Genomic DNA, 71,689 nt, shown 5'->3' with positions numbered 1-71,689 from the left:
ACAAAGCCTATCATATAACCTTCAGCTTTAACGGCAGAACAAGCTGAAAAACATGCAACCATGTGAATGACTGGACATTCCAGGCTGCATGAGGGTTGTCTGGAGAGCAAAGGGAAGAGCAACAGCCAGGGCCTTGCTTGTGAATAGTTCCTGGGTCTGTTTTTTTCTCCTAACATTTTCAGTGTCAGCAATAAGCTGGCCTTTCACTGGTTTTAGGATTTTTTTATCTTTCTCCATCTGTCCTCAAATGCCTGCACTCAAGTGATCTTCCTGGCTCAACGTCCCAAGTAGCTAGGACTTCAGGGGCATGCTATCTCATCTAGTCTGTGTTAGGATATTTTTCTAAGTTTCTGGAATGCCCCCAATCAGACAGGAATCCCCAAATCCCACGATGCCAAGCTCAGTCTTTCATCTTATTTATTAGAGCCAGGGCATTGCAGAGCTCACCTTGCATCCTGAGAGACTGGGGAGCACACGCTGAGCAAGTCTGTCCTCTGCATGGAAGGCCATCTGATTTCAGAGCAGGGGCAGTCTGGATGAGTACAGGAGTTTTAGGTGGGACCGTGGATTATCTATCCAACCTTGTCACAAATGTAACAACTAGAAGAGGTTTAGACCAGTCACTTGGAAAGGACACTCTCCAACTGTGTTTTGTGAGCTGTCACCATGCTGGGGTATGTTTTGGTGATACAGCTGTCTTCGAGTCATTTCTGCTCCTCTAAGTAACCCCAATAAAATGTATTGCTTCCCCATGTTGGACATTAGTGGCATCTGTACTTCGGTCTGCCCTCTCTAGTGTGAATAGAGATGTGTGTTGTGTCTTCCCAGGAAAGGTCGCCATACAACAGCCTCTCTGGGTTTGGGTTGACATTTCTGGAAGATGATGAAGTTATAATACACTTGCTTTAAGCCACTTCCCAGTTCTTAAACCCAGGCGTTTGTGTCTGCTCTTTGGGAAGCCCCAGTGGCTCTGAGGTGGAAAGCACCATGAGCTCAGAACTTTTCCAGTCATCTGCAGAGCAGCAGGCTTCTTGTGTTCTGGGGCCATTATTTAACAGAAAGTGTAGCAAGACATCACAAGAAAGAGAAAAGTTGGAGACTCCTACAAACACCAGATTCAAGATAGAGATAACTCACTTTCAAGATATAGCCAATCCATGATCCAACCGCCACCAACACATCCCCCTCCCTTCTACTGAAGCACTTTTCCATTTGTTGCTGTTAGGAACGAGGCTCAGCTCCTGCCTCTTTCTGCTTCAAGGGCCCAGCTTCAGTCCCAGACAACAGTAGATGAGACTACAGAGCGCAGAAACTGAAGGGGCATTCCCGCTCCTAACCATCCCTCGTCAGTGATGGGATTCATTTACAGCTGCTCCCAACTACTCACAGGTAAAACACACTCTTAGACACTGCCCTGGGAACATGACATTGAAGTGAAAGGATTTTCCTTATGTACTGTTAAGTGTTTGTCCAATTGACACAAGGTTGAATCAGTATGGAGGATGGAACCTCAATTAAAAAGTTGTCTCCATCAGACTGGTCAGTGGGAGTGTCTGCAGGGTATTTTCTTCAATAAAGGTTAGTGTGGGAGGGCCTAGCCCACTGGTGACAGTGTCACCTCTACATCTCATAGCAGGAGCTGTGAGAAAGAAAACTGAGTGAACCCCGAGGAGCAAGTCAGTAAGCACTGCTCCTCCATGGCCTCCACACCAGCTCCCACCTCTGGAATCCTGCCTTAGCTTCCCACAGTGATGGACTCTAACCTGTTAGTCAAAGAAACCGTTTCCTTCCCATGCTGGTTTTATTCATGGTGTTTATCACAGCAATGGAAAAGTAAATTAGTAAATTGTTTTGTTTTGTTTGAGACAGACTCATACTCTTTAACTCAGGCTGATCTCAAGTTCTCCACCCTCCTGTCTCAGTCTCCCCAGTGCTGGGAACAGATGCACATCACCAAACCCACTTAATATTCTCTTTTGGATGTCAGTTTCAAATGCTCCTAGTGTTTTGGAGTTCCATAGTGATTAGTAACAACAGTAGTGTAGGCACTTTTGTGGCGTTCTGTTGTGGAGTTCTATTGTTTGTTTTTAAACTAATTTTTATGTTCATTGGTGTTTTGCCTGCATGTGTTTCCATATGAGGGCATCAGATCCCTTGTAGCTGGAGATACAGACAGTTGTGAGCTACCATGTTGGTGCTGGGAATTGAACCCACGTCTTCTAGCAGCCAGTGCTCCAAACCCCTGAGCCATCTCTCCAGCCATGAGTTCTATGGTTCTTATAGGACTTTCGACTTTCATGCCCCCAACTTCACATGTCATGAGATCTCAGTCATGAGCTCCACTGTGCCAGTGAGAAAGCTGCAGCCCTGCAAATAGAAGAGATTTTACCCAGAGTGTCACTAGGGGCCAGTCCAGGGTGGGACTTGGCGTCTTTCCTCAACACTATAGGGTGAAGTTTCCCCATACACCTTCTCAGATTTCTTCCTCCTGTAGTGCCAATACCAACAGAAGCAAACCAGGAGGGCCCAAGGGCTCATAGTTCCACTCAGAACTTGCTGCTCTTTCATTCATTTCACTACTTAAAACAGGGGCTATTCTACTGAAACACAAAGATGATCACAAACCAGGGAGGGAGGAAAGGAAGGAGAGAGGGGGAATGAGGAAGAAAGGGAGGGAAGGAGAGAGGGGAGGGAGGGAAGGAGGTATGGGAGGGGGAAGAGAGGAAGGGAAAGAGATGTAGGAGGAGGGATGAAGGAAGGGAAGGAAGGAGACAAGGGAGGGAGGAAGAAAGGAAAGGAAGGAGACAGGAGATGAAGGAAGGAAAGAAAGGAGAGAGGGAGGAAGGAAGAGAGAGAGGAGAGAGGAAATGAGGGTGCTGATGTACAAAAGAGTTCCAAAATAGCCCAGAATGGAGTATAACAAAGGTTTATTTATTGGGGGTTAAACTTATAGAAAGAATAGTGATCTACAGTCCTCTGTGTGCACTGGGAACTGGAACAGAATCCAGTGGCCAAGAGGCCCAGTGCATGCTTTTCATCTGCATTTATAGTACAATAGACCATGCCCAAAGTGGGCTGGTATCTTAAAGGTTAATGACTGAAGAAGTTCCCACAGCAGAAGAGAGGGAGGGAGAGAAAGAAAGGGAGGAAATATCTTATAGAACTACAATGGAGCCTCATATAGTTTTGCTGACTTTTGAAAGAGGCCTCTGGGATGAGCCTGTGGTGTACATTTTGCAGTGAGGAGCTGAGACTCTGGTAAATCTTGTGCCTATGGCAGATCAAAAACATCTTCTCTTTTCTTGAGAATCTGTCTGCATAACTGTCATGGTTGAGGAGGGAAGGAATAAAGCCACCACTGGCTTCATGTAGACATTCCTAGATAAAGCCAGGTGATGCTGTTCATGCAGCAGTACAGTGGGTGAGTAATGCCACCTCGCTGAGATATGATGAAAAACGCTAACAATGGCTCTCAGCTTTTGATTTCGGGGTTTCATTTAGAAGCATCCGAGATAGATTTCTTACATCCAGATTCCCTATATTATAATTTTAATCAAATACTATGTAGCACATAAAAGAATTCCCCCTTGGTCCACTCCCTCATCATGATTTCCCCACGCTGCTGTCACCTCCAAGACTTTCCCCGTGAGTTACAAGAGTTTTCTTTCAGAGTTTTCCAACTGTTGATATTTCACAAAAGCTTAAAAAAAGGCGGGGGGAGGGAAGGAAGAAAGCAACAGTGTAATTTAGTGGAGAAGGCAGATTCAGTCCTTATATGATACAGAGCTGCTTCACTTGAGTTATTCCTTTCAAAGCACAGAACCTTTACTGGGACTCTAGAGCTTGGCATGGGGACAGGACTGACAGAAAGATGAATGGCAAAGTTCCTGACTTCATAGAGCTTGCAGCATATGGTGGCATTACTGACTAGTATTTACTGTCAACTTGACACAACTTAGAGTCATCTGGGAAGAGGAAACCTCAATTGAAGAATTTCCCAGATCCGATTGGCCTGTGGCCATGTTTATGGGGAATTGTCTTGATGGTTGATTGATGGAGGAGGGTCCAGAGCACTGTGGGTAGTGCCAGCTCTGGAAATGTGATCCTGGTTCTAAAAGAATGCTAGCCGAGCATGGACCAGAGACAGAAAGGCAGTAAGTAGTGTTCCTCTTTGGTTTCTGCTTCAAGTTCCTGCCCTGACTTTCTTTAATGAGGGACTGTGGCCTGGAAGTATAAGCCAAATAAGCCCCTCCCTCCTCAAATTGTTTTTGGTCAGCATGTTTGTCACAGAGGCAAAAAACCATCTAGAACAGTGGGGAAGATTCAAGGGTGAACCCCAGTGAGTGTCTAGCAACTTTCCCCCAGTTTTTGTTCTCAAAAAATCATGTTTAATCCTTTCATTGTGTGTCTTATGGAGAGTGCATATCTACTTCCTGACACCCCCAAAACTGCTCTAAAGCAAAAACATTGTCACTTCTAGAGGGGACAACTAGCTTTTAATATGAACCTATGACTGTCTCACTCTGAGCCTTCAAATCCAGAAATAGGGATATTTACAAGGATACTTTTTTCTGGAAGTATTTATGTTCAAATTTCTGCAAATAGCAAATTTGAAAGATTTCCTTTTCAGATGCAGTAAGAGAGGCCCCCTCGAGGGCCACTTCCTGCTGTGCCAGAATAAAGGCTGACAGCCTTCAAGTATTAAAAAGAGCTAGCAAAATGCCTCAACTACTTGGACTGTGTGAACCAAAGCAGTGGGGGAATAAGCACATGACTCTGCAGGAACAAAGAACATTATTCAGCAAAAAGGACGAGAGAGAGGCATTCTGCATTAGGCTATAAAATAATTTTCCCCACAGCATATTTTTAGATCACTGAGCTGCAAGAGTGCTGATTTCTTTCCGAAACAGATTCTCAAGAATTATTGAATGCCTGTTAAAAAAAAATAGCAACTAAACGAAATTCCTTTGCCTGACAAACATTGAAATGCTATCCCTCACAGCCACAAGAGAAATACTCTCATATATATAGCAAGAGTATAAATCTTCTCAAAAGTAATCTCACCCTTCTAAGTCTTGGTAGACCAGATGTTTTTATTTCAGTTCTTAATTCATGGACTCAGCCATTGGTCAGCTGTGACTGAACTGCCCTGCAAAGCAAGGATGCTGCTATCCATAGTACTGACCCAACTTTTAACAACCTCACAGACTGACTCACCTTTCAACAGCCTCACAGGCGGGGTGATGTGAATCATCCCTGTCTAATCCCGCCTCACAGAGGTGAAAAATTGGGTTGCTGTCCGTGGTTCTGAGCTATCTATCTAATGTGTCAGAGATGCCCACCCATGCACCCGGGCCCAAAGAGGTGGAGGGAACCAGAGAGCCTCTATCCATGGTTCTGAACAATTTTTCCGGGGTAAGTTCGATGGCCTGCTGTCCACGGTGCTGAACTACCGCCCCTAGCCCCTGAGGGAGGAGGGAATTGTGTGGCCTCTGTTCACAGTGAGAAACCCGCTGTGCACACCGGACAGAAATCTCAAGGTCCAAATCAGGAGCAGAAGGAGACGAAGCACGAGCAAGGAACTCAGGACCGCGAGGGGTGCACCCACACACTGAGACAATGGGGATGTTCTATCGGGAACTCACCAAGGCCAGCTGGCCTGGGTCTGAAAAAGCATGGGATAAATTTGGACTAGCTGAACATAGCGGACAATGAGGAAGAATGGGAACTCAAGAACAATCGCAGTGGGTTTTTGATCCTACTGCACGTACTGGCTTTGGGGGAGCACAGGCAGTTTGGATGCTCACCTTACGAGACCTGGATAGAGGTGGGCAGTCCTTGGGCTTCCCACAGGTCAGGGAACCCTGATTGCTCTTCGAGCAGATGAGGGAGGGGGACTTGATCGGGGGAGGGGGAGGGAAATGGGAGGTGGTGGCGGGGAGGAGGCAGAAATCCTTAATAAATAAATAAATTAAAAAAAAAAAAGAAACCCGCTGTGCGGTTGTCCATGATTTTGACCCACCTTTCCAACCTCAGGGTCTGGAGGCATCTGGTGTAGCTAAGCACAGTTAGAATTTAAAGCCGTGTAGCAGTGCTGTTCTTACATCGCTAGTTGTGAGACCAAGTACAAAGTACTCGCTTCCTTTTCATTCATAACTTCTTCAGAACATAAAATAAGAACATTTAAAGGTTCCAACATCTAATAACTTGATGACTTCAAACTGCCAACTCTTTGAACATATGCCAAGTATTTGAACACTCTTGATTTGATCCAACAGAATATCATGAAAGGCCATCTCTAATATTCAATGTATTATGATGTTCAACAACAGAGGGATGGATAAATAAAGTGTGGCATATATACATAGTGGAAGCTTTTGGCAGCCATTTACAAGGAAATTAAACTGTATACAATCAAAGTGTGTGAATTAAGATTTCTCAGAAAGATAAATATCAGATGTTTTCTCATATTTGCAGTTCCTAGATTCTATATAACTTTATGCACACACACTCTCTCTCTCTTCTCTCTCTGCCTCCCTCCCTCTGTGTGTGTGTGTGTGTGTGTGAGAGAGAGAGAGAGAGAGAGAGAGAGAGAGAGAGAGAAGAGAGAGAGAGAGAGAGAGTAAGAGAAAGAGAGAGAGAGAGAGAGAGAGAGAGAGAGAGAGAGAGATCAATGTCAAAATGAAATTGTCTAGGGAACAAACAGAATTAACAGGGCTGGAGGACTGTGCTCAGCATGCAGTATATATCTGTAGTGTATATATATATATATATATATATATATATATATATATATATATATATATTTTAAAAAAGACTATGACAGTTTTCCTTTGTTGGCTTGAATGAAACCAGTGGGCACATTAAGGGTGTTCATGAGGTGAGGAACTGAGGGCAGCCTCTGGCCCACAGTCAGGTAGGAAACTGGAGGCACCCCATTGCCAACAGCAGCCAATGCACAAAAATCATAGGGCCTGTTCATGTGGACTTGGCAGGACAACCTTCCCCATCTGAGCCTTGAGATGAAGTGGGGACACCAGCTGACTTCTTGATTACAGTTTTCTGATGATACCTGGAAGCAGAGGTCCCAGGAAAGCTGCATCAGATTCCTGACTCAAAGAAACAGGGAGGTGTTTGTTTTAAATAATTAATCTTGTACTAACTTGTCAAAGAGCAAGTAAACAGCATGATAAACATGGCTCCCAAAGTTCTTGGGCCCACATATTAGACTTAGGGATTTAATGAGAAATTGATGGGCTCAGCTGATGTCAGGCACTCTCTCCCACAAACCAATGAGGATAGTGGGTGAGTATAGTCAGCAGGCTAGCAGCTCTCAAGACAGCTAACTGAATTAGATAGGCCATTTCCTAGCAGAAAACCAAGCAGTTTTATATTCAAGCAAAGCATGAGCTTCCCACAGCAAATGGTCAACAAAGCCCAAACGTTTCTCGCCTATAGATGTAGATGAGTTAATTGCAGATTAAAATGCAATCACCCTTGGACTGCAGGAAGTGTGATTCAAAGAGGGAATTTTGCAAGGAATTTTAAGACTAAAAACTGAACAGGAGTAATCTAGAAGAACAAGAAAGAGCTGAATGTTTAGACACAGGGGGCATGCTGTAGAAAACCCCAAGAGCTGGAGGGAAACTGAGATATTTGGTGGATCTGAAATATTTATAACATGGTGAACTCATACTATGGAACATGTAGAGAAGCACCAAGAGAGAGGCTGAAGACATTTGTTAGAAACAGGGACATGAAAGACCTTGTATGTAGTCATGGTTCCTGATGACATTGCAGGCTCCACCGTGAGTCAGGCACATGTAGTCAGAAATGATGCTGTCATGACCGACACACAGCATGGACCCAATAATCCTGATTTGGACCTCAGAAGCTACTACAGGGGAAGAAGTACTCTGTGTACCTGACAAAGGAGGACCTTCTGGGGTCTGCTGGGGCATGTGCTTTTCATCCTGACTCACCATCTGCTTTGTGCTTTAGGGATATTATTAGAAAGACCCACAGGGCACACCTGCATCCTACCTATAGGAGATCGGGAAGTTTTGCTAATGTTGTTTTTCATACCCACTTTCTTAGTTATGATTTCTATTGCTGTAAAGAGACACCATGTCCACAGAAACTCTTATAAAGAAAAGCATTTAATTCAGGTTGGCTCAGAGTTCAGAGGTTTAGTCCATTGTCATCATGGAGGGGAGCAGGGCAGCAAGCAGGCAGGCATGGTGCTGGAGAAGTGGTTAAGAGGTATACATCCAGATTCTCCAGCAGCAGGAGAGACTCTGGGCCTGGCTTGAGTATTTGCAACCCCAAAGTCTACCCCTAGTGGCACACTTCCTCTCTCAAGTCCACACTTCCTAATAGCAGCACTCCCTAAGAGTCTATGGGGGATGTTTTATTCAAACCACCATACTCACCATGGGAATGTGGGAAATTGTGTACAGACACTGTCAGTGTGGAGAGGTTGTTTAAAAAGTATAAGGCATCACTGAGTGACGGCTGTCTTTGTAGACTTTATGAACCAGCCAGAGGTTTTATTATTCATGGGTGGCCCCAGTGGAAAGTCTTAGGGCAAGGAATGCCATAGCTACTTTTATGACTTGGTAGGCTGTAAAGCCATTTCCTTCAGGTTAGAATATTTCATCCAGCAGCTCATTATGAAAGGAAGTAAACAACTCCAAATAGCATTAGGAAGTCCCTGAAACTGGCCAGACTCCCTAGGCTCCTCCTTCCTCAAGAGTATAAAGAAAGTAAAAATGGCTGAGCATCACTCAGATAAGCCAAGTTGCAACGAAGAGTCTCAAACAGCCAGTTTGCCTAGAAGTTGAGCCTGCTGAGCTATCTAGAGAGGCTCAGATAAACTGAGCCACCTGGAAAAGCCATTCTCCAACCTACAGAGCTTCCTGCAGGTCATGTGTTCCACGTTTCCAGCTTTTGTGAGCTGTCACCATCTTGGGGTGGACTTTGGTGATACAGCTGTCTTTGAGTCATTTCTACTCCTGCAAGTAACCCCTCACCTATTTTCTTGGTATTCTATTGCTGTGAAGAATTACCATGACCAAGGTAACACTTATAAAAGAAACCATTTAATTGGGGCTTGCTTACAGTTTGAGAGGTTTAGTTTATTATCATCATGGTATGTGGGAGGGGCACACAAGCAGACATGGTACTGGAGAGCTCTACATTGAGAGCTCTACATCTAGATCCACAGGCAGCAGGAAGAGACGGTGTCTGACTTGAGCATTTGAAACCTCAAAGCCCACTGCCGGTGACACACTTCCTCCAATAAAGCCTCATCTCCTAATTCTTTTAGTCTTTTCAAATAGTGTTATTTCCTGGTGATTAAGCATTCAAATATATGAGCCTATTGGGCCATTCTTATTCAAATCACCGAACCTGTGTTTCTGTAAGTAATAAAACACCTATGAAATTCATTGCTTTATCAAGTTCGACTTTGGTGATACATGTACTTTGGTCTGTCGTAGGCTCCCTATCTGAAGAGAGTAGATTTATAATACCTGTGAGTGTACGTGTGTGTGTGTGTGTGTGTGTGTGTGTGTGTTGCATAACAGAAGATCACTAGGCTAGCACAATGGAGATTGGATTGGAGGCCAAGAGGTTAGATGCTGAAGCATCAGACGAGGAAGCCCGAGTGTCTGAGATAAAGTTGGGGCAATGAGAATGGGATGAGGGTTGCCCGTGAAGTCTAGAAGGCCACAAACAAGGACACTCACTGAAGAAGGGAGAATATTCAATATACTTCCCTGCCTTCCCTAGTCCTCATTTTAGCATCTACTGAGGCTCCTCTTTGGTCCATAGGGTCAAATTTAATTTTTCAAGTGCATTTCCCCAAGGAAATAGTAGAATAAATGGAGGAACCTACTGAAGGTGTATAACTCTGTTCCTCTAGTACAGCTTTTACTCTTCTGCTGAGTGTGGAGGCCTAAACTCCATCATGAAGCTGATCAGGGTCTTGTTCCTGTGGGTATGGTGACCTTGAGGTCATAACTATCCCCTTCTTTTCCACCCAGTAAACGAGCCATAACGGATCCATGCAGAATCATGAAACTGCATGGTTTATGGCATGAAATGTATCCCACAAAATATGTTTTGAGAGTCCACAAAGCAGGTTCCATAGGAAAAGGTTAATCACAGTGATGTTTCACAGTTTCCATGTCTGCTCCTGTAGAGGTTAAAGGGTCCACAGGAAAGACCAGAGGAAGGAGGCTGAAATGATCACGTGTGCCTTCTGGAGGAGGGCGTGGCTGGAGCTGTGTGCCTCTGAGAATAGAAAGATTACCTCAGCAAGGTGAAAACCAGAGGGACAGCTGCAAGGCAGGACGACAGTAGGGTCATTTACTAGAACCAAATGGTGGGATGCTGGAGAGACTCTGAGATGTCCCCAAGGACCCAGATTCTCAGGCTTCATATTTTTGTCAAACCCTCTTCTCTCGATTGCAGTCACGATCTATGGTTTGCTCTTAACCAATAAAGCATAGCAAAGGTGAGAGGGTGCCATGCTGGCAATCAGATTATGTAAGATTATGGCTTCATCTTCCCAGCAGACTCTTTTTATTGCCTTCTCAACTTGCACAGTTTGCAAGCCGATGGAGAGGCCCACATGGCAAGGCACTGAAAGTGGCCTCTAGCCAAAAGTCAGCTGGGAAATGCTGAAGCAAGTTCAGCTTCCCTCGGGGAACTCCACTGTGCCAATGGTGGCATGAGCAATTAGCTGAGGTGGATATGAGCCCAGCGAGCCCTCTGCTGGGGTCCCAGCCCTGGCTGGCTTGCTTGACAGAAAACCCAACAAATATGGGTCTCTGTTTCTAACACAATAACCGTGTGATAATAAAGTGTGTGTGTTGAGAGACAAGCCAGAGAAATGGCTGTGTGAGCAGGAGGACCGAAAGTTAATCCTCAATATCCATATGAAAAACCCTATTATCCCAGCCTGGGGAGGTAGAGAAAGGTGGACCCCTGTGATACACAGGCAGGTCAGCCTAATTGTTGACCTCCAGGTTCATTAGAGACCCTATCTCAACAAATGAGGTGGAGTGAGTTTGAACAAGACACACATCAGCATTTGGCCTTCCTGTTCATGTACACACATGTGCACCCCCATACCTGCACAGAAAATGTGTGTTGTGGCTACCAGCAAAAGCTAACCGATACATTGACTTCAGATGTGTCCTGACCACCTCTGACTGAACGTTCTTCTCTGTAAGTGGTGTATATGTGGCCCACCTCTTGGGTTTGGTTAAGGAATTCAATAAAACAAGTCGGGGAGTGTCAACATTTTGCAAAGTTTATGGCAGGTGTTCAATCTATGGTCACTACAGCTATTGTCACCTCCCACCCCAAATAAAGGAAAAGCAATTGCAATAGGTTTTAAAATAAGTTGTGTATGTTCTGCCACCAATTGGGGGATACTCATGGCTTTATCGGCTCCTCCTAGATATTACACTCCAGGACAGGGGGAATCATTGCTAAATGCTCTAGCATCTCACAGGCTCTGACTCTGCACCAATCACAATCTAACCCCATCCTCCAAAGAATCCCCAGCGTCCTTGTAAAACAGGACAATTCATCCTTTGTCAGGGAAGAGAAGGGCGGCTCCGAGTTGGTTCTCAAGTCAGCATTCCCAAGTCAATGTCTTTGTTTAGAACACTGCACTTTTTTTCACACCTCTATCCTACTCAGCTTTCAACACAGCAGCTGGTGGATGCTAGTCACTTCGAAGCTGCGAGACAGAATGAGGAGAGTGAGCATATTCTCTACTGCATTTCCAGAGAAGTTTGGCTGAGCCAACAGAGTTGGAGTCTTTGGGACAGATTTCCTTGTATTCGTGCTGTCTGTTTTCTTTCTCTTTTTTGCTCTGTATTAATTCAGCCATCATCCATCACTGCCTGTTGCGTCTCACATTCCTCTCCTTCTATAGTTTCCCCAGCCATCTGAGCGAGCATGGGTGAGCGTGCATGCACACACAGCATGATTTCCCCTTCTGAATTAGTGACTGAGCATGGATGAGTGTGTATACACACCCCTGCACAGATATACCCCCACCCTGTTTCTGAATTAGTAACACTGTGACAGAAAAGTAGAGACCCCATCACACACTTCATTTTTGTGAGTTTCCTGTTCATCTACCTTTTCTGTTCTCAAGGACTGTACACTGTCAGACAAGCTTCTGTGACCCATGGTTAGCAAGGGGTCCCCAGAAGGACTTTGAATGACTGGCATGAAGAAGAAACTGATGGAAACATACCATTTTGGTATGCTCCCTCTCTCCTTCCTTCCTTCCTTCCTTCCTTCCTTCCTTCCTTCCTTCCTTCCTTCCTTCCTTCCTCTCTCCCTTCCTCCCTTCCTCCCTCCCTTCTCTCTCTCTCTCTCTCTCTCTCTCTCTCTCTCTCTCTCTCTCTCTCTCTCTCTCTCTCTCCCTCTCTCTCCATGTATTTGTGTGTGTGTGTGAGTTCATATTAGGGGGTGCAGAAATTGAGTGCCTTCCTCACTTTCTATCCACCTTACTTTTTAGGCAGGGTTTCTCACTGACCCAAAAATCACTGATTCAGCTAGATTATCTGGCCACTGAGCCCCTGGGATCCTCCTGCCTCTGCCCTACTTCCCCACTTGTTTGGGACTGCAGGATTGCCCCATCATTTCTGGCTTTTTATGTATACTGGGAATCCGAACTTGGGTTTCCATGTTTGTAGAGCAAGTACCTTATCTACGGAGCCATTTACCCAGTGCTGCTTTGGACATGTATTGTCTTTAAAAAAAATTCACAACTATTTACCTATTTAATTTATTTGTGTGCACACTTACACACACACACACACACACACACACACACACACACACACACACAGGCATGTACCGCAGTCCACATGTTGAGGTCACAGGATAGTCTGTAGGAATCAGTTCTCTCCTTTTACCATGTGGGGCTTGGAATCAAAGCCAGGTTGTCAGACTCGGCAGCAAGCACCTTCACCCACTGAACCATCTTGTGAGCTCCTGACATGAACCTAAATGGTCTCTGAAACATAGTACATTCCATTGATGCATCTACCAACCTTCCTTACAATCAAAACTGATGGTAGAGGAAATAAGGTTGGAGAAGAAATGGAAAAAAATTATTTTTTGTCCAAAAGCAGCTGTGATGACACAGTGTTCTGAGCGGGAGAGCTCTGAAGTGACAGAGACTGGACAGGACAGAAGGATGGACTTTCAGCCTCAGGGTTTTTGTTTGCTTTCCATTGTTGTGGTTTGCTCTGTTGTTGTTGTTTTCCTCAGAAAAAAGAGAGGTTCTTCTCCAAAGGTCTTCATTTACACCTGAGTGGTGGAAGGTGCAGGATTTTATAGATGATTCCCCGACTTGTAGGGCAATGGTATAAGATGTTTGCTATTAGTATGCAATTGATAACTGCTCAATGTCTGACATAGGCCTCTGATACATTAGGATATGGTAGATGAGATGGTCTTGGGCTCTAGAGGTTGCCATATTTCCATCTCTCAAACAGCTCATGGAATGTACCTGCTTGTGAACTGTAGGCTGAGGTGAAAGGGGCTGCTGCCACAGAACTGTGGCTCAATTCATGTTGGAGATGACGGTGATGGTGATGATGATGAGGGTAACTGATGTTGGAGATGACAGTGATGGTGATGATAAAGGTAGCTGATGATGGAGATGATAATGATGAAGGTAGCTGATGATGGAGATGATGGTGATGGTGATGATGATGACGGTAACTGATGATGGAGATGCAGTGATGGTGATGATGATGAGGGTAATTGATGTTGGAGATGACGGTGATGGTGATGATGAAGGTAACTGATGATGGAGATGAAGGTGAGGATAACTGATGTTGGAGAAGACGGTGATGGTGATGATGATGAGGGTAATTGATGTTGGAGATGACGGTGATGGTGATGATGATGGAAATTGATGTTGGAGATGAACGGTGATGGCGATGATGATGAAGGTAACTGATGATGGAGATGATGATGATGAAGGTAACTGATGATGGAGATGACGGTGATGGTGATGATGATGACAGTAACTGATGATGGAGATGATGGTGATGGTGATGATGATGAAGGTAACTGATGATGGAGATGATGGTGATGGTGATGATGATGAGGGTAACTGATGGTAGAGATGATGGTGATGGTGATGATAAAGGTAACTGATGATGGAGATGAAGGTGAGGGTAACTAATGTTGGAGAAGACGGTGATGGTGATGATGATGAGGGTAATTGATGTTGGAGATGACGGTGATGGTGATGATGATGACAGTAACTGATGATGGAGATGATGGTGATGGTGATGATGATGAGGGTAATTGATGTTGGAGATGACGGTGATGGTGATGATGATGACAGTAACTGATGATGGAGATGATGGTGATGGTGATGATGATGAAGGTAACTGATGATGGAGATGATGGTGATGGTGATGATGACGGAAACTGATGTTGGAGATGAACGGTGATGGCGATGATGATGAAGGTAACTGATGATGGAGATGATGATGATGAAGGTAACTGATGATGGAGATGACGGTGATGGTGATGATGATGACAGTAACTGATGATGAAGATGATGGTGATGGTGATGATGATGAGGGTAACTGATGATAGAGATGATGGTGATGGTGATGATGACGGAAACTGATGTTGGAGATGAACGGTGATGGCGATGATGATGAAGGTAACTGATGATGGAGATGATGATGATGAAGGTAACTGATGATGGAGATGATGATGATGAAGGTAACTGATGATGGAGATGATGATGATGAAGGTAACTGATGATGGAGATGATGATGATGAAGGTAACTGATGATGGAGATGATGATGATGGCGATGATGATGAAGGTAACTGATGATGGAGATGATGATGATGGTGATGATGATGAGGGTAACTGATGAGGGACCCCAGCAGGGGACTCACATCCTGATCTCAGGCCTCAGCCTTCTTTCCTTGGTGATGTATCTTTGGCAGTTTTCTAGAATAGGTTATCTGTATAATCACCCTCGCTGCCCAATGTTCTTCCTGTGTCTCCTGAGACACCAGCTTTCGTAGCAATCCAGATTCCCTCCCTCTGTTATCACTCAAGGAATCTGTCCCTGGGATCTCAAGGTGGAATGTGTATGCAGAGCCTCTAATGGGGTAAGCTGGTTGCTGACTGGTTAGAATAAATAAAGCCATTGTAAAGACCATAAATGTAAAACCAGGATAAAGAAACGTTGCCTTCCCAGTACTCAAGACATCTCTTCTGCAAGCACAAGTAAGGTGATGGGTGGAAGCTCCTGTCAGTGGCCCCAGATGGTCAGCTGGGCATGTGTGGTGGAGGGAGCAGACAGCTCTGCTGAGTGGCTTCAGGTCATATGTCAGCTCACGGCGTGTTGTCTCGTTGTAACAATGGCCCCCCATCATCGGAGAGCATGAGTCAGGTTTTGGAGCAATCAACATTATGGACAGCTGAGTCTGATAGGAAAGACCAGGGAGTGTGACGGCCTTCACATTTCTAGCAATTTTACGGAAATGCCCATTTTATGAAACAATCTCCCAGCAGACCTGCATTTACTATGGTAATATTATTCCCTGGAATGGAATAATGAGTGTGGTGTGTACACAGTAATTAATTTCACAATTTTTTTTTCCAATTTAACCTCAAGAGCCCAAACCCAGCAAGTCAGCTTTGGAGAATCATAAATAAAGTCCCCAGGAAGGGGCTTTGTTTGAAAGTAAGTTTGTAAGTGGCAACAAGGCTATTGTTCTTTGGTCCCTCACACCACACGTTATCATGAGAGAGAGAAAAAAGCAGAAAAAATAAGAAGCAACTTTCATTTAGGAATGTAAGGTTGTCCAATCTCTGGTTTTGGGATATGTAGCCATGAAGAAGGCAGAAAGGGGGTGTGTCCTGTAACGAAGCTGGCAGAAGCCAGAGAGGAAGGAGAAGCTAGAGGTGACGTGCCAGCTCTGAGATGAGATAATCGCTGTCACAGAAGAATGGGGAATAGAAAATACTGGTGTGTCTGACTTAGCGAGCCTCTGCAAAGACATTTGGAGATGCTTTTCTCGGCACTTGATCTGAGTCGCTCTGGGTGGAAGCCCCTGGTTGTGTACAATTCTAACAATGCCTTAGATAGCATTAAGATTTCTCCTAGCTAGAGAACAAGCCATACCTTTGGCTTAAGTAGGTACTGAGTATGAGTAGGTACAAAGGCCTGAGAATGGACGCCTTTGTTTCTGAATAGAAGGAAAACCCCACCTGGGGGCATCCGGAGGACCAAACACCTTGCCAGCACCTGGAAATAGCATGGCAAGAATAACTCAAGCTGCAAAGCAGACTAAGCTCATTCCTGCTGCCGCTTTAGTTTGATGAGGGAGAGGAATCAATTCTCAAAGTAGCGAGGACTGTAGAAATATTGGTACCTCGAATGCGCTGCAGCGTGGGTGGGATAGAGCCGCTTAGGGACCGGAAGGCAGGTCTGTGCACACAGAGACAGCACAAGCAAGTCTAATCAATTCAGCCTGTGCCAATGTTCTTCACGGAGGGACATTCTCCATTGCTGGTTGGGAAGTCTCTGCACCCACCATAGATTACGGCAGGAGACATTTGCCCTTGCTACCATCACACCACACTGTTTTCCGGCCTGTCTGAGACAGAGAGACTTGACCTGTCTTGTATTCAATCCAGCTAAGCGGGGAGCAAAATGACCATGGACTTTGGGTTCTCCTCCGAGAGATCCCATTAATAGCATTGGGAGTCAGCCTCCCTGAATCAATGAGCCTGGCTGTGTATTGCATTTGTTTTTGACATTTCCAAATCACCATTGAAATCTGTTCAAGCTGTCCGGGGTCCAGAGAGCCAAGCCTCCAAGGGCAAATGCTCTGTCCAGTGCAGAGTCTGGTAGTTTGCTGAATGATGTCCTGAAAATCCCAACAGAAGCCCAATGAACTGACTTCCCCAACACAAAATCTAACCCCTTGTAAACACATGTAAAGTGGAACACATCAGGAGGGGGGAATGCGAATTAAATAATCCCACACTAGCTCCAAATAGAGTATATTAAGGTTTTTCTTTATTAAAAGGGAAACTCCTGGAACAGGAATGGGGGTCCAACATCCAGGTGTGGAGCATAGGAAGAGAGGGGGCGAGTGGACAGGCTGTGGCTTTTGCTACCCAAAGCCATGTCTCAACCTTGTCCAGCCTCTCAAAGGCCATTAGCTAATGGAGGTTCCCCATCACTTCCCCCTTTTGTCTAAATAAGAGAGTTCCAAACCCAATACAAAACTATATACAATAAAAACAGATATCAAGTATAAAAATTAGAATTGCAACCAGCATAAACAATATTAAACAAAGAACATATGCTAAATGTTTCAATAATCATTTTATCCTTAAAGAGTCTAAGTCTTGTATTAGAAATGGCTTGGCTAAATCATAAGAGGAAAGTAACTACAACTATCTAATCTTTAACCCCATCGAAGGCCTGAGAAAGGAGATGATATTACTTGAGTAAGCAGGAAGTGCAATCAAGCAGCTTCCAAAATGTACAGTAGATGACTGACTACCTGGGCAATCACCCAAAGTCTCATTTGCAATGTTCAAACAACCAACTTTGGCTAAGGCCTAAAGTAACTGACAGACCATTTTCAGAGGCAGGAAAAAATTTCAAAACTGCCTTTCCCTGTCTTGGCAAAGCTTGGCAGTCTTTTTTCTTGTATCCTGCTTGTCCAGTCTGGACACCGTGCATTTTGTCAGTGGTCAAGGCATGGTCAGTTCCTTGCCCAATGGCTAGTTTTACATAGAAGAAAACAAGCTCCAAGTAGAGTGTCTTTGGTGCTTAACATTCTCTCGGGAATAGATCGGTGATGCCAGGAGCAATTGTGTCTCACGTCAGAACCCTAAGCTATTTAAGTGTCATGTTTTAGAGTTTCACATGGGACCATCACCTGAGCCACCTGGGTATAACGATGGCACAGAAAGCAGGAAGCAAGAGCCAGTGCACTTGCCGTTAGACATCAGATACTGGTTTGGGAAGCAACAGGACCTCCTGAGGGTGCTCTCTAGTGGGGCTACTTACCTTTTAACTCTCATGATGACCAGACAGCAAGAACACCTGAACACCTGAAATGAAGCTGGACTCTCGCAGTCTCTATGGCCGTTCTCTTGGTGCCTTCTCAATATGTCACAATTTATTAGATCTGTCTTTGATCGCAAAATCGCAGGTAACAGGAAACTCGCTACCTACCAAGACAGCTCATCTGGTGTTGGGCTTCTCTTACCTGGGGCTAGGTAGTAATAAGTCTCCATACCCTGCTTTATCACATAAGCAAACAGGCAGCTGTGAACCCATATAATGGTTAACAAAGGTTGCTTGCTGAGCTGGATTTTGTCCGTAAAATATAATTTGCCCATCACTGATCTAGTATGAAAGTGCTCTTCCTTGTTCTGAAGAAATTTAACCATGTCTTTGGTGTTCTGGACTGACCTGTAGGGGTCATGTAGATCTGGCAAGACAGTCCCTGGAAGTTGGTGGCACCTCTTTCTGAGCATCTTTCCTTTCACCTACTGCCTTGGCTGGTCCCAGTATCCGTTCCAGATCTTTCTTACCTCTGCAATGAAGTCTAGCGGTTAATTGCTTAACTGCAAAGGAAGGACATAGAACCCACCATTTCCTTTCCTATGAAACGCTGGTGTCTTTCTGCTTCCTCTCCTCCTCCTGGTCAAGTCTCATCACTTCCCACACTGGTCCACGTTCTATGAGTCAAGGTGCTGCAGCTGTGTGGACGGGCCCTGCTGGTCACCCTACATTTCTGGCTAGCACATGCTCTGTTCATCTCCCTGTAGCCTTTATCCCACAGAAGCTGAAGTTGTGGGGACAGCAAGGAAGACACAGGAAGATCATTTGGAAAGGGCAGTCCCGCACTACCCGGGAAGAAGCATGGAATCAAGTTTGGACTCTACCCTGGGACTGACTGTGAGACTCAGGTATTTATTCATCCTCTTACATGTGTGACAGAAGCCAGTGCAACAGGGACACGAAAGCTTCAAGATTTATGAGCACTGGAGAAAGTCGTTAACAGGTGGATATTATGATCTTGCAGGTTTGTTTTAATTATTTATGATCATTGCACACACATATAGTACCTGGGGTGACTTTTGATGCTTGCATGCGTGACATCTGCATCTAATAAGAATATCCACTACATCAAACATTTGTTTGTGTGTGTGTGTTCTGTGTGTGTTAAAACATGTTTGAAATTCTTTATCAAGGCACACATGCTCAGCAGACTGAGATGGGAGGTGTGAGAGTTTTAGGCCAGTCTGGAATATATAGAAAGACCCTGTCAAATGAAAGAAAAAAGAAAGGAAGGAAGGAGAGAAGGAAGGATCAGTTCACATTCTTTTCCTCATATTTTGAGATATGCATCGTGATATTGTTATGCGTAACCACTCAGCTGTGTGGCAGAACCCTGGCAATTCTTCCTCCTGACTGTAGCTTTGAACCTGGAGACTTTCCTCAGCCTGTTCTCTCCTGCCCCTGTCTGCTATGCACTCCTGCATTCTCTATTTCTATGAGATCAGCATCTCTAGATGCTACACAATGTGTGACTAGCTATGTGTGGTGGTTGATTGAATCTGGACTCAACTAAAAGGTAGGCCTCTGGGTCGTCCTGCGAGGAATTTTCCCAATCTGATTATTTGAAGTGGAAAGATCTATTCTAAACGTTAGTGGCCCATTCTGTTTTTATTGTTCTGAGCTTGTCTGTTTTGTTGTTTTTTGCTTTTTGCTTTTTAACCCCTTGCCTGACTTGCCTTCTCTCTTGTTGGCAAGTTCATCTACTTTATTGCTGGCTCTGCCACATCCTTCACTGATATTAGGACCCAGCTTTGGCTCCCAGTGTGGACTAAAGGTCAACCCTCCGGAAACCTTTGGGACCTTCAGCACCAGCTTAGGAATGACAGCAGCTTTCTCTAGGGAAAAAATAACAATGCCGTCTGAGGTCCCTGCCTGGCTTCTGCTTGGAAGACCTAGCAGGGGATTCGACAATATAGATGAATAAATAAATGGAGAAAAGGCCAAAATTGCAGACCATCACTACCAAGGAAAGCCTCAGAGACCCCTCCTCCATCCCACACTCTCAAAGTCTTCCAAGAGGGAGTGTCTCCATGCTCCGGAGATACCGGACACCATGTGGGTCCCGAGAAGGTGTGATTCTCTATAAGGTCTGTCTTCTGCTTCTGCTTCTCATTCACACCAGCCAGGAAGAGAATAGCAGTCTGGAAAGAGTGAGGGATGGAGCTGGGACTGGTCCTCTGGAGAGGTGGCAGGAGCGCCTGTCCTGGTGGGAAGGGAAAGGATGTCCCCACGTGTGCATGCTTTTCAGATATGGAGGAGTCCTTGCACCCAGCTGCTGCCCCGGTGCTGGTGGAGGTGGTGGTGGTGGTGGTGGTGGTGGTGGTGGTGGTGAGATCTGAGAATCTGCTCACCACAGGGTCTAGGTTCTACTTCGAAGGTACCCACTGCATTTGGCTGTTTGTCCCCTGAACCTCAGAAACCGTGGTCCCAGCCTGCTTTGACAAGGACTCTTTTTGGTCCCAGCCTGCTTTGACTCTTTTTGAGCCGTGGGGGTGTATTTTGGAGAGGTTCTGGAGAACCAGAAGATGTACTGTACACCTTACAGAAAATGTGTGCTCACATTCATGTACCCCAAGGACCCGTTTAACTGTGGCCTTTTGGGACGAAGACTCCATTTTAGTGAGGATGTTAAGTTACTTTGCCACTTCCTATAAACTGTAAACAATTGGACGCACCACGGCTTGAAGCCCATTCTAGCCTGAGAGGCAGCGAATCTACAAAGAGGAAGGCACCTGGAGGCAGATTTTTGAGTTCCTGCAACTAGACACCAGGTGCGTTGGCAGGGAGTCATGGGGCTGGAGACAGAGCGGTTACTAACCTAGCAGACATCCTCTGGTTCTCGGAGAGGTAGGAGGAGCTCAGAACCAAGAGATAGCGACCAGAGCTTCCATGATGAGGACAGAGCAAGAGCAGATGTCCAGGAAGGAGAGAAGGAGGCCAGGAAAGGGGAGGCACCTTTCTTACCCAAGTCCCTAGGTCCACAAGTACTCCACGTGGGTGGGGGCGTCTCACACACACCACGCGCCCCCAGCCACATTCGCTGGCTCATCTCTGCATTCCTATAGGCGTCAGGCCTCCATGGGCCACGTCGCCGCCACCTGCTGCTGTGAACCCAGCACTGGGGAACGTGCATTATTATCATTTTCCCTCCATCCACCCTCACCCAGGAGGTCCCTGATACACCGGACCAGGCTGAGGCCAGGTCTTCCCCGGCCCACTCCCCAGCAGCGACGTAGAGGTAGAGGGAGGAGCTCTGGCCGGCAACACTAGCCTTCCCCTGCCCCCTCCCCCACCGAAGCTCCCCTCCTCTCCCTCTTCGTTCCCCTCCCTACTCTTCCCCTCCCCTCTGCCGCAGCCCAGCTCCTAGCGCGTCAGCGTGGGCTTCCCGGAGCGAGTCGCTAGGTAACAGGGCTGGCTCCGCAGACCAGGGCCAGGGAAGCCCGCGCGCGTCGTCAGCATCAGCGGGGCGGGGGACTCACTGAACCTCCCCTGTCGGGGTCTGCAGACCCCCCGGGCTGGCTAGCGGTCCCCTACCTGGATGCCTTAAGGGTGCTGATCACCGTTGTCGAGCTACCCCTCTCCTGCGGGGACCCCGACGTCGCCGCCCCCTCCGACTCCCTAGCTGGTGTGCACCACTCTCAGTGCGGCCAGGTGGGCGACCCTCGGCTGCGGTTGCAGTGGTGGCCAGTAAGCTGCGATCTGGGGCCGGGTGGGACTACGCCACTATCGGGGCGTCTCGGGCCACCGCGGCCGGCAGACCGGCCATGTGCTAAAGTTTCTGGGGCTCGACTGGCCAGCGGGTGCACGGCGCGGGGCGCAGAGCGCGGTGGGTGGGGCGCGCGGTGCTGCCCGCCCCTGGCCCAGCAGGGCGCAGCTCTGTGCGCTCTCACGCTTTCTTTCTCTCCTTTCCCGGGCGCTGCTGTCCTCAGAGATCTTCCTCCGAGCCCAGGCGCGGGGCATGAGGAGCCCCCAAGTATCGCCTGCAGACAACCCAGCCACGCGCACACCTCGCCAGCCGCTGACGGGGACATGAGCAGTTCGATCCAGCTCTGGTGCCTGGTGGCCAGCCTCAGCCGGCAGAGGCCAATGGGTCCTTGCTGCCTGGGAGAATGAGGCAGGAACCCGCGGCCACCTCTCTCTCCTCCTTCTCGCCTTCCTCTGGCTCCCGCGCCCCGGGCCCGGGCCAGGCTGTGGCTCTGCTGCGTGCCCTGCGCGCCCCCCACCTGCCTCCGGATGCTCTTCTCGGTAAGCCAGGCCCTTAGCCTCGGGAACAAAGCCCCTTCGCAGGGCTCGGAAGCAGCCTCCAAGCCCCCTCTCCATTCACCACCCAGTGCCTGGAATTTGTCCCCAAACCCTACCTGAGTCTGAACTGCCAAGGTGCCTTCAAGACCCGATGTTTCCCTGGGCTATCTGGGAGACAGCAGCGGGCTTGCAGGCAAGCAAGAGACCTGTTTGGTCTAGATAAGCATCTATGTGTGAAACCTAGATTCGGACTTAGTCACTTGGGGGACCCTGATGTTTGGTAGGTGTCCAGGCATTGCTGGATGGTGTATCTTCAAACCGCTCCAAGGAAAACAGGTTCTCATTCTCAGTATTTCAGATCAGGAAACTGAGGCCCAGAGTGATTGGATATGCTAATCAAGGTCACGAGGTGGAAAGCAAGGTGCTCACCACCTCATCACACTGATCCTTTTGTCACAAACACGCCTGTCTCATTCCCTCCACTAGCTGCTCCCGCCTCAAGAGCCTCTGCATGTGTGTGAAAAGACGCCTTCCAATGACGGCTGAGACGGGATAAATTGCTAGTAGAATGCATTTTCCATTCACCCCTTCATCTAATGCTGCCAATCATGACGTGTGGTAACTGTGAAGCGTCCTCTTAGTTCAGTTGGGGGTACGTTGTGTGTGTGTCTCGGGGGGGGGGGGGGGGGGATCAATACATTTCCTTGTGCTTTCTTTCCCGGCTGTTTTCCAGGGCTCTTGAAGGATGGAGAGGGGTTTCAGTTATTCCTATGCGTGTTTTTCTGTGCTGGGTGCGCAAGCAAGTTCAGCCTCACTGGGCATCCTTAGACTTTCTCCTGGGCAAGACCCAGCAGCAGCAGCACCTGGGCTGGTTGTGCAAATATTAGAGATAGCGAATTTGCAGGAGCTGGGGGCTGATTCCGTATGGCCAGAAGGCAGAGGCCACCTGGGTCCTGACTCATAGTTGCCGTGGATCTGTGTGTCAGCAGAACTTTACACTTCTGGGCCCAGAGGGAGATGGGACAGGCCTTGACACAGACATGAGGCTCTCTGCTTGCCCAGCCTCCCTGACATGCAGCCTGTGACTCTTTCCCTAAGTGCATGTAGGCAATCCTAACCAAGGAGGCCATGGGAAATCGTTTGGTCTTTGTCTGAACATCTGTTTAAGGTGTTGAGTATTTAAGTCACCTGTCACCTCCATGTGGAAAGTGATGGTGTTGCGCAGGGGAAGACCCTTTGCCCCAGGGACCTCAGTGTCTGTGTTAACAGAAGAATCTGGGCTGGGTTGAATGTCTCAGATCCCTCCAAGGTCCGGGACTCTGGGTCCGAGAACTAGCGGGTCACAAGCCTAAACTAGGCTTTGGGAGGCCCATCTGTCACAGACATAGGAACTGAATAGATTGTTGATTTCCAAGAAGAGGATTTGGTGCTCAAAGAGCAATGCCAGTCAGGTTCAGCCAAAGGAGGTGATGCCCCTGCTTCAGTGGATTATTTATTGGGCCAAAACATAGTGGCTATAAAACGTTCCAAGTTGCCAGACTGGGGTTATGGAATAGGTTAGGCATTTCAATTGGAGAGATGGCTTTGGCTGCTTGAACTGATCAAATTCAATGTATCACCTTGACACACAGCGGGCTGGGAAGCAGCATGGCTAACAAGCCTTGCTGCCCTCTGGAAAAAAAAATCAGCTACATTTTGTAAGTGAATCCAAGCCTGAGCCATCAGCGAGTAACCAGTCGGGAATGGTTTGGTCTCCTGCCTCTTCTCTCTGGCGATTATGTTAGTACCAGGCGGAGTCCGCCGAGTGCTCTCATAGAGACTGTGAGGAGAAAGGTGGCCAGCGAGGGCGTTCAGACCCTCACTTAATTTTATTTTATTTGGGGCCTCTTATTAGAGCTGAATGCCTCAAGTTGACCTATGGGCCGTTAATGGGTTGTCGCCAGTCTTTTAAAGTTGTAGATTAATGAGCCTTTTAAAGCAGTACCGAATCCCAAGTCAAACGGACACATGCCACCTTTTCCCCGAAACTCTGTGCCCAGCAGGGTTTGGTGGCCATTTGAAACTCACGAAGCCAGAAAAGAAGCTTCCTTTCTTTTTGGCATGCTCATGGGGTTGTTGAAGAGAAAACAATGCTTCTTGGTGGTGGTATTAATCTCCCAGAATTGTGTGTTTTAGGTCCTCGTGATTAATGGGTACAGTTTTGAATAAAAAATGGATACAGAGAAACTATCTTCATTAAGTTGCTCCTGAAGATGACAACGTAATTATGAAATAACGATTTTTGGATCATATATCATACTGCTAGCACCCAAAACTGGGTTACACGATACACCATTGATCCCCATTCTGATATTTAATTTTTAATCCATCAGTTTTCTCACATCTTTGGGGCTTTCCCCTGCACACACATGCACAACGCCCTGAAAATGAACAATGCAGAATAGATTTCCTCCTTTTCAGTTTTGCTTGGTGAAACCCACTCTCTCTCTAGAAGGTCTCAAAACCTGAATTCTTCCACACAGTACCTAGGCTGGCCTCTGGCTAAGATGCATCTGAGGTGCCTAGATTTCTGTGGGAGGGCGAAGGCTATGAAGGGTGCATAAATAAATAACAAGGAAAAGGTGATTCCTCTGTGGGCTTACCCTGTTGGATTGGGAGTGAGGCTGTTGGCTTTGATGGTGGGACATGTTCAGCACGGTGGGGTCTCTGAGGTGTTCCATTCTATACAGTGATTGTCACTAAGGATAGTTGCATGGACAGACCATAGAAGGTGTTCGAGAAAAGGAAGTGGCTGGGAAACTAGCTCTCCTGCTTGTTAACATGACTTCGTGCTTTGGGACAGTTTACTCCCACTCTCTGGGTCTGGGCTCCGCTCTGTATGACGGGGCTTTATGTTTGCATATAAATGTGTATGGTTAGTAACAACCGGTATCTTTCAACTCTGAACTCGAAGAATCCTTAGAGTTTGCCCACAGCTGGTTATTAATAGATCCAGAATGCTGTGTACACCCAGATTATGTAACGCATTCAATTAGACATCCGTAGATACAATGAAGACCCGGTCACTTTGAAAGACGTGTTTTGTTGGCTTAGGTCAAGCCTCAGTGCCCTGCGTACACGACGGAACTCCTATCCTGAAAGACACGTACCTGTTTCCCTCAGGGGCTTCGCTTGAACACATCCGAGAACATTGGAATGAGCCGTGACCCTCTCTGGGATCCATGTGGCAGGAGACACAAGAAGGGTTATATAATTTGGGTCAGTGGGGTAGGAAGAACATGACGTCCTAGCTGCAGAGCTTCAAAGTCAAGGGACTTAGGGATTTTGCCTCGTTCTCAGGCTATTCCTGGAAGGTAAGGAGGGAAGATTGTAATTACTGCTTGCGTTTGTTTTGAAAATGGAAAGTACTTAATTAGAGCCCTGAACTCAGTGGAAGGTTCAAAGTGGCAGGGAACAGTAGCTGGGGACCTCCGCCAGCTTCTTCCTGCAGTCAGTCCTCCTGTGTCTGGTAGGTAGGTAGCATGTTGTCTGGGGCAGGGGGAGGGGGAGGGTCAAGGCCTCCTGTGAAGTCACTTTCACCTAGAGCGAGAGAAAGCAGCCACCTGACCCGAAGCATCTTGTCCCTTACGGAGTGGTTATTGTCCACCTTGTGTGTTAGATGAGGAAGCTGCGCTCTAAGAGCTGATAACCCTTCAGAACTTACAGAGGTATCAAAGTGGCACAGCCGGGCGTGATACTGAGCGCCCTGCAAGGGTTTAAGCCACCCCACACCGTCACTTCTGTCCTCTGCTGCCGCAGAGTGTCTGCTAACCAAAGTGCGTCCTTCCTCCCAAAGTTTTAAATAATGCCACTGTACTAAAAAAAGCTTATGGAAGATTTGACGTGGAGACCATATGGAGTGATTCAGCTATTGATAGAACTCTTGCATTGTACTTTTTTTTTTAAAAAAAAAGAAAGAAAAAGGACATCAGATTTCTTTTAAGCACATAAAATCGAATACATGTGTCCCCAAAGAGGGTCAGAACTAAGCCAGGTGTGACCTGGAAAAGGTTGGTGTTAGCCGTTCTTCGGGGAGAGCTAAAATAACTCCATCAGGTTCCATATGCCCCTGGGGTGCCGTGGGAAGTGATAGGCAGGATGACACCCCAGTCCCTTTAGAAGACACCTCAAGCCCATACCTGCTGACAAGGGACACAGAATCAAAGTTGCATAACAGACACTTTCAAAGGTCGGTTTTTCCTCCCCCACCCCAGGGTGCCAGCGAGCTAATCCTCCCAAATAGCACAAGCAGGGGATAGATGTGAGGATTTTAAAGTTCACTCCCAGTGCTGAGGAGGCTCAGGACTTAAGAGTGTGTGGGTTCTGAAGGGGTTCAGGATGCCTGTGGGGTGGAAGTCTAAGATGGCCTTGGAGGCTCAGCCAGGCTATGGTCCTAACGCTCTTTGCTCCTGGGTTTGCAGAACTTCTTCAGATCAGCCCTTCCCAGGACCCAAGACTTCCAGGTCGTATTTGCAGCCCACAATTTATGGAGAATAAAGAGAGGTCATTGAACACGTAGTAGCTGGCTACATGGCTTCACATTCTAGGAATGAAACTTGTCCTGGTTATTTTCTCTAGCAGCTGAATGTCCAGTTCCAATGTCAGCTTTGCCTATGTCTTCCTAGTGATGTCTTAGCAAATAGAACCCCCGCCCCTTCCACCTCTTTGCACTGCCAATCTCTGGTGCCAAAAGCCTTAAGTTTCATGATAGGTGATTCATGGGGGTAGGTGGGGGAGGCAACAGAATGAGTTAGAAAACTTGGTGGTGATTCATCTGTGATCTGTACCATACCAGCAGCCTCCTGGTGCTAAGCATGGAGTTCTTATTCATAAGTGAGGCTTCCCAGTGCTTGTTCCCAGTAAGACCCAGAGAGTCCAAACTTTGAGAGAACAGATGGGTGCTTGGTAGCCTCAGTGAGATTTCTAGTATGTGTGACTATTAAGACAGATGACCGTGGTTTTCTGGGGTTAAAGGCCGTATCTGCTCAAGCACCTCCTGTTAGAGAGGTGTGTATTAGTACTTGATGCATTGGTGTGATGGAAACCCGAATCTCAAGGTCAGGAGGTGGTGGTGTTTATGAGGGTCAATGGATTCCCTAGTGGGTTTTGTTTCTTAATAATTTGATCTGCCACGAGCTGCTGTGTGCGCCTCATTTAGCATCAGGAAGCTAAGAAGCAAGCAGGGAATGCCCAGAGCGTTTTCCCATCAGCCCCCATTCTCGGCCTGGATCTGCTAATATAATCTGGGGATTCACCGATGCCACATGCTCCACCCAGCTGCAGAGAAGCCAGTGGGGTCCAGATTGGCTTTGACACATCTCCGCCCACTTGGGGTTCTCTGACTTCCTTAATTCAGAAAGTGGATGATCATGATGGTCATTGTCTTTTAATGGTGGAAAAATGACAGCGCTTGGGTTTTTAAGGAAAGCATCACACGCGAGCTTAAAATGATTTGTGAATGTAGGGTCTTCCCTTTCGCTTGCTTTATTGACTACTTCTAAAACAGTAAGCCCTGCTCTTTGGTGCTAAAATCTGAACGGAGACAGAGACGTGCAAAACCGACATCCCGGGCCTTCCGTCTGAGACAAGAGTGGAAAAATCCACCTGCTTTCTGAAAGGGAGAGCTGGAGGCTGCTCCTCCGTCACTCGTACCGCAAGATCAACATCGCCTCTGTCCAGAAAGTCCCTGTGGGTGCAGTTTTGACACTCAGGCCTGCTGGAGGACACCCCCGTGGCACCTCCTGGAGCTACAGTGTCCATCTGTGTGGGCCTGGCACCATTGATTGCCTCACCAGTGATGTGCCCCACTCCAGCCTGAAGTCTGGACCACGCCATCTTCTTCCGCTCAGACACTTGCCAGTTGTCAGTGGTTTTACCATCACCTAGTATGCACAGACCCTGTTTGATGGCGAGGCTACCATGGTAGACACATAGAGCTTCTGTGTGTTGTGTCCTGCTACTGCCCCTGTGAGCCTGGGACATCGCCCCTCCCCTTTGTCAGGGAAGCCATCTAAAGCCTGGAGGGCTTAGCTGTCACACAGGACCTGGAGGCAGGTTGGTGAGAGCAAGTGGCCCTGGGGGCAGTCAGTGGTGTGCTTGTGAGCCCTGCTTCTCTCCCCTAGGTGCCCCGGGAAGAGCCAGCACTCCACTCTGGTTCTCCACTTGCTTCTCTAGCCATCTAGGCCAGCAGGCTGTCCCTGCCCAGTCGTTTTTGAAATGGGATCAGGTATCCGGTCTATGCAGGCTCCGGAGTGCTTATTAAAATGCAGATTATTTGGCTTTGCCGCACATCTGTTGAATCGGAACCTCTGAGGGACCGACTGTGTTGTTTCTAACACAGTTTCCAGGTCAGTGTCATCTTGGGCGCTATGAAACTCCAGGCTGTTGCCTGTCACAGGAGTGGTCACTAGAGGCCATTTCTGCCCCAAATGTTCCTCCAGGGACAACCTCCCCTGCATGGGATCATCCCGCCACACCTCTGCGACCCTTGCGCTGGTTCCCTCACAGCCATTCTCCCTGCTCTCTCTCTGCCCACTACAGACATCTGTGGGACACTCGGTGGACTCAGGGAGTGCCAGTGCTGGCTGTGTCCCCGTAGATCCCTGCACCATCTGGTCTTGGGTCTCAGCTGCTCTCCCACTCCTTTCTAGCCTCTTGGCCTCTCGGCCAGGCTTCAATCTACCCATTTGCCCAGGTGTGCCCTCTGAGAACCTTGGGCCTGGGCGGTAGGCTTATCTTACAAGAAGTGCCATCTTCTACCCCACTGTTGGAAAATCCACAGAACCTTTTCTCTTCCACCCTGGGGATGAGCCTCAACTTCTGGGGTCATCATCCCAGCTGAAGCTGACTTCAAAGTGGCTCTCTAATTTCCGGCATGGTGTTATAGGATGACTCATCGGTACTGGGTACAGGGCTGGACTGCCAATGTGGTTCTAGCAGTGTCTTTCAGCAGGAGTTTCTAGAAATAGATTGTGTCTCTCTTGGGCTAGACTGTCTCTTCAGCTACCTTAGACCCCGGCGGTCCCATCCTCGCTCTCCTTCCCACACTCACAGATCACTTGCTATAGCCGTGATATTGCGTTAGCCTGGATATAGTCTGAAGTTTTAAGTCAGCCGTCTCTGGTTTTCATACAGGTCATCAGGGTATCTCTCTGGCTTCTTTTGTCTTCTCTGACCAAGAACGAGCTCCCACAGTTCATTCGTCACAAGGGACCCTTCTGGGGCCTTGACTGAGCAACTAATCAACACTCAGACTCACTACTTGGTGACCCTGTCAGAGACTGAACTCAGAGGTGATCTGAGCTTGTGATTGGGAAGGTGGAGTCTTTGGGATGGAGCGTGTGGCTATCACATGGAACTAGGGTTTGGAGCCTGGAAGCTAGCCTACCCATTCAGCAGCGGACCATCCCCCAAAAGGCCACAGACACATCTGACCCTTCCACTCCACCTCATGCCCATGCTTTTCCTTAACTTAAGAATGTGTGTGTGTGTGTGTGTGTGTGTGTGTGTGTGTGTGTGTGTGAGTGGAGGCCAGACAACAGCCTCAGGAGTCTTTCTTCAGAAGCTGCCCACCTTGTGTTTCGGGACATATCTCTCTCATGAGGAAACTAGGCTAGTCTGGCTGACCAGTGAGCTCCAGGAAGCTACCTGTCTCTGCATCCCCAACACAGGGATTACAGGTCTGTGCCATCACGCTGGCTTTTCTATGACTGCTAGGGATCCAGTTGTGTCCCCATACCAGCTCAACAAGTACTTCGCTGACTGAGTCATTACCTCAGCCCCTTATTGTATTTATTTACTGAATATATTGCTGGGTTTTATTATGACAGTTTCATGCATGTACATCATGTGTTCTGTTCATAGTCTTAACTCCCAGTTCCTTCTCTTGTCTTTCTTCTTTCTCTCTCACTCCACCTCTCCTCACGGTAGTCCCATGTATACTTTGATGCTACGTGTGTGTGTGTGTGTGTGTGTGTGTGTGCACTTATCTCGAGATTCCGCATAAGAAAGAAAGTGTGTGAGATTTGTCTTCCTGAGTCTGGCTTATTCCCCTTAACTTAATGATCTCCAGTAACATCCATTTTCCTGCAAATGATGCAATTTCATTCTTTATGGTGGAATAGAATTCTGATTTCTTGACCCTTCCCTTAGGTGAGAGGCTTCTGAGCTGGTTCTGTATCCTGGCTGTTATGTGTGGTGGTGCAGAAAGCAGGGGTGGACGTGTGTCTCTGTGGTATGTCAAATTAGAATCCTTTGTCGACACACCCAGGACGAGTGGAGCTGCATCAGATGGACATTCCTAGCACTGGTCTTGTCTGGGTGCATTCTCCTTGCTTGTGCTGAAAGGCCAGAGGCCCAATGCTATGAAGGATGAAGGCAAATGAGGTGATGTCTCCTTTCAACAAACCCAGGGACCATTTGGAAAAACCTGATATGTAATTACCTGTAGCTTGAATGGCTGGGATGCCTGGAGCGGGCCGAGATGGGGAGTATAGGCTGTCTGGGGAGGATGAGAGATGAGCTCAAGTCTGTCAGGCAGAGAGGAGGTGGAAAGGGCGTTTCTGGTTGGAAGAATGGTGAGAGTGAAAATAGTGAGGCCTCAGGGCTGGGGGGAGGGGCAAGTATACTGTAGGCTGTAGTGCTGGGCCAAGGCTGCACTGCAAGGAAGTAGTGAGGCCTTGGGGCTGGGGGAGGGGACAGTCCTGTGTTCATGGAAGTGGGTCTTGAATGCCAATTGAAAGGGTATTCGCTATCTTATAGGTGATAGGGAGCCATAAGAGGTATTTGAGGAAGAGTGTGGGTTTTACAACAATGGATGGTGTTCCCAATCCTTGATTTTCTGCAGTCTAAGTACAGAACAGCAAAGACGTGTGGAATGTTGAAGGAAATCCATCACACAGCAGTGGACTTGCCTGTCAGCTGTGATCATCAGCACTGCTCCTCTCTTGCACTGTTTGTTCCCATTGGCTGATCTTCCAGGAAGGTCCTGCTGTCCAGACTCTGCCTCCATTGACCTTGCTGGGGTTTGCAGCGAAAGCCAGGTAGACGCTGGCTGCAGCCCTGACTGCCCAACTCTTGTGGACATTGGCCAGCAGGAAATGGAGTGGGCAGTGTCCCAGTCTGATTCACTGAGCCATGGGGCTCCCCGTGTCTTTGCAAATGCATTCAGGATGCTTCTGGCCTGAAAACGGCCTCCTGGACCCACATCCACAGTTGAGAGAATCCAGGCCACCAGCATCCTGGAGCTTTGCACTGGCGGTGGCTACGGACAGTGCAAAGAGAGGGTCAGTGTCCACAGCTATTAAGTAAGCAAATGATTTGAAGTAGACCGTGCTCAGCGGGGTGGGTGACTTTCGCAGAGCTGGCTGAAAAGTTGGGACAGGAAGAATTATTTCCCAGGATCACAGGTGGTTACACTCAACTACTTATTTTCATCTCCCCCCCAAAAGTCTCCCCTACTAGCCAGTGTACAAATCACTTGGCATTTTCTGGGGAGTAGGGCCCTGGAAGAGAGGCTTCTTCAAGACAGGTTGACAACCTTGCCATGCCAAGAATAGCAGGCGTGTACAGAGGTGCCCTCTGTAGGGTTCCCACCCCCGCTGTCAACCTAGAGAAAGGAATACGGCCATAATCAACCACAGGCGCTCAACAAGCTAAAGACCAGAGATAGGGAGAAACCAGCTCAAGTTTACTATGAATAGGAGGGGACCCAGTCACTCTGCAGCCGCCATGGTTGTTGAGGGTGGCTAGGATACAGAGCTCATTTGTGTCCTCCTGAAAATAGGCAGCTGTGCTCACGTGACCATACTGCCCATGCGTTCTGAAATTCCCATTCCTTTCCTTCCTCGTGGAACTTACCCCAAATCTCGGGCTCGCTGACCCCGTATTTGCCCCTTGGTTTCTGAAGCTCATATGGATCTTTAATGAGAGCAAAGAGAAGAACCAGTTATCAAAGCAGAACTGGATGCCAGAATCCCTGTGTCTGAGAAAAGATGGGTTTGTGCCCTGTGTTGTAGATCTGGGGGTGGGGAGTGTCTCAGGTTGCATCATTGGGTTTTGGCGCAGCCTTGCACCCTGGCTGTCAGAGCCCCTACACCAACCTTGATATCTGCCTGAATTATTTCTGGTCATCACCCTCAAAGGCTACCTTCCTTCTCCGAGTCCCTGTTCTCTGGATCCCCAGTACCTGGGACAAATTTGAATCATGCCTTCAGCAATTGTTGCACACAGCGTATGACTGAGCGAAAGGTGCTAGGCTTTGTAGCCTCTCAGCTGGGATTTCTCAGTGGCCTGGATCTCTGTACTGCCTTGTACCTTCTCAGATACATCCTCCCAAGTGTGGGAGCAGTGGGTGTCTGTACTGACAGCTGACTACAGTCAAAGCTCATGGCTTCACCAGGCACGGCTGTACCTACAGCTTCTGCCCACCCAGTGTCCATCCCCAGTGCTTCAGAACGTGAAGGGATTGTTGGTAAAGCTTTCCTAGGCCATGATCCCCAAACTTGGCCAATCTCTGTGGTGAGCCCGTCGGCTGCTGCAGTTCTGCGCACCAGTTTGCATGTCTCTGAGTGGTGCCGGTTTGCCAACGTTATCGATTCCTGTTTTAGAGAAAGGAGAGCGGAGTTACTGAAATCCTAGCCTCTTGGGGTAGAAACCCTGAGAGAATTAAGGGTAGTAAGGCAGTTGCAAAACCCATGTTAGTGTCAGGCAGGCTTTTAGGGTGGCTATGGTTAAGATTATTTTAGCTACACATGATGGAACATGACTTCAGTCTCAGTGCGGGGGAGGTGGAGGGAGGAGGGTTAGGAGTTCAAGGTCACTTATGACTACAGAGTGAGTTTAAAGGCAGTCTGGGATACATGAGATTCTGTCTCAGAAAAATTAAATAAATAAATGAGCAAGAAAATAGAAAGGCATTTTGAATGTCTTTCATAAGCTGCTTTTTCTGGGCAAGAAGCTCCCAGCCACTCCCTAGATTTCCTTCCACTTGGCTGGCGGCTCCTCTACCTGAAGTCCCACATTCGGAGTGACAGCTCCCCAGCAAGATTCTTCACGCTGTCACAACCCCTTCCACGGCTCTGCACCTGTTGCCTGCAGCTGTTCCCAGGGAGAAAGCTGAAGCCTTGCACAGATCTGGGTTTAAGTCCAACTCCATCCTCTCGCTCTCTGTCCGTTTCCTGGACAACCTCCATAGCTGTTACAAGCATTGTTTCCTCCTCTGCAAACAGGGCAATAACGGCCATGGGTGAAAGGCATAGACTTTCTATATAGCTGCTCATGGGTGCAGAGCTGTGCTGGTTAAACTGGCAACCTGACATAGCCTAGAATCACCAGAGAAGAGTCTCCATGAGGAATTACCGAGATCAGGTTGGCCTATGGGCACGCCTTTGGAGAACTTCCTTGATTGTTAATTGACATGGGAATACCCAGCCCACTGTGGGCAGCGCTATTCCCTAGGCATGGGGTCCAGAACAGAGAGAAGGCTAGCTAAGAGCAAGCAAGCAAAAATCTGTTTATTCTCTGTTTGCTATTAGCTATCAGACGCAGTATGACTAGCTGTTTGGGTTCTTGTTTTGACTTCTTTGAAGTGATGGGCTCTGATGTGAAATTATACCTCAAAGCCTTTCTTCTCAAAACTCTTGTTGTTGGGGTATTTGTCATTGAAACACAAATGAAACTAGAACAGGACCCACTGACAAAGTACGTGGTTATTTTTGCTAGTGCTCCTGCTTCACAGATGAAAAACTAGGGCTTAGGGAGTGTTTATTTCTGCCTGAAGAAAATGTCTCCAAAATGGTGGGTTTTGCCTCTAGTAAGCGCCTGGTTTGTTCAGATAGGTAGTTCTTGCTAGGACACCGTGAGAGATTATACTCAGGCTGAGGCTGGGGCTGGAACCATCTGAAAGGCCTCCTCATTCACTGGCCTGGTGCTTAGGCTTGGAAGAGGTGCACAGTCCAAGATGAGGGCTGATGCGGGGTGTCAGCATGTGGATGGGGACCCTCCTCCTCCATCACTCTGTGGCCATTCTATGTTCCTTAGCATCGGGGCAGGCAGGATATCTGTGCTTCCCACAGGTAGCTGATGTGCTGGGGTGGGGTTGGAGTAGGGGCAGAAGATAGTTTTAGAAGTCGTGTGCCATCACCTCTGACACATGTTTAGAAACAAGTCCCTAGTACTTGGAGAAAAAAGAGCAGTTAGACTCCATCTTTTGAGTAGGGTAGTGGAGAAGGACTTGGAACACGATTTTGGGCTACAACGGAGAGCTTTGGTGATGCATGTGGCAGACCATGTCACTGGAGTGCTGTAAACATCTGCATTGTGGTCAGGGTGCTACCTTTTTAGGTGAGAGAGCTCTTGGTCCAGCCCTGGTACCAACCACCCTCCTCATCCTGGCTCTTCATCTCTTTTTCCTCAGCCGACAGTCACAGCTGTCCTCTTCTAGGGCCTGAAGACTTTGTCTTCATACAGGTTCTCTCTCTCTCTCCACCCTCCACCGTGTGTGTTGTAATTCATGTTTAATTTATGTGACACATGCATTAATATAAGGAGGAATATTCTAATGTGCTATATTAAAACACTTTCTCCTACCCTAAAACTTGTGTGTGTGTGTGTGTGTGTGTGCGCACATGCGCACACACACGTTTGCATAGGAGTGTTACATTTTTTCTTTTGATTTGCAAGAAACAGTACGTTTTTGTGGGCAGTGGGCACTGTGCCTACCACAGCTAATGGAGAGAGGAGTCAGAACTGCCCCCTTTCCCCCATCTCCTCCCACTTCCTTCTGCCCTCCTGGTCCCTACTGCTGGCCATACTCCTCTTCCAGCCTGAATCTTCTAAGTCCTTCTCTGCATCATTGAGCAAGCCCCCATCCGTTCCCAGCACCCAGAGCCTCCTCTCTGTAGGTCCTTTACTGGGGACAGTCCTGGCTTTGCTAAAAACTGTCTCCCTTGGCTTTTGGCTGGTCTCTGAGAGCAGAGCCCTAACAGGCCCTCTCTCATTTTCCCTAAAAGACAATGGAGAATGGGCATTCTGTTGGATCTCCCTGTCTTTGGCGACACACATCCCCAACCAGGTTCTGATTTTATGGTCCCCTTATCTGTTTTGTACTAACAGCTGCTCCGTGACAGGGTCTTTCACAGGGGCTGCCTGAACCCTGTCCTCAGAGACTCCGTGTCAGAAAGGCAAACAAGAAAACCCAACAGACCAATGGCTGCAGGCGACAGAGGAGTTTTGATATGAAATTGGCATTTCATGAATTCAAAGCAATATGTTCAGTCTGTTTGCATGAGAGGGGACGGAATGGTAACCAGCCACTCCTCTGAGGAAGATCAGGTGCTCTCTGTCCCCACCACAGGGCACTGCTGTCTCCTATGCCCCCCATTCTCCCAGCTTTGACTTTCTGTTTCTCCTCTGAACAGATACGCAAATAACAGTCACCCTGTAATGGTAGCATTAGCCCTGCATCTTCATGGCCTCATGGCTCATTCAGCCTCCCTAGACACATTGGTTCCTATATAAGATGGTGGCCTGCCTGGTCCACGAAGCTACAGATAGTCACCGGGTGCCATGGTGGGGAGAGCTATCTCCTGGGGCTGTAAAGATAATGTGTTCCCTAGGAAGGGCATAGAGGGTGGGGAGTTGAAGGTGGCATATTCTCTGTCTCAGGACTGCTTCCTGGCAGCTGCTAAGCTGCTTGCTGTATGCATTCTTGAGAAACCAGCCTACGATTTTAATATTACCATATGATAAATGATTTAAAGACTAGGAAGACCCTGATACTAGGATTTGCCAGAGTAATTCTTTTTAAATAGTTAGCGAAGTTAATTAGTCATTAAGTACTGCCCTTATTTTTCTTGTTTTTTTTTTTCTATCCCAGCTAAGGCTTTGGTTGTAGACCCAAGTGAATTGTGTTTGTGGGCTTGCCTTGTAGACTGAAGGCTTTCAGAGTCCTGGAGGTCACTCAGCTTAAAGTCCAGCCATTGACAGCAAAAAGAAGAGTTGTCCAGAGCTGGCCAAGGCTGGATTGTAGGGAAGCAACACCGACGGTGTGTTGTTTAGGAAGATATCCTCTGGCAATGTGAGAGACGAGTGTTTGGAATGCTCTCTCCGTTACTCACCTCTGAGTCAGAGAATGCAGGCTGAGCCAGGCTTGGTGGTGCACACCTGTAATCCAAGCCCTCGAGAGGCTGAATCAAGACGATTGCTGCACGTCTGAGGTCATCCTGGGCTGTATAGCAAAACATCGTCCCAAACAGACACACAGTAGAAAATCTGAGCTACAGAGGTGTGACGCCATTGTGACTTTGAGTGCTGAGACCTTTCCTGCAGAAACCCCCTGGTGTTTTAGAAGAAATTCTGCCCCCTCTCAGCTGGATTCCTGTCATGAACCTTGTTTCTTCAACCCGTTCACGATGGCCCAAGATGACAAATGAGGAAACAGGCTGAGGCCTCATGGGGAGATAGTTCTGGGTCACTCACCTCCTAAGAAGTGGGATTACAATGAGGATCAGAGCGGTCTCTTGTCAAGTTACCTGTGACAGCATCGTAGGAAACCTGTCACCTTTGGACACCTGCTCCCATGCTATAGGGAGAGCGCTCGCCTGTGACTCTGGCGGTCCCTTGTTCCCAGTCGTGGGGAGGTTTTTCTTTTTTAACTCTTTTTTTTTTTTAACATTTTTTTATTGATAAAAGAAGAATAAAGAAAAAAAAACAAATTTCCACCTCCTCTCAGCCTCCCCTTTCCCTCCCCCTCCTCCCACTCTTCTCCCTCTCCTCCCACTCTTCTCCCCCTCCTCCCACCCCTCTCCCCTTCCCCCCACTCCTCTCCCCCTCTCTCTCCAGTCCAAAGAGCAGTCAGGGTTCCCTGCCCTGTGGTAAGTCCTAGGTCCTCCCCCCTCTTTTTTAACTCTTGCGTATGTATTTGTATCTATGAGTTTGGGCAGGCTCGTGTCACGGCATGTACATCAGATAACAATCTTAGATGTCAATATTCACCTTCCGCCTGTGGATCACTGTTGTATGTACCAAACCAGCTGGGTCTCAGCCTCAGGAGTCTCCTCTTTCCACCTCCCCACAGGAACGCTGGGATTACCCACGGGCAGCATCGTATCCGGCTTTATGTTTATGTTCTGGTGACCTGACTCAGGCCTTCACACACTTATGCCTGGAGCCAGGTTTATCTCCCTAGCCCGCCCTAGAAGTACACTAGCCAAGCTGAAAAGAACACCAATGAACTGCCTCATAGTATGGAGGTTAGAAGCCCATAGCAAGGCTGGCCAGGCTGCTTTCCATGCTGGATCCAGGGGAGGACAGCCCCCTCCACTCTTTGCCTCTTCCCAGTTTGTGGTGGTGGTCAGCAGTCCTCGCTGACCCTTGATTAATAGAAGTGCTATTCTGCTCCTATCGTCATCACGTTTTCCCTGTGTGTCCCCGGTCAACCGTCCATCTCTTTTCCTTATAATGTCATGAGTCTGGATCAGGCCCCACTCTAATCCAGCATGACCCCATCTTAACTTGATTGCGTCGTCAAGCAGGACTGTTGGCTAGGATTTGGCTTGACACTCACGTTATAGCAGACAGTATGTCTAAGGTCCCCTAACTCTCAGCTAGAAGGTTCTATGAGTGTTCAGTGCTGTCTCACCCTGAGGCCTGGGTCGGCTTTGTGAATGTCCCAGTAATGCCCTGTGCCCCCTCATCCCTCTGCCAGGATAGGCATAGCTCTTGCCGCTGCCAGCTTGGAGCCACGGAGACAGTTTGTGCTGCTTTGGCATCTGTTTGGGGCCACTGCCAACTCCTGGCACAGTGAGTGGGTGGCAGCTTGGGCACAGTGTGTGTCTGCAAGGCTACCCTTCCCTCAGCAGCATGTGTCATTTTCCCCAGGGCTTCTGGCAGCCCCTGACTGGCTAGGGTGTCTTCGACCTCGGTGTAGCTGAGGGGCAGCTGTGTTTGGGGATGGACTAGGAGCTTGGACTGTCCGTTCATTTGGTTCTCTTCACCAAGTGACACGTGTGTGTCCTCTCCTCGGTTTCAGGCATGTGGGAACTTCCGTGTGTCTTCAGCTTCTCTTGTCTTCTGGGGGCCATGTGAGACTCCCTTGGGAGATTCCCCACTCTGTAGGATTGCTGCTCTTGTCCTTGAATATGCCAGTCCTTGCCTTAGAGCTGGGACGTGCTTGGCTGAGGAGCACGGTAGAAGATGGTGTGTCCCCATGTGTTTGATGGAGGCATGTGGGGTAGTGTGGCCACATTCAATCTGCTTGTGGGCTTGTGGGTTTGGAGGAGGTGGACCTATGGAAAAAAAAAACCTTGTCACAATTACAGGCGAATGTCTGAGGGGGGTGCTGTGTTCTCAAGCCAATGTCTGCCTAGATTGGCTCATCCCATAATGTAAGGAGGTTTTCTCACTTAGGGGAACCAGAAATAGGGAACAGGGGTCCTCTGGAGTTTTGCAATGTTTTCTAGAAACTGCAAGAAACTCAAGGAAGTGGGCATAGATGAATGGGAGAAGGGGTGGGGGCAGCACAGGATTCTGGGCAAGAACTGTGATGGCTCGAGGCAGCAGAGGTGGGTGGGTGGACTCTAGGAGACAGGAGCCTGGAGCAGCCTTGCTAAAACCACACATGGCCTGGCTCTTTAAGGAAAATGTTGCTGCACAGTAGACTCCATGGTGGCCCCAAATGGCTGTCCTTAGAGACTTGAGGACTGGGAATTTAACTTTTTCTTGATTTCCAAATCCGTCTATGGGCTTGCTGAGGACAGTGGCTGCTGCTGAGGAACCCTGGACTTCCTTCAGCAGACAGAAGTCTCAGTTAGCAAGAAAGAAGGAGCCCCAGTACTGCAGGCATCCTGCTCAGGCACGGGAGCACTCAACTCAGAAGTATTCTAGAACATTCTAACAGGCAGCCATTGAAAAGTGCTGATACCTAGGCTCTCACTAAAGAAGGCCTGGTTCTGAGGCAGAGTCTAGAGACCAGCTAATCTCAAAGTTCCCATGGCACTATATCTAAAGTTAAACATGTCTAGCAGCTCTAGGACATGAACGCACCATGTAGGTACTAGCCCTGCCTCAACGGGCCTGTTTCTTCTTTGGTGGATGATTTGAGACCCCACCTAGCAAAGAGGAGTATGGGGACTCCAGGAAATCCAGGCACCCTGAAACCCTTGTCTACTATGGGGTCAGAGCAGCCTGATGCTGCTGTCTCAGTGGGGTAGGTGTAATCATTCATTTTGATTCTCTCTTTGGTGGGATTTGGAGTCACCATGAAAACGAACCTTTGGGCATGTCTGTGACTGAGTCGACGGAAGTGGGAATGCCCACCGTGACTGGGCAGCACCGTTCAATGGGTGGCATCTCAGACTGTATAAAAAAAGAGACAGTGAGCTTCAGCATCCATCTCTCTCTCACCCTGTTCCCTGAATATAGATGCAAAGTGACCTCCTTCCCCACCGCGATGGACTCTGCTCTCGAAATGTGAACTAAAATGAGCACACGCTTCTTTAAGCCACTTTAAAACCCTTTGTCTCTACAGTGAGTAAAGCAGCTGAGTAGTGGGGCCAGGCAGGTTACCCGGCCGGCAGAGACGTTGGGACCTCTGCCTTCAGGTGTGCTGTTAACGTCTAGCCAGATGTGGAGAGAGGGGCTGGAGGAAAAGAACCCATATCCTCGGCCCTGGTCTCTTTTTGATTAAAAACATAAAATAAAGTAAAATGACATTTTGCAGCAAATTTCTCTCCTTGGGGAAGAGGCAGTCCTGTTGGTAAGGAGCCCACATTGAACACATGCTATGCGCTGCATCTTGGGGACCCTAAATGGATTCGACAAATTAGACAGAGTCGTGCCCCACTAGAGTTGAGCATGTTTGGGGTTCCCCTTTCTTGAACCCGCAAGAACCAGGTTTGTAGGGGGAATAGCAGGAAGGGAGGCATTCATCCCTTAGGGCCAGGGCTCTAGACCTTGGGTTCCCATGGCCACTGGCAGCCTCCACTCTCATCAAGGTATTTTTTCCTTTTGGTATAAGCAGTTCACAGTCAACTGAGAAAGGAGATTTGGAACCAAGCCCATGACCTTCTGCAGGTACTGAGCGGTGGGTCTATAGATTGTTCGGTTTTTACATAAAACAGAAAGTCTCCAGGGCCGACCTGGAGAGAACAAGCCGCCCCACTGGTTGACCTGCTTCTCTGAGCTCACTGAGGTACTTCTTGGATCGTGAGTCTGCCAGCCTCCCCCTAATCTAGATGGCTGAGGGGGCGTTGGGTAGAGTAGTCACAGAAGGGAAGCGACAGAGATCCTGGGGGTGGGGGCTGCATCTCAGCAGACCTCTGCTTGCTGTCTGTCAGCTTATTTATGTTGGGAAGTGCCCACCCACTGCCTGTATCTGCCAAGCACGTCTTTGCTGGTGCTGGGCTGGAGCCCAGGGCACAGAGAGAGTGCAGACAGGGGAGTCAGGCTAAACAGCTAGCTCTTGGAGAACTGGGGCATTGCTGTAGCAGAGGGAACCTCAAGAAGTACATAGCCTGCCTGTATCCTGGGAAGGAGGTTCTGAGCTGCTCCTGGAGGGGGTGCTGCTGTGAGCCTTGGGAGTGAGGGAGGGCCCTAATGTGAGAACCTGTGTTTGAGTCTGGGGGAATAGTGCTCCACCAGGCCTGCTTGGGTTTGGCTCAGGCTGGTAGGGTGGGCTGGAGCCCAGGGTTGAAGGGAGATACACAGACTCGTTCGTATGCAGAATGGATTTGGTAGTAATGTTCCAGGACCTCATCCTAGCATTCAGAGTTTGTCCTGGCAAAGAGTGTGTGTGTGCACCCACATGCGTGTGTGTGTCTGTGTGCATGTGTGTCTGTGTGCAAGTGTGTGTCTCTCTGTGTGTGTACGTATATCTCTGTGTGTTTATGTGTCTGTGTGTCTCTGTGTGTATCCATGTCTGTCTGTGTCTCTGTTCATCTCTCTGTGTATGTATTTCTGTATCTATGTTTCTGTGTGTCTGTGTGTCTCTGTATGTCTGTATGTGTGTGTGTGTCTCTGTGTTTGTGTGTATATGTGTGTCTCTATGTCTGTTTGTCTGTCTGTGTGTCTCTGTGTCTGTATATGTCTGTGTGTCTCTCTGTGTTTGTATATATGTGTGTGTCTCTGTATGTATATGTGTATCTCTATGTCTGTCTGTCTGACTGTGTGTCTCTATATACGTGTGTGTGTGTTTGTGTATGTCTGTGTATGCAGGTGTTTGTCTGTGTATATGTGTGTCAGTCTGCCTGTGTGTCTATGTGTGTGTTTACATGTTTGTATCTATGTGTGTCTCTGTGAATGTATGTGTGTATGTGTTTGTGTCTCTATGTGTGCCGGGTGTTGGGGATGTGCACACATACTTTATATTCATGATGTGCACGGGGAGAGGGGATAGAGACTATGAAGAGTTTTAGAATGAAGCTAACCAAAATCCAGGCAGTGGACAGAGGAGTCAACCTGGGCCTTACTCAGTGGTCCCTAACCCCTGACACCGCTGAGTTGCCTAGGGTAGCCCCTCTGCCATTATGGATTCTTAAAATGCCCAACTTTCCTATTGAACTAAAATTTTCTCAGTGTCTCAGGCTCTTCCCCATGTTGTACCTCTGCGTCTCTTACCTCATCCATTTGGCTTTCTGGAAACTTCCTCACTACCAGCACCCTGGCCCTCAGAACTTCTTTTGGGTTGAGACATAGCATGTGCTGTTGCTTTCCCTAGAACAAGTTCCTCCTTTGCCTCCGCTTCATTTCCCAGCTCGGGTGCCACCTTCTTTCTTACCTATGGCAGTCTCTTGTAGGCCAGGTCTCTGGGCTTCGATAGATGGCAATACCTGCTCATGTACCTGTTGAATCTCCAGCTTTAAACATGGAACCTGTCCCCAGGCTGGCATTTGATCAAAACATTTATCAGAGAAACTATAGAATCATTGAGAAAGTAGGGAATGTCATACCTTGAGTGAGTGGCAGACTTCAGTGTTGCAACTCTCCATACAACACCAGCCTTCCTTCTTGTGTCTTGAGAAGTCTGTAGCTGGCACCAGGAGAAACAACCCAGAAACCGCTTGTTAGCAAGAGAGTACTGTGGACTGAGTCAGGCATCACGCCAGGGCCTTATTGGTCAGTCTCTGGGGAAACGGAAACAAAAGCCTAGAAGCAGACTGACCCAAGGCAGCTGAGTAAGGCCTGTGGGTAGCCATTGTCTGTCACAGGAGACCTTACCTGTGGCAGTTAAATTTTTGTCAGCCCCTGTTCTGGGGAGAGGACGTGACAAATCCTGTCCTAATGAAGGTTCCATGGAGGAGCTGGGCACAGGGTAGGAGCTGGAGCAGACTCTTCGGAGCTCGCTCATCCGTAACCTCACCTCACCCCCTGAGGGTGGAAGGTTCTGCAGGGTTTGCCTTCCTATAGAGCAGTAAGAAGCGTGGATTCCACTTGGTGCAGTTTGCAGAAATGCGCAGGGGGTCCCCCAGAGGTGATTACTCTTATTTTCCATTTGCAGAACAGCCCCAAACCCTGCTATGTTGGCACACCGTGAAGGGAACCCTCCAGTTTGCACTCTACAGTACAGGGGCAGCGTCTCCCCCTCGAGCCTCTCTGAGAAGCTTACTCTTCACAGCCTTCCCCCATGTTCGCCTTGCAGTCCACCCGCCCCCACCGCAACCTCATTCTGCTTAGCTGCCTCTAAAACAGCAGCACGCAGTTTGTGACTCAATACAAGCTTTCTGTCATTTTTAAATTAGATTTTATTTATTTATTGGGGTTGGGGAGGAGCATGCAGTGGACAGAGGGTGACTTGGAGGAATCAGTTCCCGCCTTCCATCTGTGGAAGTTCAATCTGGAGACTGAACTCGGGTGGTAGGCGTTGTGGCAAGTGCCTTTCCCCGCTGAGCCATATTGCCAGCCCCTCTCTTTCTGTTCTTGCCGTGAGACCAGGGCTCACTGTGTTGCCTGGCTGAGCTTTGAACCCTTGGGCTCAAGACATCCTCCCCCTCGCTGGGGCCTCAGCCACATACTCTACTCCATTTGCTTCTTCAAATAGCTCTGCCTGGCGTATATTTTTTTACTTTGTATTAAAATTACTTTTTAATTAACACATTCACATGATAAATAAAATTGTGCAGACAGGCATACAATAAACTCCTGTTACGTATTGAATGCTTACACTGTCCTGAAACATTTCTCGGATGAACTCATGCGCTCACTGCAATCCAGTCCCCTTCTGCAGACACTAAGAGCCCTGTCCACATGGCTGATAGAGCCCCATCTGTCCTGCCACGGGCATCCTAATTCAAAACAGGAAGACTTGGCCCCCATACTAGCGGTCCAGACCCATCTATATTATTTCACACACTTCTCCTAGTTACTTTTATTTGTGGAAAGTGTGTTCTTTTGTGTTTTTTTTAGCTTAATTCATTTTATTATTTTACATGTGCGTGCTTGTATGTATGTCCGGGTACCACATGCATACCTGGTATTTGCCAGAAAAGAACACCAGATCGCCTGGAAGTAGAGTCACGGATGGTAGTGAGATGCTATGTAGATGCAAGAACAGAAAGTGCTCTTAATCCCTGAGCCACCTCCTCCAGCCCCTTCTGTCAGATACTTTGCAAATCTGCAAATCTGCCATTGTCCTTTGGCCGTGCCCTTGTCTTCATATTTTGTGAGATGAGACCACTGATGTCCCAGACTTTCTCCTGACTTCTGTCTCAGCCTTCATGTCACTCACCTTGCATTAGGGCCTATGTGCCATCAGGGTCCTTCCCTTGAGTATCTTGTCCCATGTTCTCTCCGGAGCTATTGCCTGTAGCTTGGCAAAAGACTTGAAAGGATCAGGTGTCACTGGCATCGTTTTTACTGCTACAGAAGTGTCAAAAGCTGGGTAAGCCGTGTACTGGGATGTGTTCTCCAGAGGCAAACATCTGAAGCCCCGAAACCAGGAGACACAGAAGGAGCTGAAATGTTCTCTTTGCTTGTATGTTTTCCATCAGTGTCTTAGCATCCTGCCATGTTTCACTGGGATCGTGTGGTTTGAACGAGAATGTCCTCCGCTGCCTCCCACGTTTGAACACTTGGTCCCTGTTGGTGGTGCTGTTTGGGGAGGGGGATTATGGAACCTTTAGGGGGTAGAGGCTTGCTGGAGGAAGTGCGTCACTGCGGACGTGATCTGGGGTTTATAGTGTCACCTCATTTCTAGTTCTCTCTCTCTCTCTCTCTCTCTCTCTCTCTCTCTCTCTCTCTCTCTCCCTCTCTTCCTCTCCCTCTCTCCTTTCTGGATGTGGTTGAAAATGTGACCCCTTAGTTCCCCGCTCCAGTTGCCTGCTGCTGCGCCTCCCCTGACATGTTGGACTCTCCCTCTGGAACTGTAAGCCAAAATACTTTCCGTTCCACGTCTCGCTTTTGGTTGTGGTGTCTCTTCACAGAAATAGAAACCTCAACGGAGACAGAGGAGAACAGAACACACTCCAGGAAGGAGGGCGTTGTCTAGACAGAGGAGAACAGAACACACTCCAGGAAGGAGGGCGTTGTCTAGACAGAGGAGAACAGAACACATTCCAGGAAGGAGGGCGTTGTCTAGGATGAAACGCACGGTATGGGACTGGCAGGATGGGTAGAGAGCCCAGGGGTGGAGCTCAGTGGGTGGAGTGCTTGCCTAGCATGCACAGAGCCCGGGGTTCCATCCTCAACATCGCATGAATCAGGCATGCAGGCAACATGACAGTAATGGTAGAGGCAGGAGGGTCAGAAGTTGAAGGTTCATCACACAGTGAGTTTGAGGCCAGTCTACAATAAGTGAAAACCTGGCTGAAAAACACTCCGACTGGTCAACCTGGGCTCCCCTCTCTGTTTCCCAGGAGAGCCTCTTAGGACTCAGTTCTTGGACCAGGGGCTACCTGAGCATGCCAGTATTCTATGCTCACTGAATCTACAGGAATTTCCTCCAGAATTTTGAAAACTTCACAGCAGATAAAAATTCTGATTCTCAGTTCCTTGTTGAAAATCTGTTCTCTGTGTTCTTTTTCTAGAAAGTTTTAGGAATTTTTTTTCATCCCTCGTGTGCATGTATTCCCTGAGAATAGTTTTGGACACAGCATGGACTCCTTTATTTTAGGGATTCTAGTACATTTGTTTTAAAACTAAAATAATTCTGGTTTCCATTCTTTCATTTTTGAACCTATTTGCCATCTCTAAGAACTTGCCAAATAGATCTGTATTTCTCCGTGTACCTTTTTCTCTGTTTTCCCATTCTTTACTTTTTGTAGAGTTTGTTGGCCTTCTTCTCCACTCTGTGTCAGTGCTGATTCTTTTTGATTTTCTGGGAACTTTGTCTTGTTCTCTGACCACCCTATTTCTTGGAAACTATTTTCGTTGGCTGGGTGCAGGTGCTCCTGTGGCAGGCTGGGAATTAGTTCTGTCTCCTCGGAGGTCAGCTTCTGTGTCTTCTACATATCCCTATTCCTTTCAGACCTACTCATCCAGGGTTGAGAAAAGTCTCCTTAGTACTCGGGGTCTGCCTCTGTATCTATGGATTCCACACTTCAGGTTGGCCACTTGTACAATCTATACCAAATATGCACTGTTTTTTTCAGGCTATTATTTGCTGAACACTCAGAATAACAATGACTTAAATGGCATTCACATCATATTAAGGTTTATAAATAATTTAGAGGCAATTTAAAATATATGGGAGGGTGTGTGTCATAAAAAAATACTATGCATTTGTATGTGAGGCTTCTATGTTCATGGGGTTTTGTAACCATGGGAATCCTGGAGCCAATCACCTGCCTACCAAGGATGCCATCAGCAAAGCCCAGAAAGTCTGCATCTTTGGCTAGGGTCACAGAGTGGAATGGGCATCTGTCGATCAGATCAGGCTTTCTGAGCTCTACACCACTTGTCATTCAAGGCGGTTGATAGACTTCAAGTAGATTTTAGGGCCAAGATTCTTTCCGCTTTACTGACTGAAGGTTGGCCTTTCCTACTAATAGGCTTATGGGAAGTGTGCCATTAACACACCCTCTTTTCCCAAGTTCCAAGGTGTTCCCAGCCTGCAGTAACTGTGATTTCATCCTGCCATATTAGTTTCTTTGCTCTGAGCCAACATACTTTGCCAAAGGCAAGGCCTTCAATTCCGTACCAGGCACTTGGCAAGCACCACTAAAAACCCCAGCTTCTCCCTTTTGGATCAGAATATACTACTCTGGGTACCACATGGGGAATCCAGTAAGCCTGCTGGCTGCTTTGGGGGCACACCCATTGAAATGACTCTTGGGACCCAGGGATCACTCAGACAGACATCTCCACCACATTGGAACATATTCAGTGAGGGTTCTGACTCCAGACTGATAGGTATCTTAGTCCTTGTGGGTACCAGGATGTCTTAGACCCAGGGGTCACCAGCTTTGGTGAGGGCCCACTTCCCAGTTCATAGATGTCACCTTGGCTATGTGTGATGTGGACAGTAAAAGAATTTACCAAGACATGAATAGGCAGAAAGGACTTAATGACATATGCTGTAAGATGATAGGTAGTCTGTGAATTCCCACAGAGGGGACCACCCCACCAAGGAGTGGGTCATTTGTGTGGCGTCCATATTTGGATCAGCAGGTAGATGTTTTACTACCTCATTCAGTAGTAAGTGTTACAGCACAGACTTTTTTTCTCGAGACTGGCCATTGGGGTTGGGCTCCGTTGAGTCAAATTCCAGGTGTCAGTGTTAGACATCGTAACTCAAGTAGCCAGCAGGGCCAGGTTCTTACAGGGGGATTTTAGTTTAATCTGGTGCCAGGGCCAGGTTCTTACAGGAGGATTTTAATTTAACCTGGTGGCAGGGCAAGGTTCTTACAGGGGGGTTTTAATTTAACCTGGTTTTGTTGTTACTGCTGTTTTGTGTTTTTCTGTCTTTGCCATGTTCCTGTAGTATAGCTGTAAGGAGGCCGTTCTCCAGAGCCCCTCCTATAAAGGCACTGGTCCCATGCCTGAGGGCTTCACCTTCCAGAACTTCATCACCTCCCCCAGAGACTTTATTTCTAACACTATCATCCCGGGAGTTAAGATCCCAGCATTTGGGTGTGATGAGGACATAGAACCTGGACCACACCGCGTAGAATCAGGAAAGCGCTACTTACATAAACGTTAAGCAATCACTTCAGCTCAGATTCTGTCAGTTCGACTACTAAGAGCTTTTTTCTCCAGAGTTTCTGACAGGAAGGAGGAAGCAAACATTTTCAGGAGGTTCTTCAGTCTTCAAGCTTGGGCGAGTGCCTCAGAGGAAGCCACTTCCAGGGACTTTTATTTATTTCCTTAGGCTCCCATTTATTTGGCAGCTATATGTGGAATCTCTCTATAAGCGCAAAATTGCTCCTTCAATACAAGAAGCTTCGGGGCTGCAAGAGCGATCCAGTCTTTGTCTTCATGCTCGAAACCCTTGTAGCTTAGAGACAAGCAAACATGTAAACAGACGGGCAGAGGCTGAATGGGGTCTGCCTGGCAGCGCTGCTCCCCCAAGGCAGTGAGCTGACTGAAGAGAGTGGGATTGCTCCAGGGAATCCAGGCAGAATGAGCAGAGGCCAATGGGGCTGGGCTGGATATGTGGGTCTCTTGGCACATGAGGACACAGTGTCTGTCTACCTCAGGCACAGAGCTGTGCCCAGTGTGCTGGCTTCTTGGCTGGGTACAGGTAAGCTATAATCCGAGGTGACTCCTAGCGCCGACCACAAGGGAGATAGCCAGAGAAGGACTTGTGAGTTATGCTGGATTTCATATTATCAGCCTTAACAAACAGTTCACACCTTCAAACAGGATAAAACCAGCTAAGCTGAGCCCTCGTCCAATGGTCAGGCCGAGAGACTAAGGAGAGTGTGGCTAATTATTGTAGCAAGTTGTGGCTGAGGGAGGCTGCTTTTTCTTTCTTTCTTTCCTTATATTTTGAAAGTGTATTTTCTCTGCTTTTTAGTTCCCATAATTATTTATTGATTTCAAACCTCATGTTTCTGATGGGTAAGAGATAATGTAGGAAACAGCCTGTGGGGGAGAGGGAGCATAAAGAGACAGAAGGAAGTCCTGCTGTGTGGCTCCATGTGCGATCTCTACCCTCCAAAGCCGTGGGAAGCCAATGGTTTACTTGCTGCTTTGGGAAGTCTCCACTCATGCAGCCACAGGCTCTAGGATGCTCCAAGAGAATTCTGGGTAACATGGGGGGCTATGTTATTAGAGAAGGGGGAGGGTTCCATGGCGATCAGATCGCAAAACTTTAATATCGCCTTCTTTTCTGACAATCAGAGGCCAGGATTCTATGTCTGTACTCATGTCCTCCATAGACAGGGATTCCTGGAAGTCTCTTATGCGCTGGGCTCCAAACGGAGATAAAGATCTCAAGGGAGGGCTGAGGAGATGAATCAGTCAATAAAGTGCTTGCTTTGTAAGCATGAGGACCTGACAGTAACCTCTAGAAAACATGTTCAACAATATTGGGTGTGGTGGTATGTGCTTGGAATCCCAGCACTTGGGGAGGTAGAAACAGGCAGATTTCTGGGGCTTGGTGGCCAACTAGCAAAGCTTACCAGATAAAGTCTGGGCAAGTAAGATACCCTGGCTCAAAAAGGATAGAAATTGCCTGAGGACCAGTACTGAGGTGGCCTCTGGCCTCTGCATGCATGCGCACATACATGCATCCACACCTGCATGCACATGCGCACAGCAGGAAAGGATGTTAGGGGAGAGAGGGGGACAGAAAATGTCAAGCATGCGAGGGTGGCCAACGGGAGTTAATCCACTAGGACTGGGTTTATGACAACCCCAGGATTAAGGCTCCTGATACCCAATGTCATCCTGAACGTTAGCCCCAGGGAGCTAGAACTTCACTTTCTGGAGAATTGGCACTTCCTCATTCGTGCAAGTTCTGCTCAGACAGGGCTCTTGACACAGGGGCTGCAGTGAAGGTCTTTGTCGCGATGCAGCTTACCTTCAAGGAAGGACTGAGGGATAAAAGCAGAGCTTGCTCCCAAGTGATCGGCGCTTTGAGGAAGATGGAGGGACGCCAAAAGTCCTGGTTTCTTTCCCACTTACTGTAATAAAAATAAACATTTGCTTTGGCTCCCACGTCATGGTACAGTCTGTCATGATGAGGAGCTCGAGGTGGCAGGAGTTTGAAGCAGCTGGTCACACTGTCGCCATAATCAGGCAGCAGAGAGTGACAAATGTCCCCTGCTGCTCAGTTCCCATTCCCCATTTATACAGTTCAGGATCCCAGCTAGGGAATGGGGGCATCCACAGCCGGCGAGTCTTCCTACCTCAATTCAGGTAACCCTCAGATGGATGCTCAGAGGTGACTCTAACACCTGCCAAGCTGAGAATTGACAATAACCATCACTGTGATACGGAGTGAAGGACTGGGGGACCTGTGCTCAGGAGGTGGTCTCTGGGGGTCAGGGTAGAATAGGCCAGTTTGAAGGTCTAAACAAAGTTTGCCACTGAAGGAGACTGCAAGTGTGGGGACCTAAAATTGTTCCTTCACAAAAGGCCAAGAAGGCCAGTACCATTGATGTAGGGTTGGCTGAGGGAGAGCGTGGGAGGAATTAAGATAGGTAGGCAGGCATGACACAGTGTACCCTTTTCAGTGATGGTGGCTTCTGGGAAAATCCCTTTTCTCCCTATTAGTTCTGGACAAGCATTGGATCAGAACTGTCAGCCTGACTTTTCCCTGACTGTCCGTAGCTGTTTCTTCAGGAAGTTATCAGCCAGAGAGTTCAGAAGGTGCCATTTCCAGCCTGGACGCACACGCAAAAATGATTGCAAGGATTCATATGCAGAGATGAGATTTTTCTATCTCAGGAGCTGGTAAAAACCCACCCAGCTGTCTGATCCTGTCGGAAGAAATCACATTAAAATGTAAATGCTCCCGAGTAAGTGAAATCCGGATGGGTAGCAGCCTGCCAGAGGAGATTCATGAAGTCTATGCTGTTTAGCCACTGCTAGCACAGCCCAGCCATTCGCACAGGCGGAGCTGAGCACTGGAAATCTTTTTTACGAAGCTGTTCTGTGCAGACATGGCTTTCTTCAGGGTGATTGGAAAAAGAAACCCTCAAGTCAGTCATGAGGTGGTGTGGGGAGCCTACTTGCTATTAGCATGGTCTAACCACATCCTTCCGGCCTCTGTTGGTACAGCTCAGCTTGGACCTAGGGGAAAGAGTGGAGACCGTGTCCTCTCCATATTGCCAAGGCTTGGAGTCTCCACACCCTTGCACACGCTCCAACATCTCTGATTTCTGATCTCAACAGGGCCCCTAAGTAGATTTTTTTTAAAAGCTTTGCCTTTTCCTTTGGGGAATTTAGGGTGTTAGAACATCTCTAAGTAGATAGCATTTATTTGTGTCTTTGAGACATAAAGAATGACAGGGAAGAGAGAGAGAGAGAGAGAGGGAGAGAGAGAGAGAGAGAGAGAGAGAGAGAGAGAGAGAGAGAGAGAGAGAGATGCTTGCAACTGCTTTTGGAATGTTCCTCATTTAATGTGGGCAGCCGTGACCAGCTAAGGATATGATCTCATTGTGTGACGGGGATGTTCTGGAGCGACGCACTTAGACCATGGGCTTGGTCCAGACTGTGTGGGTATGTCTCTGGCTTGTCTGTGCCCTGCCAGCTGTGGGTCCGTCTGTGAGACCTGCTGAGGGCAGTCTTCCTCCTGCAAACTCAGCTTGCTCGTTTATGAGCTATGATGGTGGTGTTATCCCTTCCTTGTATGAACACTAGGAGTGCGGGGGAGCTTAGAGGATAAAGTCCTTGCTATGATTGGAGTTTGAGCCCCAGAAGTCATGTGACAATGTCTGGACTTGGTTGGTAGTGTGCGGAAACGGGCAAACAGCTCCCCGAGGCTTGCAGGCCAGCCAGTCTATAGCATGATCAGTGAGCTCCAGGCCAAGGCAGGACCCTGTCTTAAAAAATAAGGTGACTAACTCCTGAGGAATGGCATCTGAGCTTGACCTCTGGCCACACACATGCACTTCCTTGCATCCCCCTTGCACAAATAAAAGCCAGCAGACATGAAGTACAAAAACAACATCCCCTGCGCCCTAGGAAAGTCAGAAAAATGGACCTGATAAAGTGAGTCCAAGGTAGCTCAGCCAAGACGGGGCATGTGGTGACAGGGCCAGAAGAGCAGGGTGGGACTGTCCTTGTTAGGGAAAACCAAATCCAGAGACACTCCATGGCCATCTGGATCTGTGAGAATGGAGACATGAAGTCACAGGGGTTCTGGAATAAGCAAGCACACACCTCAGCACCCTACACACAGTGATGCACTTTCGATACAGTTACAAATTCAGCAAGCTGGGTCTGCTGTTCAGCTAACATTTCTTATTCAAATGACCAGAGAATTGTTCTCTCCACTTTGCTGATGAGAAAATTGAGGTTCATATTCTTTTCTGCTCTCCAGAGGGCTCTGTGGTGGTTTGAAAACAAATGGCCCCCAAAGAGAGTGGCACTTTTAGGAGGTGTGGCCTTGTTGGATGAAGTGCGTCACTAAGGGGCTGGCTTTGAGGTCTCTTTTGCTCAAGCGTCCCTCAATGTGGCAGTTAGTCAATTTTCTGTTGCCTCTGAGTTAAGATGTTGGCCTCTCAGCTCCAGCACCACACCTGCCTGCTCTCCATCATGATGATAACAGACGGAACCTTTGAACTGTAAGCGAGCCCCCTCAATTAAATGTTTTCATTTATAAGAGTTGCCATGGTTTCACTATTTCTTCACAGCAATAGAAACCTAACTAACATTGGCTCCAACCTGCCTATTTCTCAGATGTCACCAAAATCCCTTGCTCGTGCTTGCAGGAAACACTTCTCTTAGGACGGCAAACAGCTTCTCCGAGCCTGCCGTTCTGTGTCCACTGCTGAATAACTGGCCATTCATCCTAAAGTGCTGGGCATGAACCCAGACACTTGCTAGTCACTCTCTTGGCTCTGTGGTGTGTGCTGATTGGCCCCAGTGGTCTTTTCTCACATGGCTCCTCCAGGCTCTGGAGTCAGATGGTGTTGAAGCTGGAGCAATGAAGGCTCCTTCTGGGTATCTGGTGTCTGGGCTCGACGGACCACACAGGAAGTGGACACTGCCATCTCTTGAACTACTTCTTTTGGGGGGCTTTGGATTTACAAAACAATGCAACTATCTTACCGAGGTCACTCTCAGATTTGCATCTTTCGTGACCCCGGTACGTTAGTCCTTGCAGGTGGTGAACACCGTTGTTCAATCTCCCCAACCTGTGACAGTTCCTCGTCTTCACGACCTTGGCATTTCAGAATTTAGCAACTGTGTCCAGTGTCTGTCTCTCAGCTTAGGTCTGGATAAGGTTGAACTTTTCAGAACAGATTCCCCTGGAGCTATGCCGTGTCCTTCTTGGTCCCTCATGCTGGGGTGTGTGATGTCAGTATCTCCATGGTGAAGTTGACCTTGACTGCTTGGTTAACAGACCAGTAGAGTGACCATCTTTATGACTACCCTGAAAGCAACAGTTAACAGGATGTAAATCTGTGTGAATCTTCCCGTCAAACATTCCTCACTGGTTTTAGCATCCTTCACAGGATCTGGTCCACAGTTACTGCATAGTGCTGTTGTCTGTGGCGACTGTTTACCTCTGTTTCCTTTTGCATGTGAAATCTAGGGCTCTCCTGAAAGAAACAACTGACCCACCCACATGTTTATTCTTTTATGTAAACATTTGTATCCATAAAGACTTGTGAGTGTGTATTTTTCTTTATGAGTTACGGTCGAACACTGTGGTGGTTTCCTTGTTCACACTGTCCCAACTATAGCCACTGGGGGCTTTCAGGTTTGTGCTGACACTCTGCCAACCCCCCACCCATCTTTTCTTGAGTGTCTCCGTACTTTGTAATACCACAGGGTGTCCAGAATCCACCTTGAATTTGCCCTTCTTTCATCCCAGAGTCAGGCTCTTCTCCCAGCAGCTCTGGTTCTTTCCATTGAAGGATAGCATAGCTGACCAAGATCTGAGTACCGGCTGTGCTGGGCTGGCCTTGCTCCTCCTGGGCATCTCTGGTCAGAGCTGAGAATTACAGTCTCACTCAGAAGGGTCTCAGCACTTTAACCAACAGTGAGGCGTGTGTTAAAAACAAAGGTGTCGCCTCCCGATGCTGTTGCCACCCAGGCTTGTGCGAGCTTTGTGGCACATCTCCCTGGAGCCAAGCATGAATTCAAATCCCCACCATTGCCCTCGAGTCTTGTTTGTCCTCTGGGTGAAATGGAATCCGCTGATTTGTCAGTAGGGCCTGTGGCTCAGAGGAGGTGGCAGGCGAGGAGGCAGCATTCTGACGTACGACAGTCCCTCAAGACTGAGTCTCATGTCCCCTGTTTGGTTTCCATGCCCTTGCCTCAGGACTACCTGATGGCTTGCATTCCTCTGGGAAGTTTAGTCAGATATAATTAATTTTTCCCACACCTAAAAATATGTTCTTTCACTGAGTAAGGGAAACGCTGATTAATTTATCCTTTAAGTGTGGTACGGGGAGCTGTTTGTTCTCTTTATACTGGTGTTCAAGCCTTTTTTTCTTTTAAAATCTCACCACAGAGTGAACTGACCTTTCTTGTCATCAGACTTCAAGGTGAGAAGGAAAATAAACTGGTCCACCAGGGGCTCCTGGCCAGTGTCATCTCCCATTGTTCTAGTGCGCACACACGAGAAAACTCATCCTGGGGAAACTGATCGAGAAGTTGCTGAACCAGAGGGGACAGTCGTTCACTTAGCCCTGAGGCAAAGGACTTCTTGTTGTCTCCCCTATGCCCCACTCCCAGCACACACACACACACACACACACACACACACACACACACACCACCTGACTGACCCTGATTGATGATCCAGGAAACAGGGTTGTTTTGAAACAGCTTTTCTTCACTGGGTATCCATACATAGTGGTATCCAGCTAGAAGTCCAGGCTGCCTTGTTCCACCACCTGGTTCCATCATCCTGTTCCTGCACTTTCCTTGTGACTATATTTCTGCCTGTGTATCCCCCTCCCCCCTCCATCCATCCATCCATCCATCCATCCATCCTTCTATCCACCCATCCATCCACCCATCCATCCATCCATCCATCATCCATCCATCCATCCATCCATCCATCATCCATCCACCCATCCATCCATCATCTGTCCATCATCCGTCCATGTATCTATCCATCCATCATCCATCCATCATCCATCCACCATCCATCCATGTATCCATCCATCCATCCATCCATCCATCCATCCATCCATCCATCCGTCATCCACTCATACATTTACTCATCATTTGCATATATATTTATCCATCCATCACTCATCCTTCCATTATTCATCTGCTTGTCATCAGTCTATCCATCATCCACCATTAGTTTGTTTATTCCTGGAGTACCATGGTGTCCTCATACCCGACCCAGGGGTTGGAGGTTACAGAGATGAATCATCCATCTTAAACAAGCTCATTGCTTAGTGCAGAAGGACAGAGTAAAGGGAAGCCTGCATGCCAGGACAAGAGATGCTCAGATGCAGCCTGAGTAAAGGGTCCCAGAGATGCTGCTGAGCCTGCACCTCTGAGGGTGATCAGCAGTTATATAAGGCAGGAAGTGTGTGCAAGCACATGAACTGCACCAAGAGGCACAGGCCCAGAAGGTGGCATTTGAAGCATTTGACAGGCAAGGAGATAGGTAACTGCGAGCTGCATCAGTACAGTTTCTGACTCAAGTTTCTGCTGAGTTCTTTGCTTTAGTCACAGTTATATTCCTGGTGCATACAAACATTGCCTGCCATGGTGTAGGTGTTCAGGGATCCGTTTTCAGTCTGAAGACCTTGTTTCTAAAATAGGAATGTCTGTCTGCTTCTTCTAGTGCATCCAAATATACTAGAACAGGTCTTGACATATGGTAGATGCTAAATTAGTTTTTAGAGATTCTTGGCATGCAGTTGTATATACTACTGTCATTAAATTTAAAAACCTAAATTGAATCAAAATCTTACCATGTCTGTATCTTGTCTCTCTTTCCATCTCTAATTCTGAAGCCGGGTGGATAGGTGGAAGACCATGAAGACCTGCTCCACACTCTTGCTTACTAGATAGCTGTGACTATCATCGTCTTATGTAACTGGAAAGTAGTAGCTGGGCACATCATGAGAAGTACTGAGTACAAGACTAGATCCAGCAGCTCCGTGACAATTAGAGAGTCAGTGCTCTAATTAATAGTCATAACTCTGACACTCTGTGAAGCAAACTAAATGTCTTACAAATGTTTTCTGTCTTCAGTGGGTCTTAGAAGCTCCTGGGAGCAATAGGGAGGATGCCAATGGCAGGACAATCTGGGTACCACCCCCTTCAGGTAACTTTGATAACACCAGGCCATTCTGTGGCCAGCTGAGCTGTGCACAGACCCAGGGAGAAGAGTTTGACCCGTAGAGACCTTGGTGAGCACAGGACTGGCCACTTGCACAGGGCTCCCAGCTCAGGCCCTGAGAGGCAGGAAAGCAGGAAGTGGGATCCGCGTGAGCAGCATTGGCAGAGCCGGAGGCGAGGGGCCGTGTTTTACCCAGTGAGCAAGCTAGCGGTGTTTTCTTACTGTGGTTTGATTTGAGATGCTAATTGAGCTTTAAAAATTTATTACGAAATATCTCATGCATACAAGGGAGTGTAAATAGGGAATGTGTGTGACTGAGAAAATAAATATGAAATGAACATCCATGTCACTGCTGTATCTACCGAATAAATTCAAAAATTGCTTTCTGAAGCTTATAGGGCCCCAGCTATGATCCCTGCTTCTTCTTCCAGGTCAGCCCCTCCTACCTCCCCTTGACCTTCATGGCCTAGCCTTGCAATGGCACCCTGTGTGTTTATATTCCCTTTTCCTTTATGCTTGTCAGTCTCCCGCCTAGATGGCCTCCCCTGCACTCCATAGGCTAATCCCCCTCTCCTTTTCCACTTTGGCTGAGACTACCTGTCTTGCCAGAGTGATTCCTGGCCTGCCATCCCAGGCAGTCAGACACCCCATTCTGGGTTTCTGTAGTACCCTGGACTCACATGGCCTTCGTGATCTGCTTGCATTTAGACCTTGAGACACAGATGCTGCCTGCCGTTTGTGTAACCCCACCGCTTAGTAAAGGATTTGGCTAATTGTTATACTCAGAGGATGCTCAAAGCAGACTGGCCTCAGGTCCCCAGGAGCTCCTGTGATTTGGGAGATTGCTGAGGTCTTTTCTTGAGGGAAAAGCTGATGCTGCCCCGGCCTTCCAGCACCATTCACTAGCCCCATCAACTGAATAGTCTGAATTTAAAGGCAGCAGCTTGTCCTTGTAAGTAGGGCCAGAATGAACCCGCCTCATCCCAACATGTAAGATGTTCTAGGAGGGAAGTGCTTGGAATGACAATTGAGCTGGGTGACTGGCTGCAGAGCAAGAATGCAGGGACTGTGCAAGGATGCAAGGTCTCTTCCTTCCCCTTTCCCACGCTGAGGGGCAAAGGTTGAATTCTGAGATGTACCTTCTAGGGTGAAAGGACACTGGCACCAATGCCTGCTCCAGGTAAATAGCTCTGCACATCCAGAGAGTATTGAGACTTTCATCTCTGTGTGTTTATGTGTGTGTGCATGCATGCATGAGTGCGTGTGTGCATGCGTGAGTTTATGCATGTGTGTTCCTCTTGAGGGCTCGACCTCAGAGGCCATATACCTTGTTTTTTGGTGTAGATTCTCCTTTTAACCTGGAGCCATCTGGCTATCCAATGAGACCCAGAGATCTACCTGTCTCCATGTCCCGGTGCTGGGACTATAAACATATAAACACGTGACTTATACATGTGTGTATGTACACACCCATGTGAACATGCAGAGGCTAGAGGAAGATGTCAGGTGTCCTCCGTGGCTTTCTGCCTTATTCCTTTGGAACAGGGTCTCTTGCTAGACCTGGAGTTCACTGTTTCCCTGCTAGACTCATAGCCAGCAGTTCCCATCTGACTCTGTTTCCCCTCCTGTCTATGCTGGAGTCCTCAGGCTTAGGCAGCAAGCAAGCTCATCCACTGAGCCATCTCCTTGGTCTCCCTGGCCATTTCTTAAGCTGTGGATCCTGAAGATTGAACTTGGGTCCTCCTACCTGCAAGAGAAAACACTTCAGCAGCCCCAGAATCTTTATCTTTTGTAATTTCCACGACCAACTCCAGCCCCTCTCTGACCCTCTCTTGCCTCTCCAGCAGCAGCTGACAGTGGGTGCCTCGCTCTGGAAGCTGAGGTTCTCCTAAGAGTGTGATCAAGCAGACATGCTCGGGGTCTTCATTGTTTTATTTACTTACTTATCGATTGCTTTGAACATGACATGAATAAAATAACAATCAACCGTGTTGCAGAAAATTTCTGAATTTTCCTCCAGGCATGCTTTTGTTTTCTATGCAAGTAAGGCTTTTAAAATTATTCACAATCATAAGTGGACCTGGATTTTAAGGCCCTTTGTCTCCCCTTCATGTGCATGACGTCATTTGCCACATGCTCTTTGCCACCGTTGTGGTTGTGTTTAACTGCTGCACCGGCATTCTCTGGGTCCTCAGTTTCCTGTGGGTCATGCGCTGGCTTTGCCAGGGTTGCTCTCCAGTTCTTAGCATGCTCCTCCGAGAAACAAGTGTAGAGAGAAGGGACTTCGTTGCCTCGGGTCCGAGCATGCTAGAGCCTGTGTAGGGGCTGTATTGATTATGCTTCTTGGTGCTGAGATACAACACCCAACAAAAGCAACTTAAAGGAGGGTTTGCTTTGGTGTACGGTTCCAGGTCTTATGGGTTCCTCTCAGTGGTGGCAGCACCAGCAGGAGACCTGTTGGTTACACTGCATCAGCAATCAGGAAGCAGAGAGTGAAAGGGAAGTAGGGCTGGGCTATAAAACCTCCAGGCCCATCAGCTTTGATCCACTGCCTCCAGACAGTCCACAGTCTTCCCAAACAGCACCACAACAGGGCCCCAAGTTTTCAAATACCGGAGCTGGAGCCCGGAGCCCAAGGGAGGCATTCTACATTCAAATGTAAATGTGCTGGTAAGTTTATTGTCAGCTTGACAAAACCTAGAGTCACCGGGGAAGAGGGAACTTCAGTGAGGAGTTGTTCAGATTGGATTGGTCTGTGCCATGCCCATGAGATATTACCTTGACCAAAGATAGTATGGAAGGGTGCAGTCCACTATGGGCGGCATCCTGCTTAGGTGCGTCAGGACTATATAAGAAAGCAAGCAGCGTTCTTCCGTGGTTTCTGCTTCAGTTCCTGCCCTGATTTCCCTCAGTAAATAAGCCCTTCCTTTCCTGTATTACTTTTGATTAGAGTTTTCTCACAGCCACAGGAAAGTAACTAGAACAAACCACAGCAGACACCTGAAGCTGGCTGTCCCGCTGCCATTCCTCCCCATGGAGTCACCGAGGAGCCAGCTGAAGTTCTAGCTGTACTTCGTACTCTGCCTGGAGAGTAGAGGGAGAGACTTGCCCATGTCATAACATTCCAGAAGAAAGGAGGGTGGATTCTCCTGTGTGTAGCCTGGGATATCTATCCTACAGTAATGCTGTGTTTTTGTTTGAGCCTTCCTGAGAGAACTGTGATGAGGTAGACTCTCTAGATGAGTAGAAAGAAGCCGCAGGGGCTTAGATGGAGGACAGGGTCTCGTGGAGCCATGAGGTGTCTCGGTCGATGTCACCTCTAATCAGAGCAGCTCCCCGCTTGACTGTGCAAGTGCATTCCTTATCTTTCATCCTATAAGCTACCTACTGCCCCTCATGCCCAAGAGGAAACCGGGACTCTGAGGAATGCAGCGTCCTGACCAGATCACACAGCCGCTCAGCCATGGAGACAGGATAGCGTCCCCTGCTGTAGCTGAAGCCAGAGCGATCGATGGTAATTTCTCAAAAGCAGGATTGTTGCTGAGGATGATAGGGACTTACTTTGGCTTCGCGACTCGTTTTTAAAATGGCCCCAGTGGGTACAAGATTTAGTAAAGAGATTTTATTTTAAGGCAAAGAAGAGTGTTCCTGGATAAGCTGTCGGGAGGTGGAATCAGCTGTGTTGAGAGGTGGGAAATTCCAGGATGGTGGGGAGACGACTGTTAACACTCCAGAGAGTTCTAGCAGGCATGTTCAGCCTCCAGTCTGTGTGCAGCTGCATATGGCTAGGGACAACGCAGCACGAAGCTGCAGACTTACTTAGAAACAGATTTTCCACAATTTTTTAAAATAGCTCCATTGCCTAGTTCGCGAGTCTGAACTCTGTAGATGATAATGCTGTTTTTGCAATGTTAAAAGGTCAGGCTCTCCTCTCAGGGAATCTGATACCTCTCGAAGGTATCAGATGAAGACTTAAAAACAAAGTAACTTGGAATATCCGTCTGGAAAAGTAACTGCTCTCTGGTTACCTGGGATAGTTACTGATCACAACGGGTTCCAAATTGCCTAAGCAAACTCAGTATTTTCATGGGAGAAATATGGAGGTTGCTGGGGGCGGCGGGGGGTGGGGGATGCACAAGGAGATGGTGAGCCAAGCTTGGCTGATTCCAAGAGGCAGCAGTTGGTGGGATCTCCTCCAGACACCGTGACTAGGATGAATCTTTGATTATCAGGCTGTATGGATCAGTTTGCTGTGGCCCCACCCTGTTTCTCTCTTCCTAAAGTTGAGTATAGAAAGAGACCATCTGTTTGGTAAGCTTAGCCGGATGCAGGCCATCCCTTCAATTCCATGACTGATAGCATCCATTATGGAGGGTAATTTTCCAGAAGAAACCCAAGATGCTGATACATAGACGAAGGCGTGGATGCTGGCAATGCCGTGAGCAGCAGTGAGCATCCTTGGTGCCCCTATCTTGACCAGCTATGACTCCAGCAAGCACACAGAACGCTCACTCTGGTCTATTCTCCCAGCTCTCCTGCAGCCTCCACACCCAGACCACAGGAACACTGTATCACTATGTACTCCAGGTTTATTTCCCAAGACGGGCATCCCAGTTAGGCAAGCGATTAAAACTCTCCAGTGTGTTTAGCAGGAGCAGCCCAGCAGAAGACCAGCTTGCTGAGTCTGCTCAAAAGTAAGGGGCCATCAATTCTCCACCTTGGGGATGCTAGGCTGTGAACAGTATTGTCTTTGCAGAATCATGACCCTCTTTCTGGTGACAAGGAAGGGCTTCTTTTGACAGTTAACACGGCAGGCCTTAAAACCCTATTGTTGTTTTTAAAGTTGTTTTTATTTGAGGCCTGGGGAGCTGGCTCAGTGGGTAAAGTGCTTGCCGTGCAATCACAAGGAGCTGGATTCAGTCCTCAGTATTTATATATTTAAAAGCTAGACATAGTGGTGTGTGCATTATCCCAGTGGCGGGGAGAGATGGAGCTTCTGGGCCACTTGGTGTAGCCTAATATGCAAGCCCTGGGTCTCAGTGAGAGACCTTATGACCAGAAAGAAGATGCATGGCTCCTGAAGATGAACACCGGGGACCACTGGCCCACACGCATATACACAAACTTGTGCACCCCTGTGCCTGCCCCTGCCCATTCATGAACATCCACCTGCAAATACACTCTCCAAGTGGTTTCTAGTAATTTCTTATATTCATTTTAGTATAATTCATTAATTGGATAATTCACTTATGGACATAAGTAATTGATTTATTAGTTAATTAGTAGATAAAAGGAGCGTATTTATGAAACGTAAATTATAACACACAAGGGCCACGTGCCAGCCACTAGCTTAGGAAGCAGCTTAGGATGCTCTCAGAGCATCTGTCAGCAGCCACCCCTTCCATCCACTCTGTGGGAACCACTACTCCGGCCTTGGCATTCCGTTGCTTTGTTTTGCATCAGGTTGATGCCTCCAAACAGTGTGACGTTGCGTTTTTTTTTTGCCATTTAAATGGTACCCTCCCTTCTGTAGTCTGCAGTGTGCTTTACCTCTCAACGTTGCACCTGTGATATCCTAACATCTCCTGCTCCCCCCCTACCATCAGTGTGAGGACTCTCGAAGGTCTATGGCCATCTGCGTGGTGTTCAGCATCCTGTTAAGATGAACACTACTGCCTGCAAACGTGAGATCTTGTCCACATGTCCTGGTGTGCGCCTATGCAGGTGTAGTCAGGGCTTGTCCTGAGCGGTAAGTGTCTCTCATTGGGGTTGAGTGTGCTCGGCTTTACAAGGGGCCATAGAGTTTTCCAAGGTGGCTGCCTGATGCTCCCTGAAGCCTGTATTTGGTGTCCCTGAAGCCTTGCGCCTTGGTTAAGTGTTTGCTACCTCGACTGGAGTTTTCTTTCTTACCAGCCTCATGGTTCTTGAAGGGTAGTTGATAATGTTTTAAATTCCATTTGTCTGACAACCATGTCCAGTTTCCCTGTGGCTTCTCTTTTGAGAAGTTCCTAGATAGGATTTTGCCTACTTTTCTATTGTGTGCATATTGTTTTCTTGCTGATTTGATACTAATATGCAATGCCTGTTAGATATATAGTATATCATATGTCATATGCCATGACATATCACTCACTAACCATATGTCTTTATATCCTAGGTGGTAGCTTTTGTGGTTCATTTCTATGCTAGTATTTGGTCACCAAGCATCTCAGGCATAATTCCTTGGAATTAATTAATAGTTGTCTTCCTAGTTAGAGCTTTTCTTAAGATAGCTGTTTCTCCTCCATGGTCACAGACACACCCCTTTCTCCTGACTATTGACGATCACGGTTTTCACATTCTCCATTCCTCTAAGCTCTATCTGGAATTGATGAGTTATTCTTTATTTGGTGTGTTGCATACTTTATTGTAGAGACCAGATAATGTCAAAAAAGTAGCCTGAAGGAGGAAGCGCTTGTTTTGACTCCATTTCTGTCACTGCATGGGTTTCTAGGCTGAGCTCCCAGACAGAGCGTCATGCTCTCCAGTCAACACTGTTGGTCTCCTGTCCCCTACCCAGTTACATAAGAAAACACTGTCCTAAGCACTTCCCTCCGGTGGGGCCCTCAGTTACTGCCCTGGGAGTTCAGCACCCTTTTGACGTGGTTCCTATGGGGAAAGGTGGGCTGATGTCCTAGCAACAACAGCTAGGGACCAGCTTCAGGATTGCAGCTCTCTCTCCTGTGGCTCAGAAAGATCTTTCTGGTTAGCTGCAGAGTCCTCGGGATGTAAACACAGGTGACCTGATTTTGCCCTCCACTTCCTCCTGAGTCAGAACCATTTGGGGTTAACTCAGGAAAGGGGCTAAATTAAGCCTTGAAACCAAGCAGCCTTGATGACAGGCAGTTGTTGTGCTTGAGTGACTGCCATGATGGCTCTCTGGTTATAAGGACAGCACTAATCTCATCTCTGGAGAGCAGCCGTGGCCGTCAGCTCCTCCCCTGTAGAGACAGGAGATACCAGGTTTCTCACAGGACCTGCACATACGTTCAGCATGTCTCACCTGGGCACTGTGCACAGACGTAGAGGCCCAGGTACTTCTGTCCTAGAATCCTCAGCATCTAGAAGATAGCAAATGAGTATCAACAAAGCCCAGCACATAAGAGTCTGATGTTTGGAGACCCTTTTACCCAGAGCAGAACGAGAAGTAGGCTTCTACGTACCTTCTTAAGGCTTACGTAATGTCTGGACCACGGAGTGGGCAAAGTCAAGGGGAAGGGAGCCAGTGCTCACTTGCCGACAATCAAGCGGATGCCACTGCACTGAAAATCTGTTTGACAACACTACCAAAATACACACATACATACCCCATGCCTGTTTTCCTCTGCTGAGTGCATGTAGCTATGAAGAAATTACATACATGTAAATTTTACATTAGAAAAAACATGAGTGGATGTGGGACTGGAATTAAAACACACACACTGCAGTATTTAAAGGGAGAGCCGTCAGATCTTCAATTTGCTTTGAAATGTTCTGAAACAGACGGTGGGGAGAGGGGGTGCGTGGATATGTGTCGAAGCAAGCACATGCCTGCACACAAGAATTGTGGAGCAGGTGTGTGGATGCTCCCTGAAAGGGTCCTCCAGCTTTTCCACATGGGGCCCGTTCTCCTAGGCAGTGTTGCAGTCTGGCACCAGAAGAGGAGTGCCACAAGAGCGCTCCCAGCAGCGCTAGCCATGGCAACCCCAAGCCCCACTCTTCCCACCTTCCGTTAATAGTAGACAAGACCCATCGGTCCCCGGTATGTAGAGCCAAGAGACCACTGTTGCTAAGAGAGACTGTTTGAGCCCTACAAAGCGATGCAGGGAAATGAAGCCAGAGTCCTGAAAGAGAATGTTGTGGGAGTCCATTTGTGAAAATTCCAAACCAGGCAAAGCTGCCTATGGTGTTAGGAGTCGAGGGAGTAAGGGACGGCGGCTTTAGTGGGTCACCAAGGACGTCCCCGGGGATGCAGAAGGCTGGGTTTTTGTGTTGTTTTGAAGTCTTAGCACTAAAGAGTGTATCTATACTTAATCTCTACACTTAAGGATGTGTCCCTTTTCTCAGCATTGAAAATGGAAGGAAGAAAAGTCAAACCACTTTTCCCGACTGTTGTCAGGGTCAGAACCTACCCAGAGTGCACCTCTTCGCTCACTTCCGGGCTCCATGCGGTCAGTCTCCCCAGGTGTCACTGGTGGCCTCTGTTCTTCGCACAGACAGTGTCCTGTGCTCAGCGTCGTGAGTTGCTCTGTGAGGCCTTCCAGGGTTCACATGCACAACAGAAGGGGTGAGAAGACATTCATGGGGGAGCCTCCCTTCTAACACCTGGATTTCCAATGGTGATCTGGGGATGTCCCCCTAAGATATCATGTGACCAGTACATTAGGAGACTCCTGAGAAAGAAAACCAGTGGTGTGTGAGGAAGCACGTTTGGGTGGGTATGTGCGGTGTGTGTGTGTGTGTGTGTGTGGTGTTTGTATGAGTGTATGTGCAGCTGTACACACACAGCGACACACGTTTCTTTTCACACAGTCAGGACAGGAACCTAGAGGCAGGAATTGAAGCAGAGGCCATGGAGGAACACTGCTCACTGGCTTGTTCTTCCCCGCTTTCTTATACAACTCGGGAGCAGCTGCCCAGGAGTGCCAGCACCCCTAATGAAGTGGGCCTTCGAAGCAACGTCAATCATTAATCAAGAAAAATGTTCTATAGACTCACCTACGGGCAATTTGATGGGAGCGTTTTCTCGGTTGAGGTTTCTCTTCCCAGCTATAGCTGTGTTTGTGCCAGGGTGACAAAAACCAACCAGCACGTACATACGTTTCTCACCCGTACATTCCCTGAATACAGGAAAGCTTTTAGCTGGAAAGATGCAGTTTCCTCATAGAGGAAGTCTAATCTGGTCTGTTCCTCGATCCCATCCCCCAAAGGCCCCATGCGACAGCATATTTTAAATATAATTGGGGTAGAAATAGACAAGGAAGTGTTGAACTGCTGACCTCTGGATGGCTATACTAACTACCCTAATATATAAACGTTAGTCTTGCCTATTACAAATACACAAGGAGTTCAGAGAATAGCAGGAACGTACACCTATCATTCACTATGGTAACAGTGAACAGCCCAGTGTCCACTGCCCAGCCTAACTTCCGGAGAGTGATCAGAGTCTCTGAAGGCCATTGTACCCCAGGGATTCCTTACTGCGTTGGCTAGAGGAAGACATTCTCCTGGATTTCATGTCCATCATTCTTTGTTACAGAACTCAAAACACACATGGCCCAGCAGTGGCTGTTTGGAGCCTTCACATATAGTTAGGCTGCATACATTCTGCGGGTAGGTGCTTTTCCCCTCCAGTGTCTGGGCTTGGTCCGCGCTGTCAGGGACAGCTGCAGTAATGCCGTCTCATTGTCATGGAATATTCCAGCCGTGTGGCTCTGTTACCACATGGTCACTGACGCACACCTGGGCAGCCTCCAGTCCTTCTCTGGGACAGCTGCTACTGCAGCTGGATGATTGGCCTCAGTCTCTCTCTCTCTCTCTCTCTCTCTCTCTCTCTCTCTCTCTCTCTCTCTCTCTCTCTCTCGTACAGCTGGGAGAGCAGGTGCCCAGCTACAAACTGTCTCTTTGCTTTCCTAAGTAGTGCCGAATGGTGTTCCAGAACAATCGTGCCAGCATGTATTCTCACCAAAGACCACGAGAGTCTCTAGTGGGACTGCCTCCTTCACACCTTGGAGGAAGTGCTGACAGCCTTTCTGGGTACAACATCACCTCCTCTCGGACCCCCCTACTCCCTGTTCCTATCTCAGCCAGAGCTTTAGAACATGTGTGTGCAATGGTGGTGTCCCTACGCCCTCCTGAGCACAGAGCTCACACTCCTGTCCTGGCTTTGACCCAGCATGGAAACATACACAACCTCCCTACTCGCTCTACTGTGACTATGATAACTGTCTGTCTCTGCTTCATGGGAAAGGGGAGAGCAAGCTACACTGAGGGGGTGGCCTGAGGCCTAGACTTCTTTATGTTGTTAATATCTTATCCTTGAAATTTGTAACTTATGTTCTGACACTGTGTGTATGTGTGTGTGTGCGTGCATGTGTGTGTGTGCGTGCGCGTGTGTGTGGTTGGTGGGCATGAGTGTTTGCACCTGCACATGTGTTCACAAGTGTAGAGGCCCGTGATCAACCTCAGGCTGTCATCCTTAGGAAAGTTGTCCATTTCCTTTGAGACTGCGTCTCTAACTTTTCTGAAGCTAATCCTAACCAATTAGATTAGACTGACTGGCCAGTGAGTCCCAAGGGTCCTCCTGTGTCTCCATCCCCAGCACTGGGATTCCAGGCTTTGTGGGACCTGGGGATCTAATTCAGGTCCTTGTATTTGCAAGGCAAGCACTTGACTGGCTGAACTGTCTGTCCAGCCCCCATGTTCTGCCATCTCTCAGTGAGCAAGAGAGATGTGTGCCAAGATCATGTCTGATGCTGCAGATATCACTCCCCCCCCCCCGCGCGGTCCTAGTCCTGAATCCTGCAGTCGCCCCACCCATCCACTTGGCCTCAGTCCTAGTCCTGAATCCTGTAGTCTCCCTACCTGTTCACCTGGCCTCAGCTAGGATGCTGAGAAATGATCTCTCTCTGTTCTGTTTCTCGTCATTCCAGGTTAGTCTGGCGAGGAAGATAAAGACATTTGCAACCAAGATGGTAATCACAGGTGGAAATGATGAGGACCGGGGAGGCCAAGAGAAAGAGAGCAAAGAAGAGAGTGTTCTGGCCATGCTGGGCATCATTGGAACCATCCTGAACCTGATCGTCATCATCTTTGTCTACATATATACCACACTGTGAATGGCCCCAGGCAGCCTCGGCTGCCTCAGGATGGCCATGAGACAAGGGTCCTGTGTGTCCACCTCTCGGTGACCAGACACTGCAGGGGGCCACACCTGCTCCATCAATGCACCTCCGAACTTTCTAACAGGTCACCAAAAGAACCCATCCTGCTGTGAGGAGCAGACAACTCTGAAGCACAATGAATCCAACGGAACTCATTCAGGCCACAAGGAACTCGGCGTCCCTGGCAGGGGACCTGGCGGGATGCTGGAAAGACCAGCCTTCGGCATGAGTGGTGAGCGAAGGGGTGAAGAAATGCCTCACCCTGGAGCGCTGACCACCTCCCAGGACCCGCTCTCGGGGTGGTCCGTTCACAGGCATCCCATTCATCAAATGTTTCCAGCTGTTTGATACAGAAGATAACTTATTTTTCATTTTTCATTGGCTTGATGTGTGTATCTGTTCATACCAAGGTTTATAAATATATATTTTTAATAAATGTGCTCTATTTTTTAGCATGAACCAAATATTTGGAGAAGCACTTCTGGATCCATAGCTATTCATGATTTTAATCGCTTTGCTCCATCAAGCGCAGGATGTCTTTTCTGTAGCCGTCCTGGTGTCTCATCCAGTTCGTTTCGTTTGCTCTCATGCTCTCCTCCTCCCCATCTCTGCCTCTCCATTCTCTCTTCTCTCGTTCCTGACTCCTGCCCACTCCCTCCTCTCCCTTCTCTCTCTCCTCTCCTCCCTTCCCCTGCCTTCGTCTCTTCTCTCCTGCCCTCTTCTCTCCTATTCTCCTCTCCTCCTCTTTCATCCAGAGGACATTTTTTTCCTGTAATACCAGCCATGGTCTTGGCTGGTGCATGTTTCGAGATTGTCAAGTGGTTTTATGTTGTTCTGTCAGAGATCTAAACCGATTGTGGGCATGCAGACCTTAAGCGCACCCTGTCTTCAATGAGAATTATGCATGCACAAGGGCTGAGTGACAGATCAGCTTTCAACCTGTTTTCAAAGGACTGCCACTGAGGAAGAGGAGTGTGGCCCTGCCTGCAGGTCACCTGTGGGATGGAGCAGTCAGCGGCTCACTGGCAGTGTCGCTCATTCACCCCTGCAAACCATTTGTTTCTCAGATTTTGATTTTTTTTTTTGTGACCGTGAGAGATGAAAACGGGGTAAGCTCAAAGGTCAGTGTGCCGCCCCTTCTTTGATGAGATGCCTGGGCGGGGCCAGGTCTCTTCAGAAGTTGGAGGGATTTGAATGATGTGAGGCCTTCCCACTGGGGGAGCCCAAGCGCAGTCAGCTCCTGCTGTAAAGACGCCACTGTGACAAGTGGCCCGTCAAGGGTGTTGGAAGGGGCTCAATGATCTCTGTAAAGGACCCCTTGCACATTTTAAAGCCCGTTCCCACCCACATGAAGCTATTTCCTCTCTAAGGAGTGGGTTGAATAAATACAGACTTGCCCTGCTCCCTGGCTCCCTAACATAGCCCCAGCCTGGCTGCTGTGGACGCCTTAAGGACAGGGTCAGTGTTCATTCCGCCACTGGCAGAAATGGCAGCAGCCTGCCGGGTTGGATTCAGATGACACTGATGGGGTCTCTGCCTGCCCCCTTCCGTAAATGGCACCACGGCGGAGTCACTTCTCAGGCTCCACTAAGGGACCAGTCTCTTTTATAAATCAAATTCCCGTGAGCACCTGGCTCTGGCCAGAGACGTCTCCTTCCCCACCGGAAGGAAAGACACATTGTACACAAATCACCGGGCCCTTAGTAGCCCAGGAAAAGGAGAGTCTCACCTGTGTTGTAGATGAAGGAAGGAGAGCTCAGACCAGGAATCTTCCCCAAGATTACCTGGCGTACAGTGGAGTCAGATCCTAGCCCAGCCTGTCCAGTTCCTTATCCCAGCCAGGGTGAGCATGGAAAGCCTATTGATTTGCAGAGAGCCAGCTTTGCACACCTCCCTTCCCCAACCCCATAACAGGAAACAACCTGAGAACCCTCTGGACTCTGGCAAATTATGACACAAATACAGAAAGGGGCGAGAGGCTGGGTAGAGATGTGAGAGGCGCCCAGGAAAGAGCGCCACCTACAGGCCGTGTGATTCTGGGAAATCTGTAATTCTGATCAGTGAACTGAGCAGACAATAAAGGTGCGATGGGGAAAAACCCACTGGTGTCGCCAACTTCCTTGTGAGCGTTCGTGTAGTCATTTTATTTAATAAAACTTGACCGTTGCTGTATCTATTTAATTTAATTTATTTACTTTGACACAGGCTGGCCTTGAACTTGCTATGCAGCTGAGAACGACCCTTCACCTCCCCAGTACCAGGGTGACAGGCATGTGCCGCCACAGCCTGACTGAATGGGACTCCGTTTTGTTTTGTTTTTTGTTTTTCGAGACAGGGTTTCGCTGTGGCTTTGGAGCCTGTCCTGGAACTAGCTCTGTAGACCAGGCTGGTCTTGAACTCACAGAGATCCTCCTGCCTCTGCCTCCTGAGTGCTGGGATTAAAGGCGTGCGCCACCATCACCCCGCGGGACTCTGTTTTAAATAGAATTCTGTCCGGTTTGAACTGTACAAGCCTCAGGGACTTTTGAGGGTGTTGATTAGGAATTCATGGAAGAGGAAGTAGGGAAAATCACCTTTAAGATCCTCACCATAATTTCCTGACCATTTTTCTGCCTGACTCTGATCTGGAAGTAAAGCTGCCCTTTGCGTGGCTGACATAGTGAGAACCATTCCTGCCCTTCGTGTGACTAACACACAGTGGGGACCATTTTTGGCCCTTTGTGCAGATGACACACAGTGGGGACAATTTTTGGTCCTTTGTGTGACTGACACACAGCTGGGACCGTTCTTTTCAAAGCTCCAGCTCCTGTGTCCACTTTGGCTGTTTAGTAGAAAATAATAACACCCACCAGGCAGGCTCATAGCCATCACCTGATCTGAAGTTTGTGGGGGGATATTGGACCCAGAGGAAGGTACACAGCCTTCTCTTCCCATTGGCTGAGTCAGTTGAGCCCAGCCTCAGCCAGTACCCACACTCTGGTTCCAGTACCTTCCACCCTCTGAAATACAGACAATCTCAAAAGCTTGCGTGTGGCTCTCTCTCTAACATATCCAGCATACCTCCCACAGCTTTGCCTCTAAAACCTGGGACAGAGATGCCAGGCACAACCAGCACCTAGACATGGCTTAGGGTCGGCTTTGTTAGCTGCTGTCAAGCACAAGAAAGCCTACTCACCTCCCTTCCATTGTTCTCCATGGAAACAATGCGTTGGGCTTTCGAGCGCTTTCCAAACAGCTGCTTCGGAAGCCAAGGCTGGTAATGGTACCACTACATCCAGAGACCAGAAAAACTGAGGAACCTAATTCCTGACCCCTATTCTGAAAGTCCCTTTCACATACTCTGTGCCTCATGTCACTGTGCATGGGACTTCTGCCATGGCTGTCCTCCAGAAAGACCACCTTGTGATCGGGAAGATCCTCCAACTGTTGTATAAGGATTCTTGCCTCTCCTGGAAAGCAGATGGATGGAACAGATTGCTCAGGCTTTGTGTTCATAAACATTTGACACACATCCATGTATGCTTTCCCAGAAGATGGGCTGTTTTACCCTAAGAAGCAGAATCACACAGCCTCCGTAAATTCTCTTGTGGAAAGGCATGCTTCTTTTCTCTACTTCCGTGAAAGAATGGAACAGAGTCAAGAAGTGTTATCTCAACAAGAAAGCCTTTTATTAAAGGTGAGCATACCTCCCAGGTACCCTGAGAGTTGGCCTCACACCTGAGTATCCAGCTCTGTCATTGGTCCTGGTCTCCTGATGACCAACGCTACTTTATGTCCTACCTAGCCAAATTCGGAAAACAGAGGGGCAATGACAGAATAGCCCTAAATGTTGTAGGTCAGTAATAATAATGATGATGATAATTACTGCCAGTGGGTTTTGGTAGCATCTACTTGGTTAGCGGTAAAGGAATCAAAGTTAGAATAAGCACAAGGTTGAGTCAGTCCTAATTCTGAAAAGAGCTAAAAATTGTTCTTCATTTGCTCTTCATCTCTCTCATTGAGAAAGGGGGTGGCCACCTCATAAGAGCCGAGGACATCGCAGATGGACTGTCCACGTGACCTAGTCATGAGTGAAATCTATTGATCTATCTATAGTCACCTAGTAGTCCCTGTGACTTCCGATCAGGCAGATGACTGGAGGTCCCTGCCCATAGCTCAGTAATCAGCAGTAAACTCTCATGGTTTTGCTGACTTCTGCAGTCCACAGATGGGCCCTAACTCTGCAGGCTGTTTCCGAGAGGATCCACACTCATGGTTCTTGGCTTCCCATGACAACACCACCACCATCCTTCTGGGGATTATACCTACTCCCTTCCCACACTGGAGATTCATTATTTCCATCACTGAGGTCCTCACCTGGCCGTGCCGGGCCCATTCTGTCTTTGATTCTAAAGCATTCAGTTCTGTGTTTGTAACACTAAAGACTCCACAGTAGGTCTTTGGGCTCTGAAGTTCTGAGCTTGCCTCAGTATTGAACTGTCCTGTGATATGATGTTGGCTCAGCCACCCAAGCTCTCCCTTTTCACTTTTTTCTACAGAAAAAGTGGTGGATAATTCTATGAGCTGTGGATGTCTGAGCAGTGAATGGGTATGGAGAGCCCATTTAGTCCTCCTCACTCAAGACAGTCCCTCTTTTTTCTGCATACCAAAAAAGCCACCAAGAAACAGGAATAAAATATGGAAAGAAAAATCTGAATTTAAGTTCTGGCTAAAACATTTATTGGCTCTTGACCTTGGACCAAATCCTCAAGGCTTCTGAACCTTCATTTCCTCAATGTCATATGAATTAGATCTCACTATAAAAGCATTTGGAAGCTAGAAATGTATGCTTTAACTAGCCATTAACGAAGTGATTAAAGATTGATGATATAGAGATATATCAGCTTGGTTCATACTAAGGAAAGATACTAAATTCAGATTCATTATTGTGGCAAAATCTTTCTCCTGTCAAAGTGGAACCAGGGCTGGTGTCCAGGTC

At 48.0% G+C, this 71,689-nt stretch overlaps 1 protein-coding gene across 2 annotated transcripts; it reads left to right on the top strand.

The window, feature by feature from the left end:
• Positions 1–21,590: 21,590 nt before the first annotated feature.
• On the top strand, positions 21,591–68,852 carry Tunar (transmembrane neural differentiation associated intracellular calcium regulator). 2 transcript variants are annotated; one of them, XM_075948106.1, is made up of 3 exons: positions 21,591–21,819; positions 22,098–22,413; positions 66,481–68,852. In XM_075948106.1, the coding sequence occupies exons 2-3, from the start codon at positions 22,402–22,404 to the stop codon at positions 66,664–66,666; spliced, it is 198 nt and encodes a 65-aa protein (XP_075804221.1). In that variant the 5' UTR covers positions 21,591–21,819; positions 22,098–22,401; the 3' UTR covers positions 66,667–68,852. The 2 variants fall into 2 exon arrangements, with proteins under 2 accessions (XP_075804221.1, XP_075804220.1); XM_075948105.1 differs by lacking the exon at positions 21,591–21,819 and having other exon boundaries at positions 22,003–22,413.
• The last annotated feature ends 2,837 nt before the right edge of the window (positions 68,853–71,689 follow it).

The sequence above is a fragment of the Microtus pennsylvanicus genome, chromosome 14, assembly GCF_037038515.1.
Source record: "Microtus pennsylvanicus isolate mMicPen1 chromosome 14, mMicPen1.hap1, whole genome shotgun sequence".
Taxonomy (NCBI): domain Eukaryota; kingdom Metazoa; phylum Chordata; class Mammalia; order Rodentia; family Cricetidae; genus Microtus; species Microtus pennsylvanicus.
The sequence above is the reverse complement of the archived record's forward strand: the minus strand, read 5'-3'. Positions and strand labels throughout refer to the sequence as shown.